General features: G+C 41.3%; 1 protein-coding gene across 1 annotated transcript; it reads right to left on the bottom strand.

Moving 5' to 3' along the window:
• Positions 1-24,280: 24,280 nt before the first annotated feature.
• LOC117445178 (putative leucine-rich repeat-containing protein DDB_G0290503) lies at positions 24,281-28,309 on the bottom strand. Its single transcript, XM_034080639.2, has 2 exons — positions 27,640-28,309; positions 24,281-27,411 (listed from the first exon to the last, which is right to left on the bottom strand). The coding sequence occupies exons 1-2, from the start codon at positions 28,096-28,098 to the stop codon at positions 25,321-25,323; spliced, it is 2,550 nt and encodes an 849-aa protein (XP_033936530.1). The 5' UTR covers positions 28,099-28,309; the 3' UTR covers positions 24,281-25,320.
• Between the last annotated feature and the right edge of the window lie 43,780 nt (positions 28,310-72,089).

Here is a 72,089-nt window from a genome sequence, read left to right on the forward strand (position 1 = left end):
TTCAGCCTGGGCCCGGTGTAGGGGCTGCTAGCGGGCCGCCTGTCCCCCACCCCCCCCTCCTTCGGCTGACGCACCTCTTTCGGTTGCGTACCAGTCGAGCCAGGGGAGCTGTTTAGGTCAGCTGCCCTGGAGGCACTGGAGCGTGCCTCCCAAGCTAGACAGCTTGGTCTAATTGACAGTCGTCAGCGATCCGGCAGGGTCCCTACCTCTGGGCCAAGAGTTGTCAGTCCTTCTGTCCAAGGACGCAATCAACCCAGTAAGACCCTCTGCTTAGCCAGGGGGTTCTACTCGGCATACTTTCTCGTGAGCAAGAAAGTCGGCGGATTTCACCCGATCTTGGACCTCAGAGGAATCAACAGATTCCTGAAGGTGCTGCCATTCTATATGCTGACTACTGCATACGCACAGGTGGAGTGGTTCTCAACCGAGGGATGCCTACTTCCACGTGGGCCGGGCAAGAGGGTGCCTTATATTCAGTACCTCCGGCCCTTGGGCAGACTGGCAGCTGCCTCGGCCGCTGGGCCCTTAGGCCCGCTGTCGTTGCACCCCATGCAGATGTGGCTGAACAGCCTTCACTTGGACTTGGCACAGGCACAGGGAAGTCAGGGTGTCGCAGCATTGCTCCACTCTCCGTCACGCTGGAGGGGCAGGGCCTATGGGCGCCATCCCATCCCGCCAGGAGACCATCACCATAGGTGCATGTCATAGGTGCATGTCTCTCCAGTGCGGCAGGGCAGGACCGTTCAGGGTCAGCGGTCTGCCCAGCAGAGTGCGCGCCAGGTCAACGTGCTAGAGCTTCGGGCCGTGCAGCTTGCACTCACGCACTTTCTACCCCAACTGGGGGGCAAGCATGTGCGTGTTCCTTGGGGACAGCATGTACATTGTTGCTTAGACAACAGTCCCTTCTAGATAGTGGACGTTCTCACTCCACTCTGAATTTATGTGGCTGCGATTCTGCCCAACATGTTCGGGTCGACGGCGCCACGGCAGGGTGCCACAGGTCGGTGTCCCTCTTTATGAGAGGGGCTTTACGGCAGCGTCCCCCTTGCACCCCGAGGGCTCCGGCTTGGGACCTGCCCTTGCTGCCGGATGCCCTATCATCTCCTCCCTTCGAGCCCCTGGCCCAGGTGGGGCTTAGGTGGCTGCCCACAAAGGCAGCATTTCTGCTTGCCATAGCCTCAGGGAAGCGAGTCGGGGAGGTGCATGTCCTCTCCATAAACAATACATGCCCGAGGTGAGACTCTCAGGCGTTGCCCTTTGGGCAAATGTGGCATTCCCGCCCGGGGTCCTTCCAAAAACCCACTTCAATCAGCCTGCCCAGCTGGCACGCTTTGACATTCAGGAGTACGGCACGTCGAAGTTGCTGTGCCCTGGGGGTGCCCAAAGGGCGTATATCAAGGCTACTGCCTGTATACGGCAGGAGGAGCAACTCTTGATTTTGCCCTGGCGGCACTAAAGGAGGTTAGGCCCTCTAACCAGTGGCTGCCCCACTGGGTTGTCGATACCATCTCACAGGCTTAGTGGCCGCCCCCTGCCATCAGGCTGAGATGCCACTCTACAAGGAGCATCTCAACATATTGGGCTGCCCTGAGAGGGGTGCCCCTGGAGACCATCTGCGCCGCGGCGTTGTGGGCGTCTTCTGGCACATTCTCCAGTTGTCATCAGGTCAATGTCGCCACTCCCCATTCTTTGGGCGTGGTCCTTTTGCCGAGCTCCGCTGCTTCCAGTGGTGAGCAAGGGCTTGGATTCTTCATGACATTGTTGGTATAAGTCATCCAGTGCTAAAGCACCGCCTCTGGCGGTCAGTAGGGACGAAATAGAACGATAGTTACGGCTGTAACTACGGTTCTATGAGTCCCGGATGACCGCCAGAGTTCCCTGTCACTCAGAATTCTTGTGTGCTCGCGAGAAGATTCGAGGAACAGATCCTCTGATGACACCGGCTGATATAGCCGGTGTCACGTGGGTCACAGGTGACTTTGTTGTTATTGGTACTCGAGCTGCGCATGCGCGCGATGGACATATCTAGTGCTAAAGCACTGCCTCTGGCGGTCATCCGGGACTCATAGAACCGTAGTTACAGCCGTAACTATCGTTTTAAGAGCAATGGGACGTCCTTTCCTCCGGAGCGTCACGTGAAGCGACGTCCGTTTGTGATGACGCTGCACAGCTGTTCGTCTGGCAGCAGCCAGCTCTGTACCCGTTATTTCCACAAACACCCCCGCCTCTGTTAGTGCACATTTACTGACATAAACATTAGTATCATCTGTTGTAGATCCAAATACATGAAATAAAATAAGAAGTAATTCTCAAAAAAGATAAACGCCATTCTTAAAATGTATTTAAACGAACAATAGTTTGATTAATATTGATTAGAGTGCACAATAGGAATACAATTATTCAGTGAACAAAAACAGATATGTTATCTATCAAAACCCAGTTAGATTAACATTCATTGGACTGCACACTTTGTTTGTTTGTGTGGAGCAAATTAACATTTTAAATAGGACTTAATGACTGCGGTCCCGTGAGGTTCATGTATTTTCTTCACTCCGCTGGGGTATTGCTCTCATGTCAAGAAGCATCAGATCAGTGCATGCACTGCCTCGTCCAATCAGTGAGCGATACACAGTAAGGGGGCGGGGTGAGTATCTGAGGATTTCATCGGAGGATGGTCTGGTGGTTTCTCGGTTATCGCTCCTCCATGATCGCTCCTCGCTCCTCGATCCTCGGTCCTCCGGCAGAAATAAGAGCCATGGGACGGTACTCAAGATGGCGCAGGCAAATCAACTTCCGAGGAGCGAGGAAATGAAAATAGTCGACCTGAGAAGCAGCCCGAGGATTGAGCGTCAAGGAGGCTCTCTGGAGGAGCTCCCCCCTGCGAGATGGAGTTCATGACTTTATGAGCTGTTCATGAGCACTCATGAAACATTCATGAACAACTCATTATATGTTCACTTGTCATGTTCATGAACCAAAATTCTTAAAATGCTCATGAACCATTTTAAAGAGCAGTTCATGAAATTTTTATGAACATTGTTCATTCATATAAAGTTCCTGTTTTGCTCATGAGCAATTTATGAACTTTTCATGATCCAGCCAATCACAACATTATAATTAAAACCCCAAAAAGTTTGCATGAGTATTTCATGAACTTTTCATGACTATGAGCATTTCATGAATTTTGGATGATTGTGGCAAGTTCAGAATATTTTGGAATATTCATGAGCATTTTATGAACTTTTGATGATCAGTGTGATGTTTTTAAAGACCTCTTGAATATTCATCTACTATTTGAACATTTCTTTCTTTTTTAAAACTTTTAATCTTAAAACAAAACAATAGTGAATTTGAAACTGAACATTATCTGTATTTATTTTGGTGACATTCATATCATTTTATGGTTTATCTGTACTGTTTGAGAAGCAGTACGAGTAAGTAGCGCCAAGGTGGAACCTTTGGCAGGTGAGCGGTGACATCTGGGTTATCTTAGGGGGGACACTTCCGCCCCCTCCTCAGAAGCAATCCAGACGATCAACCGGATCCTGTGTATAATTATTGCTGCTCCACTTTTCTGTTTTCTACAGGTCAGTACATAATGAAAATGATCGATGTTAACTTGTGTGAATTAGATATGATGTTGGAGATGTTTAGGAGAGTGTGTCAGAAGGTTTTGAGCATGTTTGACATAGTAACGGTATTTTAAAAATACTAAACTGTCGGCAACAATAGATGCCATTTTCGCGGGCTTCAGCCGCGCCTGGGTACATGTGACCTGAGCGAAGGCTCGCAGGCAGGTTAGCTGCTGCGCACGGGTAATATGTTTTGTTTACCTGAGTGCAGTCTTGCATGCCCCTGCAAGATGGAGTTCATGACTTTATGAGCTGTTCATGAGCACTCATGAAACATTCATGAACAACTCATTATATGTTCACTTGTCGTGTTCATGAACCAAAATTCTTAAAATGCTCATGAACCATTTTAAAGAGCAGTTCATGAAATGTTTATGAACATTGTTCATTCATATAAAGTTCCTGTTTTGCTCATGACAGACTTTTATGAGCAATTTATGAACTTTTCATGATCCAGCCAATCACAACATTATAATTAAAACCCCAAAAAGTGTGCATGAGTATTTCATGAACTTTTCATGACTATGAGCATTTCATGAATTGTGGATGATTGTTGCAAGTTCAGAATATTTTGGAATATTCATGAGCATTTTATGAACTTTTGATGATCAGTGAGTGTGATGTTTTTAAAGACCTCTTGAATATTCATCTACTATTTGAACATTTCTTTCTTTTTTAAAACTTTTAATCTTAAAACAAAACAATAGTGAATTTGAAACTGAACATTATCTGTATTTATTTTGGTGACATTCATATCATTTTATGGTTTATCTGTACTGTTTGAGAAGCAGTACGAGTAAGTAGCGCCAAGGTGGAACCTTTGGCAGGTGAGCGGTGACATCTGGGTTACCTTAGGGGGGACACTTCCGCCCCCTCCTCAGAAGCAATCCAGACGATCAACCGGATCCTGTGTATAATTATTGCTGCTCCACTTTTCTGTTTTCTACAGGTCAGTACATGATGAAAATGATCGATGTTAACTTGTGTGAATTAGATATGATGTTGGAGATGTTTAGGAGAGTGTGTCAGAAGGTTTTGAGCATGTTTGACATAGTAACGGTATTTTAAAAATACTAAACTGTCGGCAACAATAGATGCCATTTTCGCGGGCTTCAGCCGCACCTGGTTAAATGTGACCTGAGCGAAGGCTCGCAGGCAGGTTAGCTGCTGCGCACGGGTAATATGTTTTGTTTACCTGAGTGCAGTCTTGCAGGCACATTGCCTTGTTTTTTGTTTATTAACATTGACAGTGTATTTTTGTGATCTCCATAATATGTTATATTTGTTAAAGATAGATATATTGATAGAAAGTATTATTTGATAGCGTTATGTGTTTATAGATAACAACCTGTTCTTCACTGCAAACATAGCTGCTACAACCCGCTGCTGCAGATACACGCTTTACAATATCAGGAGGATGCGTCCCCAGCTGACCCAGAAAGCGACGCAGGTTCTGGTCCAGGCTCTCATCATCTCACGCCTAAACTACTGCAACTCCCTCCTGGCTGGTCTACCTGCATGTGCCATCCGACCTCTGCAGCTCATCCAGAATGCAGCGGCTCGTCTGGTCTTCAACCTTCCTAAATGTTCCCACACCACGCCGCTCCTCCGCTCCCTTCACTGGCTTCCGGTAACTGCTAGAATCCACTTCAAGACAATGGTACTTGCGTACCATGCTGCGAATGGATCTGGCCCTTCCTACATCCAGGACATGGTTAAACCGTACACCCCAGCACGTGCACTCCGCTCTGCATCAACCAAACGGCTCGCTGCACCCTCGCTGCGAAGGGGACCCAAGTTCCCATCAGCAGAAACACGTGGGTTTGCTATCCTGGCTCCAAAATGGTGGAATGAGCTCCCCATTGACATCAGGACAGCAGATAGCTTACACACCTTCCGGCACAGACTGAAAACTCATCTCTTTCGTCTCCAATTCGAGCAATAGAACTATTAACAAAGCACTTATGGACTGGCTTATCTAAAGCCAGTTGAGTAGCACTTGAAATGTTTTTGCTCTATGAAACCTGATGTACTTATATAATTCTGTTTTCTTCAAGTTTCTATTTTGTTGGTCGAACGCACTTATTGTAAGTCGCTTTGGATAAAAGCAGCTAAATGCAATGTGATGTAATAATTTATATTGACTATGTTGAATTTCTCCTTGAGATACAGTAATTGACTGTGACAGACGGATTACTTAAATGGAGAAATGTGATGTTTGTAAAGTTCAGCTATTTGAATGTAACTGTGTACTTGAATAAGAAGCATTCCAGACGATCAACCGGATCCTGTGTATAATTATTGCTGCTGCACTTTATGCTGCTGCACTTTATGCTGCATCATTTATTGTTGCTGTGGCACCCAAGCTTTTGGGACCCGTAACAACATTTGTTGTGCAGCTGAGTGTCAAGAACTGCTTCAAATAGTGATAGGATTAATTGTAGTGCTCCACCTGTATACATGTATGTTTGTATGTTAATTTGAGTAAAGTTCCATTGTGATTGACATAATTGTTGTTTTCTATGGTTGCCAATTGACCCACAGTCAATGGTTCATGAACAGTTCATGAACAGTTCATAGCCAGCCATTGAATTATATTCAGTGTCTGGGTATGAACTGTTCATGAATGGTTCATGAAGTTGTTATGAACAGTTCTTGATATGTTCATGAACAATTCTTGAAATGTTCTTGGTTGAAAACTGAATATCCCTACACACTCACTGAAAACTCCATTTCATGAATTGTTCATGAACCTGCCTAAAACCATATTCCATGAATTGTTCATGAACCATTCCAGCACAGGAGTTTCATGAGTAGTTCATGAACTGCCCTAGTGCCATTTAATGTTCATGTCACTTTCATGAACAGTTCATCAACTTTGTTATGAGCTGTTTATGAGCTGTTCATGAATATGGTTCACTGATATTTCATGAACTTTTCATGACAAGTTCATGAACAGTTCACTATCATCTCACTGTAGGCTACAGTGTGTAGTAGTGTTGTCACGATACCAACATTTTGGTTTCGATACCGATACCAAGTCAAGAATTGCGATTCCGATTCTTTTTCGATACTTTTCTTAAAAAAAGGGAAACAGTCTTAAATATAATCAGGGATGCAAACTCATCAGGTATGAAAAAGGTGACAAGGATCCGAGCCCCCCGACCCCACGGAATATCGGCTTTAAAATTAGAAATAACAGATGATTTTAGCAGTCAGAACAACTAAAGCAGCAGTGTTACTAAGAACAGAAATGCCAAAGAGTCACATCTAATATAAATATATATAAAAGCGTTTATTTTAATTGTGTAGCAGTGAGTTTAACATTTTGGCAGCACTGTTGAGCATTTTGAAAATGTATTTTCATGCCTCTGTGCAAGGCTGAGTCTTTCTATCTTTATAGCCACTGGTGTAAAGTAACTAAGTTCATAAACTCAAGTAGGCTACTACTTGGGTACACTTTTGAGATACTTGTACTTTATTTAAGTATTTCAATGTTTCTTTTGCTACTTTGTACTTCTAATCCACTACAGTTCAAAGGTACATGGTGTACTTTTACTCCACTACATGTATTTAATACCTTTAGTTACAGATGTGGATGAATGATGTGAAATCTAATCAAGTGTTAAATCAGACTTTAGTTCCACCTGGAGTAAATCCACCAGCTACCCTGCAGTCTACAAAGTACTTCAGACTAGCTGCACCTTCACCAGCTTTGAGAACACTTTCATGATCAATCATTATAAAACACATCATATATATTATTCTGAAATGGACCAATCTGCACAATGACTACTTTTACTTGAGGAACATTTTGAATGCAGTACTTTTACTGTAACAGAGTATTCCTACACTCTGGTGCTTCTAGTACAAGACCTGAGTACTTCTACTTTTACTATATTTTGATGATAATACTTTTGTACTTTTATTTGAGGAACATTTTGATTGCAGGATTGTTCCTACATTCTGGTACTTCTACTTTAACTCAAGTACAAGACCTGGGTACTTCTACTTTTACTCAAGTACAAGATATATACTTATACCACCTCCGTTTATAGCCTATGAAAAAAACTAATAGAAAACGAAGGCTAAAGCTAACGTTAGCAGATAGTGATGCTAGTTTGCTAGTTAAGTTTGCTCAACGATAATATTGCGACAGAAAAACTTTTCAGTGCACATCACGCTCTGCCGCTCCGACAGGGAGCTCTGCTCTGAACACCTGAACGGCCGTTCACAGACTTCTGGCGTCTTTTTTGTCAACAAGCCGAGGCGCAGCGGCAGTTGCACTCCCACTTGCAGCCATGCTTCTCGTTTTCTCACATGCTCTGCCAGCTAGCGCGTGGCCGCGTGCACGAGAGAGGGGAGGGACTTAGAACGTGCTTGAGAGGAGCGGGACTGCAGGCACAGCTGCAGTGCAGGGAGTGGAAGCAGAGCGTTGAACACACACGGCTCTTATTAAAACGGCGCTTTTTCACGGGAGTACTTTTCCCCGTCATTCTTAAAGTACCGATACTAATGAAACGGAGGAATCGTACCGTTTTTAAAGGCAGGGTATCGCGGTACCTTTCAAGTATCGGTACACCGTGCAACACTAGTGTGTAGGTGTGTGTGTGGTACAGTGTGTAGGTGTGTGTGTGTGGTAGCCTACAGTGTGTAGGTGTGTGTTGTACAGTGCGTAGATGCGGCGGACAGACGGGTCTCAGTTGGTTTGGTGTCCTCTGCTTACTTTGAGAGGACTCTCAATGAATTCAAAGTAAATATTGCGGCTCCGTTAGCTTCGGCCAGCGGCGGAGCCCGGCGTTATAACTGGAGATCAAGGAATGCAGCGAAACGCGGAATTGGTTCGTCTGCAGCCTGCTATAGTATTAGCTAAAGAAATTATGTTGAACAAGGCTTATTAAGCTGAACATCGCCACAATTGTTCTGCTATGTATCGGTACTTATTTTATTTTCTTAACGTGTGAATGACAAGCATTAAGAATAACAACAAATAGCTATTTATCTTGCATATTGTCTTGTTTGATTATGAATGTAACGCTTATATAGTGGAACTACACTGTTTTATCAAAACCAAAGTGCCACGCAGTAACTTGGTAGGCATGTATTTCAGCAGGAAATGTGCAACCCAGATTACATTTACCAACACAGACTATATAGAAATATTTGTAAAAGTTGTTCATGCGTTATTAAGTGAATATGGCATTAACCCTCCTGTTGTCTTTGGGTCGGTTTTCATGTATTTTTGAATAAAGGTTTCCTTTAGGTGATCCAGACAGGCTGGACCAGTGGGTGCTGAACATCCGGAGGAATACATGGACCCCCAACGTTTCTTCTCGCCTGTGCAGTGCACACTTTGAGAGTCATCCCTTCAGCACGGACTCCTGGGTACAGATCCTTTTTAAAAATAATAATAACTTGGTTCCATTTGTGAGTGTAAATTGTTGTTACTAATTAAATACATGTTATACATCATACAATGCTAAATAATTGTTATGGCACAGCTTGCACATCAGTGATGAGTAATGTTCTTTTGATTAAAGGCCAAATTAAGATTTTGCCAGTTAAGTATAGAAACATAGAAATCGATTTTTTTTGCAAACCATCACATTTCTCTTCAATTTATGCAAAGACTCTTTATCATAGATAGAGAATTGCCATTTCCCCCACATACTCTATGTTAAAAACAGATGAATTATATTAGCTTTTTTTACATTATTTTAATAGCAACATTCATTCATCTGTTGTCATCTTATAACTTATTTATCTTAACAGCTATCACTGTAAAAAAAATGATTTAATTTAATTTGACTATACAATATTTATCTTTACATTCTGTTCTTGCATATGTCTTATTATATTTACGTGTATATAGATGCACTAATTTAATATTCTTAATTTAATTTTGAATTTATTTTATTGTTTTATGTCTTATATAACTATGTTGCATTGTTGGAGGAGCTCGGGACAGATGATTTGCATTGCCATTCCTACACTGTAGCCTATCTGCTATGACATAAATCCTTTGAATCTGAATCTTGGAAACACGTAATTGTTGAATAGATTAACTGCATAGTTAACATGTTGGCCCTCTATTGTCTTTTATAATGCACTCTTACATTTAAAACAACATTATTCAAAAGAAAGTTGAATACCTCAAAAAGTTATTTTATGTGTTTTTGTTTATTATTTTTATTAGGGAAGGAGATGCCTGAAAAACACTGCAGTGCCCACCATTTTGTATTTCACCAAAGAACAACAGCCTGGAAGGAGAAGCACGTGAGTAGCAATGACGAGGTAAGTGACACTCCTAGTTCGACTGTTAACAGCAAGGAGGAGGTTGCAGATGGAGACCATGGTAGTGGTGAAAACAGTCTTGCTGCTGATCAGAGCAATATCATTATGATACAAGACACACCTGAAGAAGCCTTTGTTGTTCCACATGTGGAGCGTAATGACATTCCAACAGCCAATGCTTGTGAGGAGGATGTGGGTTTGGGTAGCAGCAGCCAACAAACAGACTCCGCCTCTGTTCACTCTCACACTTGGGCTTTAAACCAAGTACTGAATAGTTTGTGCACACATTTCTAACATGTGATCTTTCTTTCATGTAGGACGCTTGAGGGAAGTTGCAATGCCTCGGCCAATGGGATGTCTTCTCCACGTGAAAGACATTGAAGGCATCATTTATAACTTGAGACAATTTTCCAAAAGTGATGACTTGTATTGGCTTAGGCAGTAATGGATTACATCTAACACGAATCAAGATCGTATAGAGAAAAAGGGAAGTGTAATCCTTAGATACATAGGAAGAGATGTAATCGCATTAGTTTGACTTTTCTAATAATAGGGAAACTCAGGATTACAATCTTATTCAAAACCTAAAAAGAGCATATTGTGCTTGTTGTAACATTATCAAATGGTATCTCTTCTCTGGAAGCCGTACTGTTCTGTAGACTAATACTTTCATTGTGAATCTGTACCTACTGCCTGAATCTGCTTTATGGTATTATATTATACATTTCAGTAAACACATCATATTCATATTTCTTCTCTCCTGTGTTTATTTGCATTGCATTTGATATTGAGGTAATCCAAAAGAAAAATAAAGTTATCAGGTTACATTACTTTTATATCTTGATACTCACATTAAGTTACTGGTTGTGTTTTTGGCAAGTAGCCCTCCCAACCCTGTACATAAGTTATATCATTTTAATTACTGATACAGGTGTTGCACATCTTTAATTTATTTTCTAGTGTACTGGAGTCATAAAATGATTCAAAACCTTTACTTTTCATAAAATGCAAGATGTAACTTTCAATGTGAAATAGATCTGATTAAATAAAGAGTAAAAGCACAATCTTAAATGTTGACATTTATCATTTTCCTATGCTTATTGTTAATGTACTGTAGTGGTGTTATAAACAAAATGTTGTCGTAAAGGAAATTAAGATGTTTTTTATTTGTTGACAAAAGATTTAAAGTTGATGCTCACAACATGTGGGAACATTTATGGAAACATGAAAAATGTTTATATTGTAAAACAAATATTTATCTGCATACTTAACAATTTAGAAACTCTCTAAAAGGTATTATCTTCTGTGACGTTACGACCCTCTAGGGATTGTGGGTATTGCACTTCATAATTACATTATATGGTATGCTTATGACATTGATGCCAAAATATATGGGACTAGGGGAGACCTTCCTGTTGTTTGCATTGTCACTGATAAATGACAGCGTAGTATTCATTGTCAAGATTTTGTGTTTTTAAACGTGGGACTCTTTTCAGACTGCTCCGGCTTGGGAAAATAGTTGAGCCTTAATGTGTAATGTTTTCTGTATTGTATGGTAAGCTTATCCTTTCGTTTGATAGTCCCATTTGGATGTGATAGCTAACATGTTCAGTAAGCAGTAGACAAAAGAAGTGAAAATATGAATGTAATTTATTTTCAATATTTACATAAATACATAATTATTTTAACAAATAAAATAACAAAAAACATCATAACAAATACAAAATAAAAGGTTTGAAAGACAGCCATGCCCAGCATGGGCCTGGAGAGCTACAGAGTCCATTGGGGGAAGAGGGGAGGTGGGATGTGGGGAAGAGGAAGAGCAGCCATGTTAACAGTGTTATAGCTACAGATGTAATATCTAACTCAACATTAGCCATGACAGTCTGGGCTTAGCAAGGGCCTTAGAATACATACTCGAAAGGCCAAATCCAAAGACAGTGATACTGACATTTTAGCAGTTCACAGTCTTTGGGGGTGGTCTTTCAGGCAATTGGCTGGTGACTTAAAAAAAATATAATTTCCCCAAGGGGTGAAATTAACTCCATCTCGCAAAAACAGCCCAGGACTGTCATGTCTAATGTTGGAGGGGTCAACAATGACACCATTTAGGCTATGAACAAAAGAAGCCATCACACTGTTAACAAACTTCCGGGCCTTGTCAATTTTGACAGGATTTGCACCAGCCCTCCACCGGCGCCTCTCGGAGAGCATGATCTTCATGCCAGGGTGCCGATGGTGAAGCTGGTGCAGGTCCTCCTTCATCTGGTTCAGCAACTAAACACTGGGCACATCCCCCAAGTCATTGCTGCCACAGTGGATGAGGAGGACATCCGGGACTGCTCTTCCTCGCAGGGAGTAGTAAAATAAAGGGAGGACACCTCTCCAGCGCAGTCCACCCCAACCGAACCAGCACACCCTCAGGTCGAGGCCAAGGTTGCTGCCGATGGTCTCAGTAGCTCTCTGGGCTCCACGCCGGACATAGCTGTCTCCGATTATCCATACAGTCACTATGGGAGGAAAATAAATGAGAGTAACAAATGCTTCAGATAATGAGGAATATTAAATTAAGTATAAAGGGTTGCTCATTTTGTTCCTTTGACAATAACATACAAAATAACTATGAAATCACACCTGTATGGTTAAAAGTAACAAGAGAGCAAAACCTCAAAAAACAGATTAACAGCACACAGTTTATATATATATATATATATATATATATATATATATTTATATACTGTGTGCTGTTTATCTACAATTGTGCACACATGTATATGTATAGTATGTTTGTGTGTAATGTCAACCATCTGAAGTCATGTAAAGTAAGCCAGGACCATCAACTTACAGGTTGTGCAGTTTGGTGTGGAGGAGGTTGCAATCTTCTTTTTTCTTAATGCTGAAATAAATAAAAAAAAATTAATCAATATAAAAGCACCTTTCTTTTTCTACAGTCATATTTCATTAATCACATTTAATTCACGCAACACTGGCCATATCTCTGCTAGTTTACAAAGTTTAGTTAAATGACATTTATATTTGAAAAACGGTGAAGCACTTAAAAAACAATTGTATAGTGTAGGTTCAAGAACATTTAAATCAAAAGGACAAGTTTTGTAAAGTTACAGGGTATCTTACCTTCAGAATATGCCGGGAACGAGGAGCAGTGACCGCAAGCTGGGTTGTTAGCATAGGTTGTTAGCTTAAAGAGCCTGGGACACGGTTTTCCCCCATCATCCAAACCCATCAATTTGAGTACATATTGTCCCCTTGAAAACCGTTACTGAACTGATTTTGGATCCAGGATCCCAGCATCTGCATGTAAACCTTTATATATATACAGTCAGATGTAAACGCACGACGGTGCACACAGCAGCAAGCTCAGACAGCGATGACAGGTTAATGTTGAACGTGTCTGAGAGCTCATATGAGGCTGAAGGATCGGTTTATGTTGTATCTGTTAGAAGTTTAGGAATGAGGTGCGTCAATATGGGCGATCATATGGTCATGTAGCCAGTGGTGGAATGGGACTACAAATCATCCCGGGACTCTCGACCGGCCCACTTCGGTATCGCTAGTAAATTGTCAACGGGGGGAGTGGGGGATGTCAGAGGCGGCGGGTGCTGTAGATAGTAAATGTAAATATGTAAATATTTGTGTCACTGCATCCTGGTAAAATACAAATATAATGTATAATGTCTGTGTCTTTGACATTAGCGCTGCTAGCCACCTGTGCCCTGTACTACGAAGCCAGTTCAACAGACCCTGGATATGTTTGAGTAACAAACAAACTAACAACAACAAACTAACAAACGAGATCTCGCTAAGCGGTCCTACGACGCTGGTTATCAACTCGGTAAATCAAGCCAGGGTTTCTCTCTCCAGCTGAGAGCGCGTTCACGTCTAAGACACGAGTGGATCTGACTTTAATTACATTTGTCTCGAGTGTTTTGTCAACATAATGTGTTAAATAATACTTCTGCATACAGTCTGTGACACTGTGAGTGTTGCACGGCCAGATGAGGCTGGAGAAGCTGACTCAGATAAGGAAATATATGATATATTATGATATTAAATGATCGATGATCTGATTGATGATGTAATATGAATGATAAGTGCGACACGTCGGCGTCTTCTCTGCATACGGCAGTTTAAACTGTATTTCCTTTATCCTGTAATATGACTTGAGAGATTTAAACTCCGCACACTGAGTTGATCTCTTTTCTATAGACGCCGGAGGCGGACAGCGGCAGGTAAAAGAAGTTATTTAGCCTTCTCAAACCTGAGCCTCACGCGCCGCCTATGGGGGATGTGCTAGTTACTTATCCGACCGGCCCACTTCGGTACCGGCCCATCGGGATTCGTCCCGATGGCCAGTCCGCCACTAGACCCAGCCCACGTAAACTGTCAACGGGGGGAGCCTCGCTGCGGGGAAACGGTGGACCTAGTGTCCCGATCGGAGTGGGAATAATAATAATAATCCGTGCATTTTATCCATTAATTTCCCCAACATTGTGGTAAAAAACCACACGTTTAATCCATGTTGTTGGTGTACTACAACTACAAAAAGCATCGGTTTGTTTTCTCATCAGGAAATGCAGACCGGCTCAAACAAACGATTTTTAATCATCATCCTCACGATCATTTAATGTATCATATGTTCGCCGAATTGACATGAAAGCACTAATAAATGTAGTTTCATCCACTTGAGTTTACAACCACAAAAATAATCGATTTGTTTTTATATCACATCCGACGGGAGGAAATTCAGCAGCTCTCACTCCCGATTTTTAATCCTAATGTAATCATCATCTTCACCACGATCATTTATGTTTATGTTCGCCGAATTTACATGAAAGCACTGACAAATATGAATATACTGTAGTCAACTTCATTAAAACGTTATTAACGTGCCTAATCTCAGTAATTCACCATTTCTACACATGACAACACACTTTGTCCGTGTTTGGCTCTCGAAGCGTTCCCGCATTGACGTCACTTCCGGCTTCCCCCAAAACTTCAAAATGAGTCGAAGGAATTTCCCCGCGATGTTCGAAATTATTGATATTTAACGGAACGGTATCGCTTTTTCTTTTTTAAACTGACGGTTCGAGATTACTAGTAGCCCAATATTTCATTGCACAACAGTTGTTGGGATGCTGTCACAGGCTCTTTAATACTGAGAGCATGTTAGCTCAGCACCGCCTCAGCACCGCCTCTTTGCCCTTATTTGGAGCAGGCGGGAGAAGGCGGGAGTTAGACTCTGACGTCACTGTCGAGCCGTTAGTGGCCGACTCCGCCTACTAAGGGCTTCACTGCAAATCTGCAGAATCCTATGGGTGACGTCACGGACCCTACGTCCATTTATATATACAGTCTATGGTCTCTACCTGACCGGAGTCACGTTGTGTGTGTCCATCAGGAAACACGCTGTTTACAAGTAGTTCCAGCAAACATCCACTGATAAATTGCGATGTTAACAACCTCATGATAACCTCATATGTTTTTAACTGAGGATCATACCTGTGTTTAGTCTAGACAAAGGTAAATGTGTGCATTTTATTATAAAGTTCTGTATATTTACAGACCGTTGCAAAAACTAAGAAGCTTATAAACATCAGGTTTAAAACTAAAAGAGCTTTGAAACACAATGAAAGATGTTTGGAGTTTTATTTGAGTTATTCATTTAAACTTTTTGTCTAAGAGATGCTGATTTGAAACCGTTGTTACATACAGTTACGGAATTTCCTGTTTCTGCCGGAGAGAGGGGAGTTTGTCCCAAAGCTTGCTGCTGTATTTACTCCCTTTATCTGACAGGAGGGAGCCTCGTTGAGCTGCGAGTGTGGCTACAGACGAAGTTCACTCCATCACGGAGGGGTAGGGTCGAGGGAGTGGTTTGGGATTGGGCCTCAGTCTCGAGGAGGGGAGTCGAGGAGGGGAAATTTAAGAATTGAGAAGCCTCTCAGCTGTGAAGGTGGGGGCGGGGCTTTTATAGGCGAGTAGTGAAAACACTTCCGCATAGTCTGCTCGCGTGTATCCTCCCTTTCGTCTCTTCCCGCACCCCTCCTCCCTCCAACCTGATCTCACCAGAATGCGTGACTCCACCACGACTTCTTAACACCACAATGCGTGGTGGAGTCACGAACTTTGTTACATTTACGTGTCGGCACCACGCAAACAACCCCAATGTAAAGTGAATGAGGCTCCTTTGTCGTGGTGCACACACGCATTTCTACAACGTCCCGCAGTGAGCTTTTATTCTATAAAACGTTTTTTTAAATCTACTTTATAGCTTGTAGTAACTCACGGGAGGCTTCTTTTATTTTATTTGTATTCATAATAATTAAAAAAAATCGTCAGAATGTAAAAATTACATTAGTTACACATTTTTGTTCTCAAAAAACAGTGCATTGTGTGTAATGCAACTGTGATTTTTATTAAATTAGTTAGTTTTTAAGGAAGGCCAGAGCTTCAGCTGTGTCAAATAGATTGTTCCCTTTAGTTAACGTTATTTAAAAGATAATGATCATGTCCCCTGTATTGTATTACGAGCGTCCATTCCCATTTGATAACGGGGAATTGTACACCCGGAAGTAAGAATTCTCCTTACTGTCGATTGATTTTACAGTGATATCTGCACTACTCATCGACTAGAAAACACAAAATTGTCCTTGTTAATTACACAACATTGATTGGTTTGAATTGTGTACAATGCTTTTGTATTTTCCCCCTTCAATTCGGAGAAACAAAGATTTTTTTCGGAGTTTTTGGATGGCAGAAGACACTACCCAGAATCTTCAGCTATCGTTTGGGACTACACCATGTGCTTAGCTTGACAAACCCCGTGATCAGTCCTCAAGCTCTTTGATTGGTTGACCTCCAACTGCATTCCATATAAAAAAAGGTTTCGTAAAAGAGAAAATCATACTTTATTCAGCAGTGCTTGCTTTACTCTTTGAAAGTCATCACATGAATGCATTGTAATAAATGGTTTGGCTGCATTAAATATTACACATCTGTCATAGTTCTTTATTTATCTCCAGAGATCGGGCATCAGAATAAACCGGAAACTATTCTTTTACTGTTCTGTTTTAATTTCACAATAAATTAGTAGTCATATTTTGTTTTGATATTATTGTTTTTTATTAACTACTAGACCGCTGGGTCATGTTAAGGCCATATTTTCTGTGTTCCTGTGGGATTTTTCCATCGCTTTTGTGTTACAAATATCAAAACAATAACAAAATAATATTCGTCGTAAACTAAACCAGAAACAGCAGTAAGGCAAGGCAAGGCAAGGCAAGTTTATTTATAGAGCACTTTTCAACGCAAGGCAATTCAAAGTGCTTAACAAAAAAAAAAAAAAAAAAAAAATGAAAGACATTAAGCATTAAAAAAGAAAAGCTAATTAAATAAACATTAAGAAAAAAATACATGGATAAAAGTTACAGTGCAGTCTAAAATATAAATAGTTCAATTAAAAATTACAAGAAAAAGTACATGGATAAAAGTTACAGTGCAGTTTAAGATATGAATAGTTCAAATAAAAGCAGCGACAAAAAGAAAAGTCTTCAGCCTGGATTTAAAAGTAGTCAGAGTTGCAGCGGACCTGCAGGTTTCTGGGAGTTTGTTCCAGATATTTGGAGCATAATAACTGAACGCTGCTTTACCATGTTTAGTTCTGACTCTGGGGACAGAAAGCTGACCAGTCCCTGAAGACCTGAGAGATCTGGATGCTTCATAGTTTAGCAGGAGGTCAGTAATGTATTTTGGGCCTAAACCATTCAGTGCTTTATAAACCAGCAGCAGTATTTTGAAATATATTCTTTGACACACAGGAAGCCAGTGTACAGACTTCAGAACAGGAGTGATGTGATCCACTTTCTTAGTGTTAGTGAGGACTCGAGCAGCGGCGTTCTGAATCAGCTGCAGCTTTCTAATAGATTTTTTAGTGAGACCTGTGAAGACACCATTGCAGTAGTCGAGTCTACTGAAGATAAAGGCATGGACCAGTTTTTCCAAATCCTGCTGTGACATTAGTCTTTTAATCCTAGATATGTTCTTTAGGTGATAGTAGGCTGATTTAGTAACTGTTTTAATGTGACTGTTGAAACTCAGGTCAGAGTCCATGACTACACCTAGATTTCTGGCTTTATCTGTTGGTTTGAACATTGCACACTGAAGCTCAGCGCTAACTTTTAAACGTTCTGCCTTGGCTCCAAAAACCATTACCTCAGTTTTATCTTTCTTTAATTGGAGAAAGTTCTGAGTTCTACTCAGTGTTTGAATTGGAGCATAGTCTCCTGGTGAAATTGTTACGTAAATGTGTGTGTCATCTGCATAGCTATGGTAACTTATTTTGTTGTTCTTCATTATCTCAGCCAGCGGTAGCATGTAGATGTTAAAGAGAAGAGGCCCCAAGATGGAGCCTTGAGGAACCCCACATGTCATATTTGTCAACTCAGATGTGTATTTACCGATAGAAACAAAGTTGTTTCTGTCCTTTAAGTAGGATTTAAACCAATTTAGAACTGTTTCCGAAAGTCCCACCCAGTTTTCCAGTCGGTCCAGTAATATGCTGTGGTCAACAGTGTCAAACGCAGCACTGAGATCTAATAATACTAACACTGAAGTTCTGCCACTGTCTGTGTTTAAGTGGATGTCGTTAAAGACCTTTACAAGAGCAGTCTCAGTGCTGTGGTTTGGACGAAAGCCTGACTGGAACACATCGAAACAACCATTTAAATGCAAGAAATTACTCAACTGTTGAAAAACAACTTTTTCAATGATCTTACCTAGAAATGGCAGGTTTGATATGGGCCTGTAATTGTTCATTACTGAAGCATCTAGATTATTCTTTTTTAAGAGCGGTTTAATGACTGCAGTTTTCAGGGCCTGTGGAAAAATACCTGAGTGAAGAGATTTGTTTACTATATGAAGTAGTTCTGAGGCCATGCAAGGCAAAACATCTTTGAAAAATCCTGTTGGAATAATATCAAGGCAGCAGGAGGAGGATTTCAGAAGTTGTATAATGTCCTCCAGGTTTTTATCATTAATCTGATGGAATTGTGTCATGATGTCTGAATTGATGTTAAGTGGACACAGAGACAACACATTTGCTGTTCCTGATGCAGAGGCACTGACTGCTTGTCTGATTTTCTGAATTTTTTCAGTGAAAAAGGAGGCAAAATCATTGCACGCCTTGGTGGATAGAAATTCAGAGGCTACTGACACTGGGGGGTTAGTTAGTCTGTCGACGGTAGCAAACAAGGCACGTGCGTTGTTTTTGTTTTTGGTAATGATGTCAGAGAAGAATGATTGTCGTGCGTTTTTCAATTCCAAATTATAAAGGCCAAGTCTCTCTTTATAAATTTCAAAGTGAACCTGGAGATTTGTTTTTCGCCACCTGCGTTCAGCTTTTCGACATTCTCTTTTTTCTGTTTTAACGGTCATGGCCTTTCTCCATGGAGATATTTTCTTCCCAGTCACTTCCTTTACCTTAATTGGAGCAATGGCATCTATAACATTTTTAATTTTTGAATTAAAATGATCTACTAGCTCATTTACTGAGGTGTTAGCAGGGGCAAGTGTGGAAGAAAAATTCTGAGTAAACATTTCCCTAGTATTTTCAGTTAAACATCGCTTTGTGGTTACCTCTTTTTGAACACTTGTGTGAACAGAAATAGAGCTCTCAAAGAAAACACAGGAATGGTCAGACAGTGCAACATCAGTCACCACAACCTTAGAGATATTCAGACCCTTTGAGATAATTAAGTCCAGAGTGTGCCCCTTATTGTGCGTGGGCTCCGTCACATGCTGAGTCAGTCCATAGCTATCAAGAACACAAAACAGTTCTTTAGCCCCTCTGTCCTGGGGGTTGTCAACATGGATGTTAAAATCACCAACAATGACTGGACGGTCAAAGTCAATACACACTATAGACAGCAGTTCAGTAAGATCATCAAAAAAGCTTGCACAGTATTTGGGTGGCCTATAGATATTTAGGAACAGAGCTCGAGAGGAGCATTTCAGCTGAAGGGCCACATATTCAAAAGAATCAAAGTTTCCATACGATGTCTTCCTGCATTGAATGGAATCATTGAACAGAATAGCAACTCCACCCCCTTTCTTATGCATTCTTTCCTGACTCATAAAACTAAAGTTGGGAGGGGTTGATTCGATAACAGCTGCACTGTTATTTTGTTCAATCCAAGTTTCTGTTAAAAACATAAAATCAAGATTGTGCTCAGTGATAAAATCATTGATTAAAAATGTTTTTCCTGCCAAAGACCTGACATTTAATAAAGCTAGTTTAAGTTCGTTAAACACACTATCAGTCATGTTTTTTGTAACAAGCTGTGGCTGACATGGAATCACTGCTAAATTAGATAAACTCACACAAACGTTTGAGTGCTTCCTGTATCTAAGATCATTCACCGCTCTTAATCTATTACCTATCAACACAGATATCGGCAAAGCTACTGGCAGGCAGGGCCCGGGCATGTCCTGGAAAGAGTTGAGAGTGCCATACGCCCTTGAGCCCGGACCCAGCAGATATCAGTTTGCAGATTGTTTTGGTTTGGATGATTGTGGTAGGCATGGTGATGAAGCCGGGGGAGATGGTGCGCGTCTCTGCTTTGGTGATTTTGGTGGGCGTCGTTGAGGAGCGGGGGTAAAGGACATGCTGCCAGCCCTGCGTATCGCCTTAGTCTGGTCTTTGAAATCCAGGAAGGAATCGGTGCCAGCCCTCTGTATCTCCTTCGAAAGGGTGAACGGAGTATCCTCAAAGGCGTTGACAGGGGGGGGGGGGGGGGGGGTGACGGGCGGTGGGGACTCCTCCGTGTGTTTCATAGGTCTCCCATAATCAGAACATTCCTCAGGCGGGTGCAGTGATACTTCTTCAGGGTTTTCTGCGCGATGTGTTGTGTCTATCTCCTGTTTTGATTCCTCTTGCCGCTTGTCCTTGGCAGAGGGAACAGATTGATGATGCAGGCAGTTGAATATGTTAGAGATAAACAATTTCACTCCTGACTTGTTCAGGCAAACTCCATTTGCCTTGAAAAGATGTCTGCGGTCCCAGAAAAAGTTAAAATTGTCAATAAAATGCACAGAATGGTCAGTACAGACAGTTGAAAGCCAGGTGTTCAGTGCAAACAATCTGCTGAATCTCTCCACTCCTCTTCTGACTGGCGGTAAAGGGCCACTGATGAACACCTCTGCATTTAGAGAGCTGGCAGTTTCCAACAGACATCTAAAGTCTTTTTTCAGCACTTCTGACTCTTGTTTCACAACATCATTTGTTCCAATATGTAGTACCACATTCTTCACAGTCGGATGTTCAGCCCCAATATGCAGGATCTTCTCAGCCAAGTCAGAGACTGTATCCTTGGGAAAACAGAGTACTTTGGTGTTGTTCTTACTACACAGACCTTTTACATCTCTTACAGCAGAGTCACCCACAATCAGAGTTTCAGGCCCAGTCGTTAGCTTTCCCTCTAGCCTTTTACTTTTGGAGTAGCTATTGGTCCTTACCCTGCTGTGTGAAGAGGCTTTAGCTGTTGCTAGGCCACGCTACTGTAAGACTGGGGTCGCCGTAAAAATGTTGAAATATGGCTGAAAACCTCCGTCTATTTACGAAGATGAACTGTCCCAGTGATAGGTTAATGTCCAGGAGCTGCTGCTCGAAGTTTTCAGAGAATAAGAATAGGAAAATCAGCATAAAAAGTAAGCAGAGGCAGGAGCAAGCAGAAAAGCGTCTGCACTGTAAGAAAGATAAGCAGGAAGCCAGTATATCTTATTTTGTTAACACTGTAAACTTGACAGCTTTTTAACCCAAACCACCTACTGGTTAAAGCACGTTATTGCACGTTTAGAGTAATTGCAATGCAGGAAGATTGTGTTGCTTTTTAACGACTGTTTAAAATGCCTTTTTCTTAATGTCTTTCATTTTTGTAAAGCACTTTTGAATGTGTTATATTTTATGAAAACATTTAAATATTAAGAGTACATACAAAATAGTGGGAAAGTAGAAGGTCAATGATATAAATATAGAATAGAAAATATCAAGAAGATACTCAAATGATATCTAGAATAAAACAGTTTAGTGCCTGATAGGAGGATGTGCTAACTAATAAGGCTTTATTTAAACATTAAAGAATACTTTAGGTTAAGGTCTTCATTTAAATAGGAAAAAAGCTTTGGGGGTATCTAAATATTAAGCCTGACAAAGTCTAAATTGCATGGTTTGTTTTGGAACTTGACAATCAACTTTCCTGCAATGTTAACTATGTTGAAGCACTTATTTTAACTGATATTATACACATTAATTATAATCTTATGTATGTAGATAGTATAAGAAATGTGCAGAATACGACAGTGTAATGGTGGAAGTATGCACACATATTGATAGATGTCTTGTAATGCACTGTTGAGGAACCTGTGACTCAAGTTTTTCATTCATTACATAACTACACTGTTGTGTATATGATATGTCAATAAACCTTAGAAAATCTTGAAATCTTGAAAGGGATGTGCAAAATAGCAATTATATACAGTCTTTAATTAACTATTAGAGAATAACGAGTAATGAATATGCTTTAAACGGATCTGCAGATAAATATGTAGTCTTCTCAAGCACCAACTATCAAATATCTTGCCTGATTGTTGGCACTTGACAATCACCTTCACTGAATTTCACTCAGGTGTAACTAAAGTCTGATTTAAGGGCTGTTTATATTTCACATCATTAATCCAAATCTGTAAAGTAACTAAAATAAATGTAGTGGAGTAAAAATACCAGGTTAACCTTAAAGAAAGCCCTCAGGATTATAAAAGACCCCCATCACCCCAGCCACAAACTGTTCTGTCTGCAGCCGTCTGGCAGGCGGTACCGCAGCATCCGGACTAAAACCACCAGACACAGAGACAGCTTCATCCCACAGGCTATACGATTATTAAACACCTGAACTTAGAAACAACATCCATAACATTCATCTGGCTGCTACTTAGAAATTATTTATCTAATATATCATATTCCAATCACTTGTAGACTCTTATTGCACTATTTCACTATTTTCTCTGTGTAGGCCTATCTGTTTTATTGCGTAGCACTGTTGGAGGAGCCTGTGACCTAGGGGGGGGAGGGGGGGAAGGACACGTTCGATTCCTGTTTTGAATAGTGTGCCGATGGGTTTCATTCCATTTCAAAATGCTGTTTGTCACTCAGTGTAAACTTCAACATTGTCAAGCAAAGCACATGGTGTAGTCCCAAACGATAGCTGAGGATTCTGGGTAGTGTAGTGTCTTCGGCCATCCTAAACTGAACAAATATTTGTTTTTCCGAATCGAAGGGGAAAATCATTGTACACAATTTAAACCAATCAATGTTGTGTAATCAACAAGGATAATCTGGTGTTTTTTAGTTGATGAGTCGTGCAGATATCACTGTAAAATCAATCGACAGTAAAGTGTATACTTATTTCCGGGTGTAAAATCCTGCGTTATCCAATGGGAATGGATGCTCACATTGCTCTCCGTAATACAATAAAGGGGACAAGATCAAATCGGAATATAATGTTCTTTTAAATAACCTTAACTAAAGGGAACAATCTATTTGACACAGCTGAAGCTCTGGCCTTCCTTAAAAACTAACTAATTTAATAAAAATCACAGTTGCATTACACACAATGCACTGTTTTTTGAGAACACAAATTCGTAACTAATGTAATTTTTACATTCTGACGAATTTTTTTAATTATTATGAATACAAATAAAATAAAAGAAGCCTCCCGTGAGTTACTACAAGCTATAAAGTAGATTTAAAAAAACGTTTTATAGAATAAAAGCTCACTGCGGGACTTTGAAGAAATGCGTGTGTGCACCACGACAAAGGAGCCTCATTCGCTTTACATTGGGGTTGTTTGCGTGGTGCCGACACGTAAATGTAACAAAGTTCGTGACTCCACCACGCATTGTGGTGTTAAGAAGTCGTGGTGGAGTCACGCATTCTGGTGAGATCAGGTTGCCCTCACCCCTCCTCGACTCCTCTGTGTGCACATGGGACGTCCTTCAAAATGGCGTGTCTTGATCGATTTCCGGGTCAAGTCCCGGAGGAGGGGAAGAGAGGAGTCGAGGAGGGGTATTGGGATGAGGCTAAGGACTAACCATCATGCAACGCACTAGCAAGATGTTGATCGCAATTGCGCAGGTCTCACTTGTCTCAAACAAGCCTAATATCTGCTTAGTCTGGTACACAACTATATATATATATATATATTATTCATTTGAACACTTGGCAGCAAATGTTGTGGCACTATGCCACTTTCAGAAAAACTTTCAAAAAATTCTTGACATGTAAATGGTTGATGACTCATAATTTATTGATTAAAGAAAATTGACACACATGAAAATAAAACGTATGATAACAAAAATAATGTGGCATTATATCACCACTAAAGCTACGCCGCTAAATCCCATGATGCTTACTGACGTATGTTGAGGCCATTTAGGGCACTTTTCTGGGATACATCTTTAACATACTTAAATGCTTGCATACAGTAGCTTAAATAAAGTCATTGTTTAAGTCATTCAACTATGAACAATTAAATATATATAAGGTATACTATATGTATTCAGCGTTGGATGTATTAATCAGATCCTTTACTTAAGAAAAGTACTAATTAGCACAATTTCTTGCTAAATGTACTCCCAAGTATCAAGAGTAAAAGTACTCTATGCAGAATGGATATTTTCACAGTATTATATTATGGTAATGTTATGATCCTGTTTTTATAAATGTAAGAGCATTCAAGCATTGTAGTTTGAAAACGTGGACCAAATGTAGATACTACAAATACTGTGTACATTACTGGTGCAGTACTGCAATATATATCATATCAGCATATCAGGTAGTTTATATGTGCAAAGTAACTACTAACTGTAATGTAAGCTCTTTCTCTTGGCTCTGGATCTTCTTTGAGGTGCTGGAGAAATTAGCCTTTTCCTTCTTAATGGCCTCCTCCAGTCTGCTGTTAGCTCCTCTGTCCCCATATGTTATCAATCAATCAACGTTTATTTATATGGCCCAATATCACTAATTTTACATTTGTCTCAGGGGACTTTACAGTTCGTACAGAATATAAATAGCAAAAAAAGACACCCTCTGTCCTTAGACCGTCACATCGGACAAGGAAAAACGTCCCAAGAAACCTAACAGTTACCGCGGGGAAAAATGGAAGAAACCTTGGGGAAAGCAATAGCGGACAGACGTGCAACAGATGTCGTGTGGAAATGAAAAAGATAATACATTTAAAAAAAATACATAGTCAAAATTATAACAAAAAAAACACATTTGTGTGGGTGCCAGTTGCACACTCAAATTTCCTTGGAGGATAATTTTCTAGTGTGCTGTACAATTTGACTGGAAGAGATATGGACTGAAGTCTGGGCGTGGGTTTGCTTCAGCATAGCTGAGCCTCTCATGTCTGACTTGGAGGGCAGTGTGAGTCTTGAGCAGTTCACGATACTCAGCGTTGATGTCACAGTGCCTCCTCCCCAGATTGGTGTACTCCTGCTGCAGGTGGTAAAGCGCCTTATTGCTCTCATCCAAGGAATATTTCTGCTCCCTGAGCCTGAACTCAGAGTCACCGATGTTTCCGAAGTTGTAGTTTGTCTCTGCATGTTGTTTTTCCTGAAGCCTGGGGAAGGTTTCCTGAGCCTTCTGCAGAGACAAGGTCAATTTGTTGTTTTCCTCCAGAGCTGTGATCTGCTTCTTCAAAGCTTCTTGAAGCTCGACGCTGTGCTTCTCACACCTGGTCCTTTCTTTTTCCAAACTGGAGGAGATCTGATCAACAGTATGGTGCAGCTCAGAGTTTCTTATCTTTTCCTGTTTAAGGGCTTCTTCGAGATCGGCCTGTCTCATCTTGATCTTTGACTCCTTTGCTTTGAACTCATTTACAATGCACTGTAGATTAGTGATGGTAAACTGATTGTCAGAAATGCTATCATTTTTCCTTGACAGCATCTCTTCATGGCACGCAGAGAGAGAGCGGAGTTCAAATCTTTCTCTGTCATATTCTCTCTCCAGGACAAGGAATTTAGCCCTGATGTCAGCATTTTCCATTCTTAATGTCTGCATGTCGTATGCAGATGCTTCTCTCAGTTGTTGAGTGAGGTATAAAAGATGTCCAGCTGACGCCTGCTTTCCACCCATCTTCTCAAATCGCTTCTTCTCACTTTTGAGAGACGACCTTAAGATTTTCTCGGCTGTCAGGCTCTTTTCTAAAGCAAGGGTCTTCTCAGACAGCTCTTTCTCTTGGCTCTGGATCTTCTTTGAGGCTCTGGAGAAACTAGCCTCCTCCTTCTTAATGGCTTCCTCCAGTTTGCTGCAAGCTCCTCTGTCGCCCTGAAGCTTCTTCTCTTCAATGTGCTGTTTATTGAGAGTAGCCTCCAGTTCACTTTGCAGTCTTTTGTTCTCATAGGCGAGGTGTTGGTTCCCCTGAGTCAGACAGGTCAGTTCTTCTGCTTCCTTCTTCTGCTGAGAGACAGCAGCCTCGTAGTCCCTCTGCAGTCCCTCCAAAGCCAGGGTCTTCTCAGACAGCTCTTTCTCTTGGCTCTGGATCTTCTTTGAGGCTCTGGAGAAACGAGCCTCCTCCTTCTTAATGGCCTCCTCTAGTCTGCTGCAAGCTCCTCTGTCGCCCTGAAGCTTCTTCTCTTCAATGTGCTGTTTATTGAGAGTAGCCTTCAGTTCACTTTGCAGTCTTTTGTTCTCATAGGCGAGGTGTTGGTTCCCCTGAGTCAGACGGGCCAGTTCTTCTGCTTCCTTCTTCTGCTGAGAGACAGCAGCCTCGTAGTCCCTCTGCAGTACGCTGCTTTTTGTTTCCTCCTCTTTGAGGTCTGAGGCACACTTGCTCACTCTCTCCTGTAGTGAGGTAACAATGCTGACCTTGGCTACAATGTCGCTTTGGAGATTCAGAACATTTGAGTGCAGGGATTCAATGTCTTTGTCTTTTTTCAGACTTTCCTCCTGCCGCTCAGTGAGGCGGTCCTTTATTGCTGTAACTGAGGCAGTGTTCAACACAAGCAGCTCTGATATTTCTCTTTGGTGCTGGCTTGAGGATGCATGCTGAGCTATCTGGAGCTTCTCAATCACCTTCTTGTCTTCTTCAAGCTCAGAAGTCATTATAGTGATTCTGTTTTTCAGCTTTGCTTTGCCACGCTGCTGCTCTTTTTGTGACTGTTTCAGATCAGCGTATATGTGCTTTATTCTATCACTAAGGGAATTATTTTCATCTTGCTCATACTTCAGAGCCTTTGCAAGAGCGTCTTTTTCTTTTTGCTCATGCTTCAGGGCTGCTTTGTGCTGAGCTGTAGATGTTTTCTCCTTCATCAAGGCCTCTTCAAGAGCAGCTTTGGCCTTCCTCTCCTCGTCCAGGGCTTCCTGAAGACCAGATGATTTGTCATATCTCTCAGATCTTTCAGAGTCTTCTGTCTGTGAAACATAAAACCATTATTATTGTGTTGTCTATCTGCAGTGTTTTTTTATTAAGAAAACAGAAGTGGAGTTAACTGCATCAATGGGTGTGAAAAGGTATGCTGTGATCAATTGCATTAAAGATGATTTACTTTAGTAAAGAAACTAAAGTGTTGGGTATTAGCTCTTTTTACAGTTTTGATGAGTGTAATTGTAAACATGTGTGCCACTGAATGTATTTCTTACCTCATCAGAGGAAGTGCTGTACTTTTCTCTGTTGCTGGAGATGGTGGTCTCCTCGATTTCTGACTCTGTCTTATCATCAAAGTTTGCAATCTCGTTGATTTCGGACTGTTTTTCATCATTCAAGTCCAAAATATCTTCCATTTCAGACTCGATCTCTTCTGCCAATTCCAAAATCTCTTCAATGTCAGACTCTGTCTTATCTAGGTCAGACATTTCTTTGATTTCGGACTCTTCCTCATCATGAAGGTCCAATGTATCTTCGAAGTCTTCATCCACCGAGTACACAAACTCTTGATCCTCCTCAACTTCCTCCTCCACCTTGTTTGCAAACTCCTGCACCTCCTCCATGATTTCCTCCTCAATTTCCTCCTCAACTGAACTGTCCTCAGAGGGACAAGTCTTTCGGTGCCATGGAGAGTCGTTGTAGGTCATGTTGAAAATTGATCTTTCTCTGTCCATCTTATTATCGTGAAGAAATAACTGCTTCTTACTGATAATGTGAACTCGATGTGGCTGGGATAAAACCTGGCTTGTTATCGTCCTGCACAAACTGCAAATAAGTTGTGTAGCTATTTAACCAGAGAGCATGCTGTCTTGCAGCCACTGTGATATGACATAATCAGGTTCAGTATGACTTCAGAGCCGAACATTCTGGAATGTGCTTTGGTCTACCGACACATTCTACATTCCATTTAAAAGTATTCCACATTCCATTTCAAAGTATTCTACATTCCATTCAATAGTATTCTTCCCTTCCTCTTCTTGGTATGTAGACATTCTAAAAGTATGGAGGAAAGTATATTTTAAGTCACCTGATAAGCAAAGTCCTCAATGGCTTTCCAACACTGGAACTCCTGCATGGACTTGGTATATACTGGACAATCAAAGATGATTGACAAAAGGCCTTACAAATTAATTTATCAATCCATCAATTATTTGACCAGTTTAAAATAAACAGACTTCCCTGTAGCTTTAGAAAGGCCAATTATTGGCTGATTTGTCAACCATTAAGGATATATTAACAGTATTTTAACAAAAAATTGTTTATTGATAATAGATTTATTAGATAAATTAAATGCAACATCAGTGGAGGCCTATACGACAGTCCACTACAAAAGATTGCCAGACCTCACTTAAATGTACATTCTTGGTTTTGTAATTTTGTTTTACTTTCAGAGAGCAAGCACTGCACTGGTCCTCGATGCATAGCCTGAGCCACTTAGATATGCGTTTATCTGCCAACTAACATGAGGCATTTAGTACAGATATATACAGACGGAACAGCTTCTGTACTTCGTCTTTCTTCACTGAAGTGCCCTTCTTTTTCTGCCACAGGCCGCGAAACAGTTCTTATTACTGGTAGGAGACCATCCGGACTCACCTCCCTGTTAGCAATAAGCTGGCTTTGATGTACATTTTTCTGCCAGATCTCTTTCTCTGGTCTTCAGCCTTAGCAGTCCAGCCTCTGTTTTCTGCCTGCATGCTTCTTGACTTTAAAGGTTTTCAATACTCTTTGCTATGAATGTTGGCCAGTAGTAAGTGTTGGAGTACAAATATTAACGTCTTGACGGATCCAATTTCTAATGGATTAGGTTGAAGCCAATGCAGAATTTAGTGCAGATAATAACACAATATTCATAACAAAATCATATCATAAGGTGGGTTAGATATTTTTTGTCAGATTTGAAGAGAGTATGGTGTTGTTGTGTGTATGTGCGTATACATATATAGATATATATACACATCCAGACTATTTACAGCAGGATTTAGGTGTTAGGAACAATACCAGCCACTCCCTTGCAAAGCAGTTTCCAATAGCAACCAAACCTGCGTGCTTCATTCTCTTAGAGGGTTTTATATTGGTATTATTTATATCACTGTACTTTTATTGGACCCACATGGGCATTTGCAGTGTATCATTATTTGTCTAATCTCTTTGTTATATTTCAACTGAATGTTCTTCACTGTAATATAGGAGGCATTAAGAGGCTCGTATTCACTGCCTTTCAGTGATTGAGCAGCAAGAGTTGGGCTGGGAGCTTTATGTCACAGCTCCTCTTCTAACTCTGGGTTGAATCCCCCATTTCATGTAAACATGTCATGTTTACATAAATATAAAAATTGAGATGGTGATGAAACCAATACGAACAAGGCAGGATCAATGCAGTCACTATATTCAACATTAAGATTCAATAGATCATTTCTTCGGCTATTAATGGATTCTTATTAATCATCTGTACACAATCATTTCAGAGGACTCCTTCATTTAATTTGATAGTTCATCATTTTAAATGGCTTTTCATTTGGCTGTATGATCGTTTAATGACTGTGACTTGGTTTGCCTCTTTAATTTGATTGTAACAGATGTTATTTTCAGGTAGGAGGACGGTAAAACAGAAAAACACTCAAATCCATAATTTGTATTCTGCAGCAATCAACTTTGTGATCCATCTCACTTTTTTCTATCTAGTACTTAGGTGGAGGAAGAAGAATCCTGCAAGAAAGAGATTGGAGTTTTTTTCCTCTGCCTCAGAAGTAAGTACAATGGCCCACCTGCCTTGTTCTATCCGAGTGTGTCCTGAAACCCAATGAATAACACCCTCACATTTTCAGTCAAACCCACCAATGCCACTCGGGGTACAAAAAAGGAAAACATAAAGCTTCTTTTTTTCATATAGCTAGAAAAATAACATTTGTGAACCTCAATTTTACTCCCAATTTCCACAAATCTTTCATTTCAGGGAGAATGGGCTTTTGTGAGGTCTATCAAACTTGGTTTGTGGTGGTCTCCCTATGCCCTCTTCAAGCTAAGTGAAACCACATCACATCTGTGACATGATACATTAATATCTAGACACATTGAATGGGTTGAATTTTAAAAAACATTTACGGTATTATACATGACCATATGTATATGCCAAATGAAACATACTCATGTGGTGTTAAAAATAAAGGACAAGCATGTTTGAGGGCAATACAGATTCAATTATAGTCACATATGCCTCCGTAGGTGGGTTTATATGCTTTCTAATTTACTGTTTTAATTATAGCTCCATTTTTTATTTATTATGTATATCTTTTTCATTTCAGGTATAATGAAAGTGACATTTCAATTACTCTTCAAAATAATTAAAGTAAGCCTCCCTTTCCATGTATACTTTATGCATATATTGTCAGTGTTCACTCAGAGGGAGAAAACAAACAAACAAACAAATATCAAAGAACAATGATAAAAATAGTTCTTTAATCGATAAAATAATATGTAAAGTCAATAAAAGAGTTAGTTTAGAAGTAAGAATTGTATACTTCAATGTAACCCGATCTTGTTGCGATTTTAAATTGCAACAAGATCAAATATGCTCCTTAGCGTTTACATGCACTACAAAAAGAAAGCAGCCTCTCTGGTTAGCAAGCAATCAATAGATTCCTGCATTCTGCTTCAATCGTGACTGCGATGGTCTCTGGAATATCTGTATTTAAAATATATTTAGTGCTTGACTTGAATTTTGCTAGTTAGGAGAAAATTAAGAAATTATGCATTCATAGCTGTAAAAACAAGGCTTTGATACCACCCACAATGTGGGAAGACAGAATATGTGCTGTGCAGGAGAGCGACAGTGGGGAGGTGTCAGAAAAGAGGCTGGAGAGTGTGAGTGTGTGTAGGACGAACAAACAGGTAGACATACAAATTAGGCAAGTGATGGTGTGAGTCTGAGTTGCGAAAGAGAGAGATAGAGCAACAAATAAACAAACTTTAAGTGTGTGAGGGAGGTGTAGGTTGTCACAGATGGATGACTAAAAGGAAGGAACAGGAAAAGGTGGTGGATAGGAGGCGGGTGAGAAGTGGAGTGCAAGAGCAGGCATGAATGGATGGCTGACAGAGGAAACAGACAGGGAAAGACAGATGTCCAGTTGGCTTTGATACAGGTTTTTTGAAAGACTAGGAGGATTTCCTGAAAGGAGCGGACAGCAAAAATGTACACAACATCAATACATTTAAGGTAGTGCATCTTGATGTGACAAATATACTGTAAACCCTAAACATTATTAAAGTCATCAGCTCACTTGCAGCTACGCTAGTCAAGATGTTGTATAAAAATGCTTCATCAGCATTATTCATAAAACTGACAAGGACACCCATTAAAACCATGAAATGGCAAAATGACACCCAAGGGATTAACACAGTGTCTGCAAGTGTATTACAGGTGTCTGCAATGAAAACGTGTCTGTTAAGGTGACAACATAGTAATTTCACCTCAGGTACATACAGCAGATGCTCAGAGACAAGTACAAGATGTGATTTGACACTACGATAAAAAAAATCATGTTCACCCCTGGGACGCCAGCATATATGATCACTGCAGATGTGACCATATGAAACATCTGGCATATAAAGTATGTGTTAGGAAGTATGGGATCATAAACGGATAGTTTTTTTCCTACCATGCCAACATGAGAAGGAATTACATTTTTCCAAAATCAAAAAAAGTAGTCAACCTTAAGCAGAATTGTATCTAGAAAAAAGCCAGTTTACTGAATGATTACTCAACATTTAAACACTTGTCAAAGGAAAAACGCTATAAATATTCCTCAAATGCACATGACAACATATCAATCACTACAAAGTGCTTTATTCACATCTAGTCAATTATAGTCTGCTCCGAACTGCATGATTGGATCGTATTTGACATCTGTAAATTGGCTTGACATTTACAGTGGGGCTGTTTGCAACAACCATGAAAAATGAAGAGAATAGCCACTGGATTTCGATGTAAAACTAACTGCACTGTAGTACTAGCTGTCCATTTCACTCTCTGTCAAAAGTGTCCGAGTGAACTAGGTGTTCCACTCACGCTATCTTTATGAAAACTGACTTTGATCAGGAAGAGCAACTTGGATCTTTTTATTCAGAGTTAAAGTTAAAAGTTAAAGCCTTTTATTGTCACTATACACAGAGTATAACGAGATGCAGAGTGCAACTCTGTCCCGGTGTGCAAAAAATATACAAACAAATACATAACACCAAAAAACACAGCAATAGGACATACAATCATACGGGGGAATACATAGTTAAAAATATTGACATAAAAAATAGTATATAAAGTGCATTACAAGTGTGTGTATGTGTGAGAATGGTTACAGTTATTATTATGTGTGGTGGTTGAGCAGCCTGATGGCCCAGGGGTAGAAACTGTTTTTGAGTCTGTTTGTCCGTTACTTGAAGCTCCTGTATCTCCTCCCAGAAGGCAGGAGAGAGAACAGAGAGTCTTACACAATCTGATTTTCTGTTCCAACCCTAATTCTCACTCACATATAAAACACCCAGGATGTGGATTTCCTTGAATCTGTCAGTCAAAGGTTCAGTATGGGGATACCAGTATTGAGAGAGCCCATGCAATCAGAGTATTATATTTCTGACTACCAGCCACAGCACACAGACATATCCAATTGTGTGGATAATCTTGAGGATTTTTTATTGATATTTCATTTTAGTCAACTCAAAAAGTTTGGTTAGGATCACACTCATGGTTGCAAGAAACAATCTGGTTTGCTGGAAGAAAATGGGTTGCAAGTCTTTGGACAATTTTGTCTTCCATATGGTAACAGTTCTTTGTTAACAAGATGATACAAAAAAAAGTCTGGTGAAAATAAATGTTGCCACAAAGCTTCACATTGCTGATGATTTGAAACACATGTTTAACACATTTGTTTTGCCTCTACCTGAACAGGAAATGTACCGAAGATGCTTTCACATACTCACATGTTCCAATTAAATGTGACCTATCATGCAAAATGCACTTTTTGATGTCTTTTATACATAAATATGTGTCCCCGGTGTGTCGGGGACAACCTGATCTCACCAGAATGCGTGACTCCACCACGACTCCTTAACACCACAATGTGTGGTGGAGTCACGAACTTTGTTACATTTACGTGTCGGCACCACGCAAACAACCCCAATGTAAAGTGAATGAGGCTCCTTTGTCGTGGTGCACACACGCATTTCTACAACGTCCCGCAGTGAGCTTTTATTCTATACAACGTTTTTTAAATCTACTTTATAGCTTGTAGTAACTCACGGGAGGCTTCTTTTATTTTATTTGTATTCATAATTATTTTTATTTTTCGTCAGAATGTAAAAATTACATTAGTTACGAATTTGTGTTCTCAAAAAACAGTGCATTGTGTGTAATGCAACTGTGATTTTTATTAAATTAGTTAGTTTTTAAGGAAGGCCAGAGCTTCAGCTGTGTCAAATAGATTGTTCCCTTTAGTTAACGTGATTTAAAAGATAATGATCATGTCCCCTGTATTGTATTACGAGCGTCCATTCCCATTGGATAACGGAGAATTTTACACCCGGAAGTAAGTAGCCTATTCTCCTTACTGTCGATTGATTTTACAGTGATATCTGCACTACTCATCGACTAAAAAACACCAAATTGTCCTTGTTAATTACACAACATTGATTGGTTTGAATTGTGTACAATGCTTTTGTATTTTCCCCCTTCGATTCGGAGAAACAAATATTTTTTCGGAGTTTTTGGACGGCAGAAGACACTACACTACCCAGAATCCTCAGCTATCGTTTGGGACTACACCATGTGCTTAGCTTGACAAACCCCGTGATCAGTCCTCAAGCTCTTTGATTGGTTGACCTCCAACTGCATTCCATATGAAAAAAAACGTTTCGTAAAAGAGAAAATCATACTTTATTCAGCAGTGCTTGCTTTACTCTTTGAAAGTCATCACATGAATGCATTGTAATACATGGTTTGGCTGCATTAAATATTACACATCTGTCTTAGTTCTTTATTTATCTACAGAGATCGGGCATCAGAATAGACCGGAAACTATTCTTTTACCGTTCTGTTTTAATTTCACAATAAAGTTAGTAGTAATATTTTGTTTTGATATTATTGTTTTTTATTAACTACTAGACGACTGGGTCATGTTAAGACCATCTTTTTTTGGTTGGTTAATGACTGTTTAAAATGCCTTTTTCTTAATGTCTTTCATTTTTGTAAAGCACTTTTGAATGTGTTATATTTTATGAAAACATTCAAATATTAAGAGTACATACATAATTGACCTTCTACTTTCCCACTATTTTAGTGGGAAAGTAGAAGGTCAATTATATAAATATAGAATAGAAAATATCAAGAAGATACTCAAATGATATCTAGAGTAAAACAATGTTGTGCCTGATAGGAGGATGTGCTAACTAATAAGGCTTTATTTAAAGAAATGTGCAGAATACGACAGTGTAATGGTGGAAGTATACACACATTGATAGATGTCTTGTAATGCACTGTTGAGGAACCTGTGACCCAAGTTTTTCATTCATTGCATAACTACACTATTGTGTATATGATATGTCAATAAACCTTAGAAAATCTTGAAAGGGATGTGCAAAATAGCAATTATATACAGTCTTTAATGAACTATTAGAGAATAACGAGTAATGAATATGCTTTAAACGGATCTGCAGATACATATTTAGTCTTCTCAAGCACCAACTATCAAATATCTTGCCTGATTGTTGGCACTTGACAATCACCTTCACTGAATTTCATTCAGGTGTAACTAAAGTCTGATTTAAGGGTTGTTTATATTTCACATCATTAATCCAAATCTGTAAAGTAACTAAAATAAATGTAGTGGAGTACAAATACCAGGTTAACCTTAAAGAAAGCCCTCAGGATTATAAAAGACCACCATCACCCCAGCCACAAACTGTTCTGTCTGCTGCAGTCTGGCAGGCGGTACCACAGCATTCGGACTAAAACCACCAGACACAGAGACAGCTTCATCCCACAGGCCAGAAGACTATTAAACACCTGAACTTAGAAATAACATTCATCTGGCTGCTATCATATTCCAATCACTTGTACATAGACTCTTATTGCACTATTTCACTATTTTTTCTGTGTATCTGTTTTATTGCGTAGCACTGTTGGAGGAGCCTGTGACCTAAGGGGGGGAGGGGGGTAGGACACGTTCGATTCCTGTTTTGAATAGTGTGCCGTCGATGGGTTTCATTCCATTTCAAAGTCCTTTTGGACGCTCTGTGTAAACGTCGCGCATCCAATCACAGAGGTTGAGGACTGATCACGGGGTTTGTCAAGCTAAGCACATGGTGTAGTCCCAAACGATAGCTGAGGATTCTGGGTAGTGTAGTGTCTTCGGCCATCCTAAAAAAATATTTGTTTCTCCGAATCGAAGGGGGAAAATACAAAAGCATTGTACACAACTCAAACCAATCAATGTTGTGTAATTAACAAGGACAATTTGGTGTTTTTTAGTCGATGAGTAGTGCAGATATCACTGTAAAATCAATCGACAGTAAGGAGAATAGGCTACTTACTTCCGGGTGTAAAATTCTCCGTTATCCAATGGGAATGGATGCTCGTAATACAATACAGGGGACATGATCATTATCTTTTAAATAACGTTAACTGAAGGGAACAATCTATTTGACACAGCTGAAGCTCTGGCGTTCCTTAAAAACTAATTAATTTAATAAAAATCACAGTTGCATTACACACAATGCACTGTTTTTTGAGAACACAAATTCGTAACTAATGTAATTTTTACATTCTGACGAAAAAGAAAAATAATTATGAATACAAATAAAATAAAAGAAGCCTCCCGTGAGTTACTATACGCTATAAAGTAGATTTAAAAAACGTTGTATAGAATAAAAGCTCACTGCGGGACGTTGTAGAAATGCGTGTGTGCACCACGACAAAGGAGCCTCATTCACTTTACATTGGGGTTGTTTGCGTGGTGCCGACACGTAAATGTAACAAAGTTCGTGACTCCACCACGCATTGTGGTGTTAAGAAGTCGTGGTGGAGTCACGCATTCTGGTGAGATCAGGTTGGTCGGGGAACTCACGCAGCGTCAGAAAATAAAACCCTTGCTCTTTTCCACCGTATCCAAATCTTTTAAAAACGGAGCTACAACAGCGGATACAGATTTGCTGCCGATATGACGTCAAATCGGCGGCGGACCCACAGAAACAATGCCTGACGTGTTTTGGACATAATTTAATCTTTGTTTACATTAGCAAGCTTCGCTAACACTCAGAGCTAATCTGTACTGAAGAGCACATGTGTTTAAATAGCAGGAAATAAAAAAAGGAACTCACCTTGTGATAAACCTGCAAGAGAAAAAGCATTTGAGCTCCATACAGTTTCAGAAATAATCTTTGATGTGGTTTAGAACAGGATGGCGTTTTATCACAGCAGAATTTAACTATCTCCGGTAGAATGATCTGTTTATATTTTGAGCAAAACACATCATAGACATGTTTTTATATTTTTTTTTTATATATCTGAGACCCATAATATATGCCTTATAATAGCATGATAGGTGCACTTTAGCAATTGTGTTTAAGTGCTGTTTTATTCCAATTTGGCATGCACAGGTATCCTTAAATGTTGTTTAGATCAAATTGTAGTTCATTATTTTATGTCATTGGATCGATCCAAATAACTAAAATAAGGTTTCTGCTAACCAGGAAGGTAAGATCTCATTATTGTAAAGATTTGAATGCTGACCCAACACATATTATTGAATATGTCTGAGTTCTCAGGTTCACATTTAATGGTTGGTATTTTCTCTCAAAATCAGCTACTTCATGCTCTATCCTGAGATGATAGCTCACACCGTGATCTAAATAAATACTGGCAAAGATAATACACGCACACCAGAACCTTGAATTGAGTTTGTGATCCTACACAGGTTCAAATAAATATGTTACCATGGACTTATTCTCTTTCCCTGCATTTTGTCTGAATATTAGATTATGTCAAATACAGATGCACAGGCACGGTTTAAGGAAAGTCCTAACTGACTGTTTACAGTCCCAAGCTTTTCAGTGTGCTGTGATATCTGTCAGCGTGCTGAAGGGCCGCTATAAAGGCGTCCCCTGGGATCTCTCAGGTGGAAAACGCCAAATTCTCCCTGTCAGGCAAGAACAAATATTTCCTTTGTGTTTATTGTTCATTATGGGAGGGTGTTTGGCTGCATTTTGCTAGTTTTTGTTTTGCTGTTTCAGCCTGACAGGTTAAGGTGATGCTGTGTAGTTTCTCCACCTGTCTCATTTGGTTGTGCTCCACTGACAGGATGAAAAGCTGGTTTGCATGTCAACCAGCTTCTTCTTGTTATCTTTCTTTACACAGGAGTCTGCCTGTCTCTCTGCAAAAACGATTTTGACAGATTTGTTGTTCCTACATCAAATCCTCTTAACAGCAATTATTTCATAAAAAAAACAATCACACCTCAATTACACCGCAAAAGGATAGTTTAATCAAGGCTATCAAATCACCCTGGCAAAACGTCGTGCTCACTCTACATTTTCTGCAGATGTGGTATACATCCAGAGGATTGGGATTGGATGCAATTGCCAGGGCACTGTTCAGATTAGATCAGCTTTTGGCTTTTTTAATAAAGTCTAAGGTGCATTAATTGTTCATAAACAGTACAATCTAAATGCAGCGGTCTCTTCTCATGTGCTTCGTTTCTGGTGTGATTCTTTTTAATTTCCTGCTGGGTGACAGCCTGACAAAGAAATATGATACTGGGGTTCTATTTCTTCAAAGTGGTCTAATATAATCACATCATAAATATAATGGTCACAGTTTGTGTCGTAATATTCTTCAATCAATATTAGCAACAAAATAACCAGTCACCCATTAGTAGTTTGTAGATTGTCCACAATCTGGTAGGAGATATACATGCCTTAAGGTGTGATGATTTGTTCTGAATATGCAGAGCACCATGCAGGCCCAACCCTGTCTCCTAAAAATTACGTTCCCACAGAACTAAACTGCATTCTCAATTACGTTTAGCTAGAAACGTATTTACTCCCACGTTACGTTTGTTATGAACGTATCTCAAATACGTTTATTTTCTACATATCTTCTAGAAACATGTTTTCTCCCAGGTTACGTTCCTTATGAACGTATCTGAAATACGTTTATTTTCTACATATCTTTGCCATTTATTGTCTTGCTTATAATAATGATAATAGTCATTTATAAATATCATTTTAGAGCACACCTTTGAAATCGACAATCGGGCTCGATATATGGTTAAATTAAAATCAGTAGGCGAGGCTGTAATTTCGCCAGCTGTTACTCTCATGTGCGAGGCAGAACATAATAGTTTTAACATGCCAAAAAGCTGCTGTGTCGTTCATTGCACCTCAAACATTAAAACAAATCCAGAGTTACGTGTTTCTGTACTTCCTCTAAGAAGAAAGGACAGTAACAGAAGATCTCTGTGGCTTCAGGCTTGATCGCCGTTCAAATGACAGCGTTGGTTTCCCCAAAAGTGGGCGGGGCTGTAAAGTGAAGTAGATTTTACTGTCATCTATTATTCAAAACCATTCTATTTATTCTAACGTATTACATGCCAGTGTTTTATCTTTTTATTTATTTGTTTTTATTTTAAATCGTATAATGTCGGACTTTTTTTTGTCGTCTTTGAGGAAAAGAAATGGGGTTTAGAGATTCAAAATACTGAAATCTGTATTTTTTAAAATCTCTTCCTTCTAATTTGTTATTCTTTTCTAAATAACACACAATTATCCTTGTTTTTATTTATTCGTTTAATTCTATAATCTTGGGCATTTTAGCATGCTTTTTAGCCGTAAATAAAGTCACCAGAAACAGACGGGACATTTCGAGATTTAGGATGGCCCAAGACACTACACTACCCATAATCCCCAGCTATCGTTTGGGACTACAGTCCCGTTGACAAACCCCGTGATGTTGCGCCAAGGTTACGCCGAGCGTCAAGCTCTTTGAAATGGAACGAAACCACGGCAGACTATTCAAAACTGGACTCGAACGCCCCACCAGAACTACACATGCTGGCTATTGTGTTTCGCAACATGTTCTCTATGGCACGTCTCTACTGGGAATTGTAGTTTTAAAAGACGTTTTTTCCCAAATGTAGAAGTTGACAGTATTAAACTGTGTACATCCCTGGAGGTTTAGGCGATAGGAAACACATTGGTGTGTACACATTTAAAACATGTAATTACTAAATGGGTGAAAATCACTTGTATCCATAATGGGCAGCATTAATATATACCCACACGACAGCTCATTGTTACTTTGTTATTCTACTCCACTACAATTCAGAGGTTAACCTGGTATTTTTACTCCACTACATTTAGTTTAGTTACTTTGCAGATTCTGATTAATTATGTGGAATATAAACAACCCTTAAAGCAGACTTTAGTTACACCTGAATACAATTCAGGGAAGGTGATTGTCAAGTGCCAACAATCAGGAGAGATATTTGATAGTTGGTGCTTGAGAAGACTAAACATTTATCTGCAGATCTTTATAAAGTATATTCATTACTCGTTATTCTCTACTAATAGTTAATTAAAAACTGTATAATGGCTATTTTGCATATCCCTTTCAAGATTTCAAGGTTTTCTAAGGTGTATTGATCTTATACACAACTTGGGTCGCAGGTTCCTCAACAGACATCTATCAATATGTGTGTACTGTATACCTCCACCATTAAACTGTCATATTCTGCACATTTCTTATTCTATCTACATACATAAGAGTATAATTAATGTGTATAATATCATTTAAAATAAGTGTTTCAACATAGTTAACATTGCAGGAAAGCAATATTTTAGACCTTAAGTACTTTGTCAGGCTTAATATTCATCTGTAGATAGATACCCCCAGAGCTTTTTTCTTGTTTAAAAGAAGACCTTAACCTAAAGTATTTTTTAATGTGTTAATAAAGGTTAATTCGTTTTTCTGTTTTGCACATCCTCCTATTAATATCTTTGAACATCCAGCACTAAACTGTTTTATTGTAGAGATCACTTAGTATCTTCTTGACTTTTTATATTCTATATTTCTATCATTGACCTTCTACTTTCCCCCTATGAAAGTATGTACTCTTAATATTGTTTTGATCAAATAAGATTATTCAACAAAAATAATTCAATAACATGCTTTAACCGCTAGGCGGTGCACACAAGGTACACACAGCATACTAATAATAACTTTGTATTATTAGTGTAGACACTTATGTATAACATCTGAAGATGTGTAATTTTATTCATGTTTTTACATAATTTTACAGGATATTGCTATACTATTTATCTTGTTTTACTTCTTCACATTAATATCTGATTTGTAAAACATCACAGACAGAAAGGCATAGGCTATCCTTCATTTAATAAGCTATTGAAATTGTGATTCCATAGATGTGTCTCCCATCACCCAAATCCCCTGACTATTCTCTCAACTCAGTATTTAGATTCTTATATTCAAAGAAAATCAGTAATATCTTTAAAAACTACAAGTCCTTTTTTATCAGCTGTGCACCGTTATGGTGTAAATATAACCAATATACCAATTGGATCAAATATAAAAGTCAGCCGAATTACTATTGATACTGCAAGGAGACGTATTTTGTGAAAAGAAATTGAAGATGTTGTTTAATTGTTGATATATTTATGATCCACGTCAAGTATTCAGTTTTGGCAGCAGTTCTCCTGTTTGTCTCTCTCTATAAATAAAGAATTACGGCAGATGTGTAATATTTAATGCAGCCGAACCGTGTATTACAATGCCGTTATGTGATGACTTCCAAAGAGAAAAGCAAGCACACTCTGAATTAGGTATTATTTTATTTTTCGTTGTCGGATATCATATCTCCATATCATATCAACACCATATCCCAGCGTGCATTGCGGCTAAAACATCCAATCAACAAGCTTCAAGCTGAGGATCTTGGGTAATCAGTTTAGTGGGTTTGTGGTGTGTATCGCTCAAAATGTCTGTTTCCGGTGACTTTATTTACGGCTAAAAAGCCCAAGATTATAGAATTAAATGAATAAATAAAAACAAGGATAATTGTGTGTTATTGTTGAGTAAATAACAGTGTGTTATTTAGAAAAGAATAATAAATTACAAGGAAAAGATTTAAAAAAATACAGATTTCAGTATTTTGAGGCTCTGAGCCCCATTTCTTTTCCTCACAGACGGAAAAAAAGTCAGACATTATACGATTTAAAATAAAAACAAATAAATAAAAGATAAAACACTGGCATGTAATTTACATTAGAATAAATAGAATGGTTTTGAATAATAGATGAGAGTAAATCTACTTAACTTTACAGCCCCGCCCACTTTTGGGGAAACCAGCGCTGTCATTTGAACGGCGATCAAGCCTGAAGTCACAGAGCTCTTCTGATACTGTCCTTTCTTCTTAGAGGAAGTACAGAAACACGTAACTCTGGATTTGTTTTAATGTTTGAGGTGCAATAAACGACACAGCAGCTTTTTGGCATGTTAAAACTATTATGTTCTGCCTCGCTCATGAGAGTAACAGCTGGCGAAATTACAGCCTCGCCTACTGATTTTAATTTAACTATATATCGAGCCCGATTGTCGATTTCAAAGGTGTGCTCTAAAATGATATTTATAAATAACGAATTATCATTATTATAAGCAAGACAATAAATGGCAAAGATATGTAGAAAATAAACGTATTTAAGTTACATTCATAACTAACGTAACGTGGAAGAAAATATGCTTCTAGAAGATATGTAGAAAATAAACGTATTTGAGATACGTTCATAACAAACGTAACGTGGGAGAAAATACGTTTCTAGAAGATATGTAGAAAATAAACGTATTTGAGATACGTTCATAACTAACGTAACGTGGGAGAAAATACGTTTCTAGCTAAACGTAATTGAGAATGCAGTTTAGTTCTGTGGGAACGTAATTTTTAGGAGACAGGGTTGGCAGGCCAGGCACTGATATGATGACCTACGTGAGTAAACAAACATGCTTGGCTGCACAGAGTGTTGGGATGCCCGTCTCAGGGTCTGAGTACCCATGATATGACCTGGCATTTGGATCTTGCCAGTGCCCTTTGGCCTGGCTACCTGCTGTGTCCTCTAAGCCACCTCTTGCTGGGAACAAGATGGATTGGGATGGAAGCAGAGGCAATCACCATAGTGGCATCGTTTGGCTGTGAGCCACGTTGAAAGACAGGCTGTCAGCCGGGCTGCAGACATGACGTCAGGATCTGCTCTGCATCACAGCATTACATCATCCTAACAGTACCTCCAGACCTTGAGCAAATAAACAAAGTATTCTAGGTGTTTCCCTCTTAATGGGATATTTCACCTCATTCTTAAATGACCAGCTTTACTTATACTAACTTAGAACTCATGTCTCAGATCAAGGCTGAATGGACATTAACCACAACCCAAATAAATGTAGTGCTTTGTGTTATACTGTACAAAGGCCCTACGAGATACTTGATTAATGGTGATCTGATTGAACTATGGCAAGAATCAGACAAACAATCTGCACACTGTATTAAAGGTTCTCAAGTATTTTCATTCGGTGAGATTTGAATGTGTCAGAAACATTTGTCAGGCATTGTCAAATCACCAACACAAAGCACAACAAGCAATACATAGGCACAAACACATCCATCACCCAGATGATTGTGATCTGCATGATTGAGAGTGAATCTACTCTCAGGTTGGACCAATCAGAGCAGATCTGAAAAACAGCATCTGATACACCCACATGGAGGACAGCGCATGCCTCTGGAATGGTATAATGAGTGAATTTGTCTGAATTGGTAAGTCCTGTTATAAGCTTGTTCTGTGTAATGTGTATTTTGTGAATGACTTTGTATTGAATTAGTCCTGTGTTCAGTGTTCATCCAAAGGTAAATATCTTGTTATCCCATGTTCATTTATTCATTAGAAGAGTTATGGCCTAGTCAGTATGATACACTGTAATTATGACGAACTTTGTGTGATTTAGTAATTTCAATAATGTTGTCTAATAGGGTTGGTGAATATAATTGAAGGTTGTTAGAGTTTTGAATGTTTTGGTTTTTTGTCTTGATTGCATGCTTTAATTTCCATTTTACTTCAATGTGTTGCCTGTCATGTATACTTTGTATTTTAGTTTTTCCAGAAGAATACAGCAGTTAGAAAGTAGCATGATTGTATGACGAGCTGTCTGCCTTAGTAAATTATCTGGTAATCACATGCAGATTCTGAGGGCAAATTGAAAGAATGACATAAAACAAAACTGTCTGTCTTCCTAAATAAGTTGAATTTGAACCTTGAGATTTCACAGATAGATGAAGAGAGAAATGGAAGAAAGACTGAACCCTTTTAGAATACTATTATGTCTAGCCAAAGAACGCATCAGTGCAGCTGCAGCATTTAGATATAAAATGTTATCTATTTATTTGAACATCAACCTATTCGTATACTATATATTTTCCGAAGTTCCAGAGGAATGCAAATAGTTGAGATGATCTGGGAAAGCTATTTTCTGCTCAGATATGTAAACATTGTGAATATTGTATATAGCTTGCAGGTTCTGAAATGTATTTTCTTCCTTTGAAAGTAAACGGGTGATCCACTTTTATACACATTTTCTCCAGTTTGTTGTTATGAAAAGAGGAGGTTAAGTTGTATTTACCAACCGTGTGAGAAACAGCTCTATTATCTGCCTTTAATGTATATAAATTAGGGCTGTCAAGTTAACGCGTTAACGCAAAAAAAAATTAACGCCACTAATTATTTTAACGCGATTAACGCATGTGTATTTTTTTCCTCGGCCGCCCCGTAGTTTCAGAGCGCATCGAGTTTAAAATACCATCTACAAGCTGATGCTGACAGCCCCGCTCCTGCTGCCCGCTTGTGGCAGACCACACTTCCACGCTCACCGGCAGGCACCGACTGGCTATTGGGAGGACCGGGAGGGTGTGCGTATGTGTGGCCCGAGCGAGCGAGAGAGACCTTACGTGCATTGTTGTTGTTAGCATCTGGTGCTATCTAGCTGCGCTAACGGATATAAGGAGCTGTTTAAATGAAAACAGAGGAGCGACATTTCGCCACAACTGCGCCGAGCACTTGACTTTATGCAGGAAGCCAGACAGTGTACGAAAAGTCAGCACACTCAGCACGGATAGTGCGCGCAACATGATTGCAGCGTCCAGGCAGCTCCCGTTCGAGCTGCCTTGAGTTGCACATAGCTCCAATGATCCATCACACACACACACACACACACACACACACACACACACACACACACACACACACACACACACACACACACACACACACACACACACACACACACACCATTTGTATTGTATTATTGAGGTTCCAGGTTGAATTGAGGCGAATATTTGTAATGTTCAGAGGTTGTTGTGTTTAATATTCATGAGAATATTTGTCATTGTTCAAATGATAATAAACATTAGCATAAAGCATATTTGTCCACTCATATGTTGATAAGAGTATTAAAAACTTGAAAAATATTCCTCTAAGGTACATTTAGAACAGATCAAAAATATGCGATTAATTTGCGATTAATCGCGATTAACTATGGACAATCATGCGATTAATCGCGATTAAATATTTTAATCGACTGACAGCCCTAATATAAATGTAACATATTATCTGTTCTGCTCACATATCTGTATATATGTACGTCACCAGATCATTGCTCAACTACCGTTATTTGTTACTTCTATTGATACTGTAAAAACATGTTTACTCTTATTTAATTTTTAATTTTTATTATATTTATTCCGTACATTTATTCTTATTTTGTTGATGCCATGACAGGTGAAATTCCCTACGGGGATAAATAAAGGTCCATCTTATCTTATCTCATCTTACTATTTGGTGATAAGTCATTAAGTCATAATCTAGAATTTTAAATAGTTTACTTGTGGACTTACTGCACCATGAGACATGAATCATATGTAGAGGCCGATTGATAGTAATTGATCTGTTATTGTTATACATCTCAACAACTCAGTAACTTCATCCTATGCAGGGGTTCACCAATTTAAATGTGCAGTTACAGGGGGTAATACATTAATGGAATTTCCACATTTTCAGAGCTTTTATAACACCCATTGTAAGAATGCTAAAATGAGAGTATGGTAGTAAAGTTAAGAAAACCAGAAGTAAGAAAACACTTTGCTGCAGTTCCTGGCAATACTTCATCACATCTCTCAACCTCCAGTGTCATGTCTCAAAAACAGTATCATATCCTGGTTCAAATTCACCTATGCTGCCAATTTCTACAAACCTCCTGACCTCCCGATGGAAACGCTGAATCACAATACCATAGGATGACACTGACGCCCTTTTCGGAAGCCTTCGCATCAACCCGACAAAAGTACTGAAACGGATGCTAACACTATAGGGACTCTGTTTTTAGCAGCAGGTGGACACTTACTAATATTGATAGAAGAGGTTTGTCCAAGGTGAGCTGTCGGGAATTGTTAGATTTAGCTGACATTACATTCCATCTTGTAGCCAGACCCATTCACCCTTACAACATTATATACAGAATAAGATGATTTATGTTTAAAAATGGTATGGGTGACAGATTGTCAGAGATAAAGGAAATGTTATTTTCAGCTCCTCAGCATCAGCATTGAGGGGTCTCTGTGGAGCACCAAGTATGCAACGTCACATTGTGATTGTTAACTTTTTCTTGTTTTTCAAAAGCAGTTTTCTTTTACCTGTTTAATAATGTATGCATAAATATATGGAGAGTTGGTGTCCTTGCTCAGAGAACAATTTATTTTATTGGGTGGACGCTATTTCAATTAGTTCTGATAGTTCCTGGGATTTTGCGTTCACACCAAAAAGATAACTTAGTTAATGAGAACTTTTACCACCTTTTACCCTCCTTCCCCTGGGAAAAAAAAAGTTCCAATTTCTGATTGGATGGGCGAATTGCAAACCACGCCCCGTAAAACTCTGAAAAGTGTTGTGAAGCCGCCATTGTATTTGCTGGCATTAGCATTAGCATTAGCCCCGCGCACCAGCGGAGAGAGAATAACTTATGGCATCACAAAAAAAAACATGGGAGCGGTGGAGTGATGAGGAGGTGTCGGCGTTCTGAGCGATTTACTCAGAAGGCTAGTAGGCCAGTCCCCAACTCCGGGGACTTCCGGCCGGGGACTTCGGGTGGCAGTATACGCCGTGAAGTTGTTTGCGGCCTTCCAGTAAACCCAAAGCAGAAGAAGAAGAAGAAGTGACGTCAGCGGCTTCATTTGCGTAATCTTCCCTCAGGGAACTTATTCCGGTGTGAACGCGATCTGCTCTTAGTTCCATGGGGGTACTAAGTACTGGGAACTGAGTGCTGGGAACTAAGTACGCCAAAGTACTTGGTGTGAAAGCGGCTATTGGGCCCATAAAGACTTTTTGCAATTGACTTGAATTGTTAAAAAGATGTCCGTAAATCATTGTGTCATTTGAGCTAAATCAACTACCCAGTACGAACTCTTGAATAGCCTTTATTTAAATCAGTAGGTCCTGAAGGTTGTAAAATGTGCTGAAAGAGTTATTTTTCCTCTCGATTCATTTGACTGAGCCGATGCCATGATGGAGCGGAACTGGCGCTGGGGCTTAGGGAATATAAAACAAATCGAAACAATAGACAATGTCTTTGAATGTCCAAATAAATCGATGCAATAGTGATGTTGAGATATTCTGGAGAACACTAACCACATACTACACTTGTTTTGGCAACTGAGACTCTTCCCATAATTGAAATGTATGAGTCAACCTAATCAGAAAATAGACTCCATGAGGTGTTTGTCATTAGTAAACAAACCTCTTTCTGGGTCTGATGGTTGACAGGTCAAACAGAGAAGCCTATTAAACACTCTCTCGAAATTCATGGAGCAAGTAAATCAATGTTCCTTTTAGATGAATATCTTTCCTCCTGTCACTGATTCCTATTTGTAATGAATGGAAAAGTTAAAGGAGTGCCAAAACAGACCTTCATCACTGTCAAGTTATCAATCAATATTGTATGTGTTACATTACAAGTATCCATTTTAATGAAACGTTACATTTAGATGTTTACCTCAGTGGTGTTGCTGTTGAGATATTATGTAAGATGTTTTTCAGCAGCTGTTGTTTGTTAACATAATAGGGCCTAACCCTTTAGAAACAGAGACTTTTTAAAGGACTATACAGTATCAATTGAAGTATAGTTGCTTCAATGTCTCTATTACCCAGCAGGATTAAGCCAGAAAGTGCTTTTTGTTGTGGCAGTCCGCATGCCATTTACGAAGGCTAGCAAACAATACTAACAGAACTACTGGTGTGTGCAGTACTTATCCATTTGTGAGTACAACACAGGCTCAACTCTTTTGCTACAATAAGAATTAAGTGTGGGTTAAATTAATAAAATAACAAAAAGGGTATATGTGGACTATCAGCTTGCAAAGTTCATTTAGCCTTTTTTCATCTTCTATATATGGATATGTTCCTAAAGCATTCATGGTGCCATACAGTACTGTGTATTCAACCTGGGGAATTAGTTTTGATGTGCTCCAAAATAAAAACCGGGACAGCATGATGGTGCCCTGACTGTACTAGCAGCACATAGGGCCCCTGCCATAAAAATCACCCACACACTTGTATATTATCTTCTATATTAACACACCCATGAAGTTCCACCTGTGCTATATCCCCTTTACCTAAATCTAAGTGAGATATCCTGTGAATATTTTATGGAATGTAATTGAACAGAGCTGTGGCACCACATTAAAATTAATGTCATGTTTGTGTCTGCTGCATATTTTCACCCAAATGATTGTAATGGAAATGATCATGCGCCTGAGCCTGCATATAAAGAGAAATGCCGCTGCTCAGCTAAATGTCTTGGATGCTAATAGGATGATGTTTTATGGCCTGAGACACACAGGAAATAAAGTGTGGTGTAATGGCAGAATATACTACACCGTCTCTGTGGAGCAGACACCTGGCTCTCTGCATCTATTTCTCTTGCTAGCTAAGGTGGATATTTATGACAATAGTTTGCTTTGGGAGTGCTGCGCCAAATCCCAATGCAGTATGAATACCAACATTCTAACAAACAACAACACAAATAAAGTAAAATCCAGGTTTCCATTGTAACCAAATCTCGACAATCTTGAATCTTTCAAAATTCTCCATTCTGGTACCTTTGTCCATTGCAGAAAAAGAGGGAGCAACACAAATATGTAATTAAAAGAGCTTAAACGGAAAACCATAGCGAAAGCTTTATGGAAATGCAACACTTCATGTCATGAAATAATTACGAACAGATCTGATGTTTTTGTAATCTGGTATGTTTTTCTTCTGTGGAAGACATGCTTCATGTATTTCATCTAGTTGTAATGCACTGTTACATTTAATTTAATTTACGTTTTAATAGTGTATTTTCCACCATAGTCAAAAACATTTAGGTGCACTTTGACAATACATCTAAAAAGAAAGAAATTGAACCAATTGGTGTTTTAAGTTGAGTAGCAATGATGTAGGGAAGTGATGACGAATGCATGTACTGGCAAGTTTTGAACTTGCCATTGCTGCTCAATAAAAACATTTTTATAGCACAAATAATTACAATAAATGGTAATAGTAGCCTACATACTTTACCTGAGCTAACTGCCTCCAACCGATAATGTATTTTCAAAGTTTCTAAACAATCATATCACTTACTAATGAAAGAATGTAAGAAAGCAACCCCCACCAACCCCAACGCACTGCACATCAGCACGTCAATTGTCGGAGAGGCTTCCGAACTTTCTAGCAAAATGTGGAGGCATGTTCAGTGATGACAACCATATGGCTGTTATTATTGAATGAATACACAGTAGCGCCTCATTAAACATAAACCCAACAGAGTCTTTTGTCACTGCGGCTAACAGGGGCTGCCTGTCTGGTGCATCATGGGTGCAGACAGGGCGGGCCTGTGCTGCAGAAGGCCTCCCCTGGCATGCCGCTCCATCAGGAAGGCAGATAACAGATGGGGGAGCAGTGGAGATGCACCAGAGGCAACACAGGCCCCCCCAACTTAAGTACATAAATGTGGGCAGGGCCATGTTGTGGCACCGACATATTTAGATTTATCAAAGTGAAAGTCAACTGTATTGTCAATCTCTCAGTTTGTGTGTACAGAGAGATCGAAATACCGTTTCCTACAATATAAAAATACAAATATCTATAAAAAATGTTTATAAAATATATATATCCTATATATACACAATCAACAGACACATTTATACATGTCATTAACACATTACGATTACAAAAACGCAACAATAATCAATATATACAAAATAACAGTCACTTCAATATCTTGGGAATGTACATTAGTGCAAGATTGTTCATAGCAGCGTAAAAAAGTGTCTGGTGCTGGATTTGAGTGTCTATTTAGTGATCATGATAAGAGTAATAATGCAAATGTTAAGTAGAAGATAGTTCAGATATAGTGGTACATTCTGGAAAGTATTTATTCATGTTTTCATAAGTCCTCTGAGAACACTACGAGCAGGCAATGCTGAGGCCAGCTGTCCCTTTGTTGCTACAGTTCAGTGTTGAGAGCAAAGACACTGGGAAAAGAACATCAACGGCCATGTGGTGTGGTGAAGTATCCTTGAGCAAGGAACGCAGTATTTGTTGGTGCCAAAAGCCTCGATATTCATTCATCAGCAGAACTTGACTGACATGTCAAAGGTATGGCAGCCCAACAAGATGGCATGAAGAAACTTTTCCTACTCATCAGCTGTCACATGTTGACGGTAATTAAATATCTTCTGAATCTTAATCAGCTGTCTGTGTTTATGTTGATCATGCACCATTTACATACACATTGTCTAAAAATGTAATCTGAGTGAAAAACGTTACACATACCGTAACACAGGCATATCAAAAGTAAAAAGAAAAATTCCATCACACCAATGAATTCGTTTTTTACTTTTAGTATTAAGGTATTAAGCTGGTGTGTTTAAGCCTAGTAGGCCACTAAAGTGATCTTAATTTTCAAACATCACAGTTTCCAAATAGATTGTAGTTTGATTATGCATTTACATTACCTGCTTTATCTTCTGGTGTACCATACCATGTGTGAGATCAAAAGTTGATTTGAATTAAATCCTCTATTTCCATTTTCCAAACATACACAATGTCATTGTTTTGTGAAGGCATTTGTCATGAAAGAAAGCAGCACTATAATGCAAACTCTAAGTTCTCATTCACACTCCGTTCGATGTCTCACTATGGGATGCGCCTTAACGCGTATGCAAACAGAAGCATCAATCTCATTACGCCAATCCTGATTGGCTGGTGATCTTGACGTCAATGTCAGGGAATCCACCCACCCTTTAAGTAGCTTGCGCTACGACGCAGCGTCATTCAAACACCTCTTCTCGCTTCAGAGCACATCTCGAATTATCAGTAACTGGGCTAGCTTAACGGTCCACAGACTGAACCCAAAGCTAACATTCGGTCGGTGGGCGCTTGCCGGTTACTTTTTTTGCTTTGCAAGAAGACTGAGCAATATTAACACACCAGTTAATATTGTAATCTGCCTCGCCGTTTCTTTCTGTCGAAATAACGGTAAGGTTTAATTTTTTTCTTCAAGCTAGTAACATACCTGTTGCTAGTTTTTTCTTCCCTCCACAGTAAACGGTAAAGAGGACGTTCTCTTTTCTCTCTCACACCAGAGGAGACAGAGATAAAAAAAAAGGTATTAACACACCAGTTAATATTCTTTAAAGAATAAAATCTACACCGTCGCCTTTTTTCCTTTCGGACTAATGGCAAGGTTGGATTTTTTTTCTCAGTAACGTACCTGTTACTAGCGCGTCCACTCCACGCCGACACCCCGGCGAACAAAGATGGACCCTTCTCTCCCTCACACCAGAGGAGTCAGGGACTCGGAGGCTCGGCTATGCGGCTGCGGGTTTAAGATTTCAGGCACAGACTCACACCGGGTCTGCTCGTCCTGCCTCGGGCTGGAACACGCCCGGGAGGCTGTCGATAACCCCGGCTCGTGCGGGCATTGTACCCGCTTCACCATTAAGAGCCTCCGCCGACGATTAGCACGCCAAGCTAGCTTGTCGGGATGGGACCCCCTCATGTCCGCTGATTCGCCGGCCGGCAATCAAGACATGGTGGCGTCCGCCGCAGAGATTGAGCCCCGCGCTGTGTCAGACTGGGGCTCAACAACAGCGACAGCCGCTGAACCGGAGCCCCACGCCGTGTCAGGCTGGGACCCGGTGGCGGCAAGAGCCGCAAGAGCGGAGCCCCGTGCTGTGTCAAGCTGGGACTCCCAACTGGACCTCACCATGGTTGCACCCGCGGGGGATGTCCTGGAGTTGGACTATATGGAGGACGAAGAGTTCCTCCTGTCTGACTCGGATGAGGATGACATCTTCGTTTCATCGGCTCAGGCTGCAAAGCCGGGAGCGATGTCCGCTCCCCCGGGCGAGAGCACACCAGCTTCGCCCGTTCTAAGTATGGACTTGCAGGCCGTGTGTCAACGCGCTGCGTCCAGGCTGGACATCCCATGGCCTGAAGTGACCAAGGAGACCTCCAGATCTCGCTACGAGGGGAAGAACTTGCCCCAAGCAGCGAGGACGAAGAGGCAGCTCCTTCCAGTCTTTCCGGAGATGCTGGACGAGGTGTCGGTCTCGTGGAGAGACCACCCCTTTAGCAACAAGGCCCCAATCCAGGGTGCCTCCTCCCTGGATTGTGACGGTAGGAGAGGCTCGGCCTGCTCCGCATGCCGCCCATGGAACCGCTAGTGGCAGCCCACCTCCAACCGAGGCTGGCTTCGACACCGAGCAGGAACCCCATGCTACCGGCAAAGGCAGACCGGTTCCAGTCAGCGATGACCGAACGGGTCTATAAAGCCGCAGCTTTGTCCGCCAGGCGGATCTCTGTGAAGACATGTCGAGCAAACCTGAGCCTGCCATGTGGGACGAGATCGCAGCGATCACGGACATTTGCCTCCGTGTGCAGCGCTGTGCAGTCCAAGCCACGGGCAAAGCACCGGGAATGATGGTGGTACAGGAGAGAGCCAGGTGGCTCAACCTGACGAACCTTCCAGACCGGGAAAAATAGGATGTTCTGGACATGCCTATTGTTCCCGAGGGCATATTTGGCTCCGCTCTAGCTTCAATGCAGCTGAGATGCGAATCAAAAAGGAAGGGAGACGAGGCTCTCCAGCTCTGTCTCCCCCGAAGGGTCCAGTCGCCACCTTCAATGGTCCCGCGGCAGGCCTTCACTCAAGCTTTCTCACGTCCTGCCCGGTTCAAGATACCAAAGCAGCAGAGACCGCAGCCCGTCCCGGGTCCCCAGCCCAGGCACGAGGCGAGGGGGAGCTGGCCAAGAAAATCTCCGGTTCCGGCAGCTGCCGCTCAGGCGCAGCTGTTAGAGATTTGAAGGGATTACTAGTCCGCATTCCAAATCTCTGCGCGTCCCTAACAAGCTGGTTATCATACAGGAAAGAATCCAGAGCATACAATTAACCGTTTAACAATAATCTACTTTAATGGTAATATGACAATGCAATACAATCAATACAGTACAAATTCAATACAGTTATCTTTGGGATCCCATATTTACCTGATACTCACGTGAGCCAGCCAGAGGAAAGAGACTGAACCCAGCGTGGTTCCTGTCTCTTACATCGCTTGGAATGGGAGTTATCTGATCCTCCCTTCCAGACCTCCGTGATTGGCTGCCCAAATATCACCAACACCTCACTTCTTAAATCTCCCCGATCACAGTAGCTTAGCTTCATTATCTCCTTGATCTGAGTTGACTGTATGTCAAACCCTCACCTTCCCCCATCTTCCTTTGTCCTCAACAACCACATGTCAACAGGCCCCAAATCCAGCTCACAGTTTTTACACAAATCATTTCCCATTTTAAGCTTATTCATAGTTTGCTAACATAAATACATACAAATATTTCCTTACAATTCCCCCTTTTTATCTCCTTTTCAAGAGATAAACTTACACAAGGCATTTTGAAACATAACTATTGTCACTCCTCTCCACTGTTTTCATCTCTCAACATTATATTTAGAGCCCTTTAAACATTTGGAAACAGCCCTTCATAGCAATTTCTTATGGCAGAATGAGAGGAAGACCAAAACATGTCAAAAAACTGCCTCCTTGTCTGCTGAGTCTCCATACTCGTCCTCTCCCTCTGAGACACAGGCCAACAGTGGCAGGAGGGGGAGAAGCAGCTTTTCCCTCAATGCTGGAACTGATTAGTCTGACACATAATGAGCGGATGCACGGCACACAACAACACCCACATGATAGTCTTTGTCCATGGATACAACTCGAATGGTTTCATCAGACCCCTCTGAGGGCAGGATGGGCTGGTTACACGCAGCACATTTAGGCGCCAGGACCCTGTGGTAGTCTTTCAGACAGTAGATTTTATTCTCAGTGTCCACAGTGAAGGGCACTCCGTCCAGGCTCTCGTTGCAGATGACGCAGCGGAAACAACCGGGGCGGTACGACTTCCCCAGGGCCTGCAGGATCATGTCCATGATCAGATGTCCACATGCGTTGCACTTGTCTGCAGACTGCTGGAACCCAGAGTACAGAAAGTCCTCTTCACAGAAAACCCTTCCTCCGACATAGTAGAACGCCATCCCTCTCAGCCTTCGACTACAGGCGCTGCAGGTGAAGCAGCTGCCATGGTAGAGGCTGCCCATAGCTTGGCAGGCCTGGCTGGCTCCATACACCGTCTTGTTGTACTTAACACACACTCCTGTTTCAGCGGAGAGTGGAGTCCCCTGTGCCGTCCTGGCTTGCCGTGTCTTTGTCCCCCCGATCCGCTGACGGCGGCTTCTGGGCTGCCTGCTAGAGAGATGTCTTCCTTCTCCTCCGGCTCGCCGATGGCGGCTTCCGAGTCGATGCTGAATAGATGTCCTCCCGATCTTCCTTCTCCGGTCCGATGATGATGCCTCCCGGGACGACTGCTGGATGGATGTCCTCGAGGTCCTTCTCCTCCAGTCCGCTGATGACAGCATCCGAGTCGACCTCCATGACGAGAGCCAGATCCGTCCTGATGTCGTCTCCTGGTCCTAGCAGGTGGTTTCCCGACCGCACACTGGCTCCAGTGGTACCAGTTGTCCCCCTTTCCTTGTAGGCGGACGGCATGGGATGTCTGCTGGGTCACTCGGTCGGGGTCGGAGAGCCTGGGGTTGATCCACTTTGTCCTGCTGACAGTCAGCCTCCTGCGTCTCGGGTCCCCCTTTTGGCGTCAACAACCTGTGTGGAGAAATCTGATACAAATCCCTCAAGCCTACGCTCCGGGCTCTGGGGCCCTCGGCTGTTTGACCCACCAGTGCGTGGCCACTTGGAGCCTGTTGGTGGGGTGTCTTAAAACAACAGACGTCTGTGAACAGGTTTTCTAAATTAATCGTGCAGCTTCAGAATCTTAATACTTGGACTGTGCCAACTAAATAAGAACCCCAACATCTTTAGGTAAACTAAATAACATATTTCAATAGCTCTGAATTTCTGACAAGCATCTGTGTTTATCTTTAAATGAAATCCCTGAGATCCCATTAAAAATCTAAATATGATTTGAACTGCTAATGTTTCTGGTAAAGAAACACACTAATGTTATGGATTCAAAAACAACCAAAATCACAATACTAACAAAGTGAATGGCTTCCTGGTGATACTGCTTTTACCCATCAGTGCTTAGATATTATCCCGCTGAAAAAATGCATACAGAATTCCAACAAACTGTCCTCAAATGTCTTTCTATTATAAATGTGGTGAAATGTATATCCCCATAATTGTTATGTTTTGCATGGGGCTTTTGTTGTTTTTGTGTTTAACTTGTTGTATGCTCCATTTACCCCTCACTACTCTGTCTTTCTGTCTCTGCAGGGCTGGTGTGTGACAGGGGGGCGTGGCTGGTTACTCCTGGCTGCAGATGAGGCACACCTGTCCCCACTCACTTGATTACCTGCTCTTTAAGAGCCTGGCCCTCACCTCACTTCTCTGCCAGAGTATTTTTCATGCTGTCCCGTGGTCCGGAGTGCCTTTCTGCAGCCTGGAGTCTGTTGTAGTTAGTTAAGGAGTTCTTTTTGAGTTTTGGTCGGAAACGTTTTTCCGCAGCTTTGTTTTTGGTTTACTACGGCCAGCCAAGCTCCCTGTCGTCAGTACCTGCCTTGGATTACCTTGTTTATTAAACTTTTTGAAACTTTATTTTTTGTCAGTCTCTGCTTTGGGGTCCCAGTAGTATCTAAACGTCACAATAATGACCTAAACAATAAAGTCTATGGCTTTTACTTCTTTACCAGGCTAGTTACATGATGTTGTTTAAATTACATTGTGTCTCATTACATTACTATGTTTTATCTTAACTGTAAATATGTTCTTTCTACATTTCAAACCTCAGTTACTTTAATACCTGTTGAAACATTACTCACAGGTCAGCTTCTTCAGTATTCCATTCTGGACTTACATCTCTCTGGTAGCCCCTTGGCCACTGATTCTTTATCTGTGTTACCTGCTATAACTCAATCAATATTAGAGACATGTCAACATTCATCAAACATTATCTTATCCCCAGATATGGAGCAGGTCAATTCTAAAACTGTCAATCAATGGTCAGATTGAACAATCGAGTTTTGGCAGCCGGTTATTTTCAGTCCCTAAATGAAAAATGTACATTGTGAAGTTTACACTCCCCCTTTTTTACACATTAACTCATGTGTAAACAAAATCCCGTATGGGAAGAAAACCTTCAGGTCATAATGGATTATAAGACAATACCCAACATTTTTCCCAAATGTACATCCATCATTTCCACAGTAAACACTTCAGTGAAATGAAGGGTTTCTCTCCATCTTTCAGTCCTAAAAGAAACAGAATCTTCATGTTTTAGTTTGAGTTTCACATTCTGCAAACCGCCACCTCCTGTGGGAGTGAAATATCATCAAGCAGAAAGTAAACGGGTCACATGTGGGCGGTTTCCCCTTTTGTGGAATGTTTAGGAAACCTCCCATTTCACACATTATTATCACACAAAAATAATGTGTTAGTCCAAAAACATGCTTGATTAGTCATTCTTTTAAATCATGCAGTTGCACTGATCAGATGCAGACATACACTCACTCACACTCACACTGTCAGGTTGTAAAGTTAAGTTTGGTCAGGTACACCTCAGAGTCAGTCATTGACAGTGCCTTCCCAAGTTACCCTGTCGGTCAGGGTCAAAGGTCAGTTGGTCTCAGTCTTTTTGGCCATGTGTCGTGCTCTGCAGAGACTCCGATCTTCCAGCACAGGCCAGCATCCTCCGTCTATAAAAATCTGTATATATGGAGCGCCATCATTTATTAATTCACAATTACAACTATAATGTTCAAGATATCTCCAACCCCTCATTGCTGTTTCCCACATTCCCTGAAAAGTGTCTAGCCAAAAAAAAAAATGTCACTTCCTTAGAGTACTACTACTACTACTGCAATTCATTTACACCTAATCAGTATTAAAATGACTAATAGATCTATTTCAGAAACTTGTGTACATCACTATTATCTTGTGTCAAAACATTACTAGGATCTGTAAAGCTCTGCTATGTATTCCATAACTCATTCTATTAATTTATCTTCAATTATGGTGCACTTAAAGAACAATGTTACCCTCTTTAACAGTGCGTAGAACCCTGGGTGTCCGAACATGCAACAATTACTCCCTATTTCATCAAGGATTTAAAAACAGAAGTCCTTTCGTATGTCCATCCGAAAGCCCTCACTATAACTAGTTTTGTTGTAATGACCAACTCTTTATAACTATGCCACAATGGTGAAACCAGTACCTCAAATTGAAATACTATATTTAGTTTAGAACTAGCTTTCCCTTCAACATGACCTATATAAAGAAATATTTGTCTGATCTTATAGAGCTGTTACTAAAACTCTCCCTTTGAACTGATCAATACTGTAACAAATTAAAACACTACCAAATTCACACATGAATAAAAAGTCCAGTGCATACTTCCATCATGCCCCCCCTCCCTTTTCTATCAGTGTGTTTTAGAATGATTTTTCACTTCACTTTAATAGTTCTCCTCTTTTCCGCTATTTTTTATTTACCAATTGACTAATTTATGGTCAATACATCTTCTTATCTTCACTTATTTATCAAGTCAATTCAAGTTCTTTACAATACATTAGTAGATACCTTGTGAAGTATTCACCATAACTAATCCCCTCTAGGATATGAAATCCATTCATCTTTAAGCAGATACTATTTCCTTATTTATCTTTTGTTCATGATAACAATGGTATAACAACCATACGTTTTACACATAGCTAGTTTCTATAACAAGATTATTATGTGTGACATAATAATCAGATTTCTTGTTTGCTAACCAAGAATATTAAACTTTAATCTTTTCAGCATTCCAGACCATCATATAAACAAGCAGCCTCCTATCTAAACACTAAGCATTACGGTTTCTACACCACCAACTGGGAAACTCTTGCACAATTATGCTGTAAAATCATTGCATCATTCCTCCAGAACAATCTGAGACAAGCATGTCTCAAGATCTTGTCATATTGAGCACAGTCAGTGATGCAGCTGTAGTCAGTGGCAGGGTCCCCAAAAAGCTAGGACCGGCCCTGGTCAGTGGGCTCCAAGGAAACTCTCCCTGGCTTTGAGATGAGGGAAGGAATCACTTGGCAGACACACGTTGTCCTCTGTACGACAGAAATCCCCCAAAACCGCAGTACCTCTTCACACCACTGTTGCCTTGACAACGAGGCACAAGCATAATGTCAATATCTCCTCAGAGATGCATTATTTGCACACTTCTTCTGTTCGCAGTGAGCAACTCTTCACCAACACACTGATTCAGAGAACCCAAAAGGTGGTGCAGAACTATCCAATGCTGCTGTAATCACATTCAGCTACTGAGAAAAACTCAATTTAAATCTCTCTCCCAATGGGTTACAAAATAAAACGGCTGAGTGTCTATATGGTCAGGAATGCTGAAACATGTGAATGTTAAAACAAATCAATGGCAGTAGTCTACCCAGATTCTTTACTCCATTAAAAGTAGTAAAACCCCATTGTAAAATCTCTTTTGTCTAGTTGAAGTCCTGCTTACTTCATCTTTAAAATCTTCTTTAATTTGAAACCAAAAAAGGTCTTCCTTCTCCACCATGATCCTATCTCTACATCAAAGTCCATACAAACTGATGATTTATCTTTAGAAACCATGAGGAATGACAGTTCTCATAAAACACTATTCTTCCTTACTTCAGTTCTAAACCAAATGAGCCAAACAGGAAACCCCCTTTACCACTTGCTTATTCTATCTACTTGGTTAATTCTATTCATTTTCAAATTGTTTATCTAAGTTGTGTTACAAGCATGGTGAGGTTACAGAATACACAAATAACTGTATTCAATCCGCGCCGTATTTGAAAACTGTAATGAATTTAAATCAATATTTAAGGACGTAATATAAGTTAAATATATTGTTAAGCTAATTACTGTTTTATTGTCAAGGCATCTCTGGCGAACAGCGGCCTTTGGCTTTTATTGTGAAAGGCCGTTCCGGAACAGTGAGTTTGACTTCTAGAAACACGGCAAGTTAACAATCGTTCTAATGCATTAACTAAAGTCATGAAAGAGATAAGGAGGGGGAAGGCGTGTGGAAGCAAGCAATTAACTGAAAATGCCACCAATCCTCTGTTTTAACGTGATGGCGGACATTGAAAACCAAAGCGGGCATAAGCACCCCTGTCATATAAACATTAATAGATTCCTTCTGACTGACAAGCGTTCAAAAACCCTTCTGCTTATCACTTAGGCTACTACTTTTTGTTGTATTCATAACCTAAAAATACAATTGTGATGAATAGCTTGCTCTTGTACCATTACATTTACCAACATAAAACAAGGTCTTTACTAATCAACAATGACAACCAACAGACAGAACAATCAAGAAACAGATCAATACAACTCCTAAATAACATTACAATATATATTTCTCACAGTGAGTTCGTTATCTAATGTTTAACAAATTCTCATCTTTCTATGTGTAGTAAAATGATCAGTTAATGACGAATAGTATGAAATTCACAATGCAATGTTTCTTATTTATTTAAATGTACAAGCCTTTTCTTTAGCCCCCTGTTTGATTCCACTTCAAATCAATCTCTTAATCTGTTCCCATTGCTCCCGGTAACTCCCTGGAATTTCAGAATTGTCTTAACCATTCTGACGTTCCATATTCACTTCGCTTTTATTTATCTGACTTAATTAATATGTGTTCACTTGTATTAATATACTGGGCTATTGTCGTTGTTAACGTGCTTCCCCCCCCCTTTCAGCCACTAGATGGCAGCAGCAGAGCACAAATGAGCTTCACTCTTCTGAGTGCATTGTCTGAGTTCCACAGACAATCGCTCACACAGGTATTTTAGGTAAAAATCACACAGATGTATTCCCCGTATAGTTTGTCCAGCTTGATAATGTGATGTTTATTTCAACAGACAAACAAGACCCCGCTTCGACACCCATAAAGAATGTGACCATTCCATGGGGCATCTTAGCGAGCCCTTTATCACACGTTAGCTTTTCAAATTAAGTTTACAGACAAAGGGAAACGAGAGCCGGTCCCATCACAATTTCGGTGAGGTTTGCGTTCTCTTTCCCCTCGATTGAACAGATAACAGACCGCTGGCACTTAGCTTTTAGCCTTAGTCTGCTATTTAACCCCAGTTTTAAACGGCGACCCGATCTAAAATATCGAGTTTCCAGGTTTTGTCGTGCAGGAATATAACCTCGCAACCCACAAACTGCACCGTTTCCACGCCACTCAGGAATAAGTATACCTGAGGTCCACGCCAAACTGCTCTATTTTATGCTACGCCGGACTTTCTGTCTACCTTGCGATCAACGTTCACGTGTTGTATATAACTTTCCTAACATAGTAAAATATGCATTGTATATTCCATTTAAACTTCAAAAACACTGTGAAACGCCTACAGACAATCCTAAAGTTTTACCTTATTTGTAGTTGCAGGGCCCTGCTGATTGTCTGAGATGTCTAAAAGTGTTTGTTCCCGACCCATTCCGGTCGTCCAGATTCTTCCACAGCTCTGTTTACCAGGCATGTCGGGTCACCATTTGTTAGAGATTTGAAGGGATTACTAGTCCGCATTCCAAATCTTTGCGCGTCCCTAATAAGCTGGTTATCATACAGGAAGGAATCCAGAGCATACAATTAACCATTTAACAATAATCTACTTTAATGGTAATATGACAATGCAATACAATCAATACAGTACAAATTCAATACAGTTATCTTTGGGATCCCATATTTACCTGATACTCACGTGAGCCAGCCAGAGGAAAGAGACTGAACCCAGCATGGTTCCTGTCTCTTACATCGCTTGGAATGGGAGGAGTTATCTGATCCTCCCTTCCAGACCTCCGTGATTGGCTGCCCAAATATCACCAACACCTCACTTCTTAAATCTCCCCAATCACAGTAGCTTAGCTTCATTATCTCCTTGATCTGAGTTGACTGTATGTCAAACCCTCACCTTCCCCCATCTTCCTTTGTCCTCAACAACCACATGTCAACAGGCCCCAAATCCAGCTCACAGTTTTTACACAAATCATTTCCCATTTTAAGCTTATTCATAGTTTGCTAACATAAATACATACAAATATTTCCTTACACAGCCGACCCAGGTTTTCAGCCACCGGGCGAGGAAGAAGAAGCGGGCGGCCTGACAGCCTCCTCTCCTCTCCTCGATGAAGGAGCTGGAAGTTCCCTGTTCCCCAGCTCCAGAGCACATTCCAGTGTTAGATGCTCATGTGTTTTCGGGGTGCCACCATGCCCCCATCTTCCCGCCACCTCGAGTGATGCCAGAACGTCATCCTCAAGTTCGCGCCATCAGGGAAATGGACTTAACATCGAAGACAGCAAGTTCCGCTGCCTGTTTAAGTCACACAAACACATGTCATCATTGTTGTTTCAGAATAAATCATTTTCCACTGTCGTTTCCAGGCTTGAAGCCAAGGGCGCAGTCAATCAAAATGAAAAGAAAAACAATAAAAACAATAAACAGTCTGTCGTCTGCCCCTCTTTTGAGAGCGGCTACGGCCTCTCTCAAAAGGCGGACAATAGATGGGATTGTGAAGGCATCACCGCCACGCGCATGCGCAGTGTCGGCCGGGGTTGTCAACCTGGGGTACCACCGTGTTCAGACACTAGAGGGCCCCATGACACAACAAATAGAGACACTGAGGGCAGACGACAGAGCTGTGACATCTCCGCTCGCTTTGAGAAGCGAAAAGTGGAGGATGCTCACAGATTCTGCTTGGGTTTTCAAGACAGTAACACAGGGCTACAGGCTCCAATTCGCTTTCACCCTCCCTCACTTCCCGTATTCTAGTGCAAGAGATTTTCTCGCTACTAGAGAAGAAGGCTATATCGATAATACCCGCCGAACAGAGTCAGAGCGGCTTTTATTCCAAGTATTTCCTCGTTCCCAAACGGGGAGGGAACGGAATTCGGCCTATACTAGATTTGAGAGCTCTGAACAAATATCTCAAACGATACAAATTCAGAATGCTCACTCACACATCTCTGTTGCGTCTCGTGCGCCAAAACGACTGGTTCACATCAGTCGACCTGAAAGATGCGTATTTCTACATCCCAGTATATTACCCACACAGGAAATATCTGAGGTTCGCCTTTCAGGGTGTCTGTTATGAGTACAGAGTACTTCCCTTCAGTCTGTCTCTCAGCCCGCGAGTGTTTGTACGGTGTACGGAAGCCGCGATAGCCCCGTTAAGAAAACAGGGTATTCGCCTGGCAAATTATCTGGATGATTGACTCCTTTTCGCACAGTCGGAGCAAGAGGCTATTACGCAGACTAATGTCCTCGTAAAACACCTGCTCGACCTGGGTTTCGTAATAAACACAGAAAAGAGCGTGTTGTCCCCAGCCCAGACTGTACTCTTCCTGTGCCTACGCCTGAATTCGGTGCCCTTTACTGCCCGCAGAGAGAGTGAAAGCCTTCAGGGCTTGCCTCGCTCATTTCCAGCCACGCAAATATGTTCTCTTCAGGTCATGTCTGCGGTTGCTGGGGCTCATGGTGTCAGCCATTCTGGTGGTACGACTGGGACGCTTACGCATGAGGGAGTTTCAGCGCTGGGTAGATGCCCTCGGATTAGACCCCGCGCGTCATGGCGCACGGAGAGTGATGGTCACTATCAAATGCGTAATGGCACTGCGCCACTGGCTACACCCGACTTTTCTAGTACGGGGCGTGCCTATGGGTGCTGTCCTATCGCGGAAGGTGGTCACCACAGAGGCATGTCTGACGGGCTGGGGGGGTATATACGAAGGTCGACCTGTGAGGGGTCTCTGGAGCAGAGACCTCCAACGGTCACACATCAATTATCTGGAGCTTTTAGCGGTGTTCCTCACCCTGAAACGCTTTCTGCCTTTTCTCAGAGGACATCATGTCCTCGTGAGGACAGACAACACGACCACAATATCGTATATAAACCGCCAAGGGGGTTTGCGTTCTCTCCAGTTACACATGTTGGCACGCAAACTGATCTTATGGAGCTGTGGACGTCTCCTCTCTCTGAGAGCGACGCATGTACCAGGAGTGATGAACCTCGGGGCGGATCTGCTGTCCAGAGGTGTACCACTATATGCAGACTGGACTCTACATTCAATAATTGTGAGTCAGCTGTGGGTGCGTTACGGCCGAGCCGCGGTAGATCTGTTCGTATCAAAAGAAAATGCTCAATGTCAGCTGTTCTTTTCAATGCACGATTTAAACGCACCGTTAGGCATGGCCAGAGTGAGAGAACAACGCCACACACTTATCCTGATAGCTCCGCACTGGCCTGCAATGTACTGGCTGGCGGAGATATATCAGCTGCTGTGCGGGCAGCCGTGGCAGCTCCCACTACGCAGGGACATACTGTCTCAGGCGGGGGGGACGATCTTTCACCCACACCCAGAGCGCTTGGCACTATGGGCCTGGCCCGTGAGTGGTACAATCTGAATACAGTGGGGCTCCCTCAGAAGGTGATAAACACTATTCAGAGTGCAAGAGCTTCCTCCACCAGGTCTCTCTATGACTGTAAGTGGAGGGTGTTTGAGGAGTGGTGCCTTCAAAAAGGACACATCTCTTTTCAATGTCCTGTCGGTGTGATTTTATCATTTCTACAGGACTTAATTGATAAACACAGAACTTTCTCTACGATCAAAGTGTACCTGGCTGCTATTGCTGCATGCCATATGGGCTTTGAGGGAAAGACGGCTAGCCAACATCCTTTGGTCTGCCGTTTTATGAAAGGGGCTCGCAGGCTCCTCCCTGTTTCCAGGTCACTGGTGCCCTTATGGGACTTGGCAGTGGTTTTAGATGGGCTCACTCGACCTCCATTTGAACCCCTGGAAGAAGCTGACATGAAACACTTGTTACTGAAGACAGTGCTGTTACTGCCTCTGGCATCTGCCAAGCGAGTCAGTGACATGCATGCGCTCTCTGTACATCCTGCATGCACTCAGTTTTCCCCGGGGCAAACGAGAGTGTTGCTGAAGCCCAACAATGCCTTTATACCTAAGGTGGTTGGCTCATGTACCCCCATTCTACGTAACATTGCAAAAATCAGGCATATCTTGCCTCAAAACGATGCAGAGAAACTAGTCCATGCATTTGTTACTTCTAGGCTGGATTATTGTAACTCTTTATTATCAGGGTGTACAAGAAGTCAGTCAAGTCGCTTCAGCTGATTCAAAATGCTGCAGCTCGTGTACTAACCAGAGTTAGGAAAAGGGACCACATTACTCCTGTTCTGGCTGCCTTACACTGGCTCCCTATAGAACACAGGATATCATTTAAAATTCTTCTTCTCGCCTACAAAGCCCTTAATGGGCAGGCGCCATCTTACCTTAAAGAACTCATTATACCCTACTGTCCTACTAGGGCATTGCATTCCAAGAATGCAGGGTTGTTGGTTGTTCCTAGAGTCTCTAAAAGTACAATGGGAGCCAGAGCCTTTTCTTATCAAGCTCCACATTTGTGGAATCAGCTTCCAGTTTGTGTTCGGGCGGCAGACACCCTATCCGTTTTTAAGAGTGCGCTTAAGACCTTCCTTTTTGATAAAGCTTATAGTTAGGGCTGATCCTGGTCCTGTGTCCTGGATCGCGAGTCGTGGCTGTGGTCCTGGATCATCGGTCCTGGATGGATATCCTCGTGGATTCATCTTCCTATTATACACACATGCATTTCCAAACATTTGGACAACCTATGATGCAAATGTATTATCTTTTCAATTTACACACGGCATCTATTGCACGTCTGTCCGTCCTGGGAGAGGGATCCCTCCTCTGTTGCTCTCCCTGAGGTTTCTCCCATTTCTCCCTTTAAACTGTGGGTTTTCTCCATAAGTTTTTCCTTGTACGATGTGAGGGTCTAAGGACAGAGGGTGTCGTATTGTCATACTGCTATTCTGTACACACTGTGAAGACCACTGAGACAAATGTAACATTTGTGATATTGGGCTATATAAATAAATATTGATTGATTGATTGATTGACATTGTGACATTTCCTCCACCACTGTGTTCCTCTGAGGAACAGCGGCCGCATTTGCCGTGTCAAGTTCGTGCTTTACGCATCTATATGGACAGGTCAAAAGAGTTTTGTTGTAATGACCAACTCTTTATATCCTGGGCTAATCCTCAGAAGGGCAAGCCCGTTACCAGGCAACGGCTCTCCCACTGGATTGTGGAAAGCGATTGCTCTGGCTTATACGAGTCAGGGTTTGCAGGCACCAACGGGCCTGCATGCTCATTCTACTCATGGACTGGCTACATCCTGGGCTTTGTTCAAGAGTGTTTCCATCCAAGACATTTGTGCAGCAGCGAGCTGGTCCTCGCCGCTCACTTTTGTCAGCTTTTACAGGCTAGATGTCTCTGCTCCATGTGTGGCCCGCGCAGTGCTGGGCCCCGTGTTGAGACAGGGTTCTACCTGTTAAGTTCTGGTTGTTTTGGTGATTTTCGAGATAAGCATGTCTAGCAATACGGGAGTTTCAATATCCTATAGTGAGATATCGAACGGAGTGTTATGAATGAGAACTATAGGTTACTTACGTAACCCCAGTCCCCAGAGTAACATGAAGTGAGATGTCTCACCAGACGGCCCTTCTTGCTAAGTCGAAGCGAGAAGAGGTGCTTATCTTGAATGACGCTGCGTCGTAGCACAAGCTACTTAAAGGGTGGGTGGATTCCCTAACGTTGACGTCAAGATCACCAGCCAATCAGGATTGGCGTAATGAGATTGATGCTTCTGTTTGCATACGCGTTGAGGTGCATTCCATAGTGAGACATCTCACTTCATGTTACTCTGAGTGCTGGGGTTACGTAAGTAACCTATAGTTTTTGTTAAAAAGGCCCAATCCATTTGACAGGGAAAAATGATGTTGCAAAAATGCTACCTTATTTCCACCTGCTTAGACAAAGATGTTTTTATTCATAGAAAATCATTCCTGAAGATGTATTGTTCTATGTGTGGTGTTTTGCTCTGTGTTGAGAAATATCTGATGCTCCTTGTTTAAGACCCCGTTAGCTGAGATGCGCCTCACCTGGTGCCGGCAGCTTAGGTAATTAGAGCCTTGCAAAGCCCAGCACTTCAGCTGGGGAGTGTGTGCCAGTGAGGGCAAGCCTTACTAATGATGTCCTCCTCAGTCTAGACACCTGTGTTATGTCCCTCTATTATCCAGAAAAAACAAATAAACACTTATTTCTATCTTAAACCCCACTTTACTATGGGATCAAGATAGTTTGCTATACATTAGTTCAAGACACAGTTGACTGCTCCTTATTCATTTGTGATCTTATATAATTTAAACTCGGAAAATGATAAATATCAACCTCTCTAATGGAGGACATGGAAACTGTTTTCAAAAGCACGATAAACAAACACTTTATTTACAGTATAAGCTGATGATGACAAATACCTGGCTGCTCAGCAGTAGCCGTGACTTATAGACAAAGTATGTGTGTATAGTATACCTTCAAACGAATGTGAACATATACAATGTGTGGTTAGTTTTTCACACACACCGCATGCCTTACTGTAGACTAAAACAAGGCTGGTTGATGATTAAAAGTACTTGCAAAAACAATCATAGCATGTAGTGTGTTCACACTGTCAAAACAGGTTAAACACACAAGTCAACATATTTCGTAGTAGTCAGTATCCAGACTTCCTGTTGATGTACAATATAATATGTGCAATAATACAATTCAAAAATAGAATAGAAAAGCAACTATAGTTGAAAAATTATAAATGCTTTGCAGTTGGTGTCACGATGGTTCAAGACACATTTGAAAACCATTGCTTTCTCTTTGTTCAGATGAACAGTAAGTGAGGTTTTCTAAAGTTGCAATGTAATGTCCAACTTTTGACATTTTGTTTAATTGACCAAGTCCCCTATCATAAAAGCTAATATCATGTTGATTAACGGCTTACTTTTTAAGGTAAAGTATGCTTTGCATTTCATATTCTTATATATACTAACAATAATGTCCAACCATTGCTGGACATAGCTGTTCAGATAATATATTTAAGGAAGCTGCAGGAGGTATAAATCTTTACCTCATCTTTGTGAGGCACACAGCCACACAGCTGGAAGTCTGGCAGTAGTACATGACTCAGAGTCTAGTTTTGACTTTTAGTATTGTCAATTTTCTTCTTTTAGCTGATCTTGAAAAAGGAATCCATAACTTTACATCAGAGCAGTGTAACCATCACAACCCCTTTTTATCCTATATAAGGGAAACCTCCTTCAGCATAATTCTGCAGCAAAACTAAGATGATACTTTTATTTAAAGCTTCATAGCACTGCCTCAATCTACTGTATTTAAGAATGATTCCATCCCTATCCATCAAATGATGCAGCTTGAGCAGCCATATGCATAGAATCCATGTTTTGTGTTGACTCAGAAGGTTGTGCTTGGTTAATGTTGTAACACTGGTTCTATTTCGTCCCTACTGACCGCCAGAGGCGGTGGCTTTAGCACTGGATATGTCCATCGCGCGCGCAGCTCGAGTACCAATAACAACAAAGTCAACTGTGGACCCACGTGACACCGGCTAATCAGCCGGTATTGTCAGAGGATCTGTTCCCTTTCATCTTCTCGCTGCGCGAGGTAACCGTGGCTACGTTTTGTAGCCTACAGCAGTGGTTCCCAAACGGTGTGCCGCGGCACACTGGTGTGCCGTCATGAGGCAAGTCCGAGTGTGCCGTGGGATTTTTGTGACAACCATACTTATTATTGCATATCACAAACTACACCAAAATAATTATTTTTTAATATTACATATTCAGTACTTGTAGGTTTATATATACGTATCTGCGCGACTTGCGTGTCCACATCTCCGCGTGCAGTGCTGCATAAACATGGCTGAGTCAGCGATAACTCTCGAGGGGTGGAGGTATGCCCGTTATTTTGAGTTTGTCCGAAGAATAGACAGGAATGTGACGGTGAGGTGCAAACTGTGTCCGGGCCAGAAGCTGTTATCCACTGCTGTAAACACCACGTCAACCTCAACAAGCACCTGCAAAGAACACATGCTAAGGTGGAGCTACCGCACACGCTATTTTATTATATGTGTTCACTTGTATTAATATACTGGGCTATTGTCGTTGTTAACGTGCTTCCCCCCCCTTTCAGCCACTAGATGGCAGCAGCAGAGCACAAATGAGCTTCACTCTTCTGAGTGCATTGTCTGAGTTCCACAGACAATCGCTCACACAGGTATTTTAGGTAAAAATCACACAGATGTATTCCCCGTATAGTTTGTCCAGCTTGATAATGTGATGTTTATTTCAACAGACAAACAAGACCCCGCTTCGACACCCATAAAGAATGTGACCATTCCATGGGGCATCTTAGCGAGCCCTTTATCACACGTTAGCTTTTCAAATTAAGTTTACAGACAAGGGAAACGAGAGCCGGTCCCGTCACAATTTCGGTGAGGTTTGCGTTCTCTTTCCCCTCGATTGAACAGATAACAGACCGCTGGCACTTAGCTTTTAGCCTTAGTCTGCTATTTAACCCCAGTTTTAAACGGCGACCCGATCTAAAATATCGAGTTTCCAGGTTTTGTCGTGCAGGAATATAACCTCGCAACCCACAAACTGCACCGTTTCCACGCCACTCAGGAATAAGTATACCTGAGGTCCACGCCAAACTGCTCTATTTTACGCACGCCGGACTTTCTGTCTACCTTGCGATCAACGTTCACGTGTTGTATATAACTTTCCTAACATAGTAAAATATGCATTGTATATTCCATTTAAACTTCAAAAACACTGTGAAACGCCTACAGACAATCCTAAAGTTTTCCTTATTTGTAGTTGCAGGGCCCTGCTGATTGTCTGAGATGTCTAAAAGTGTTTGTTCCCGACCCATTCCGGTCGTCCGATTCTTCCACAGCTCTGTTTACCAGGCACGTCGGGTCACCATTTGTTAGAGATTTGAAGGGATTACTAGTCCGCTTCAAATCTGCGCGTCCCTAAAAGCTGGTTATCATACAGGAAGGAATCCAGAGCATACAATTAACCGTTTAACAATAATCTACTTTAATGGTAATATGACAATGCAATACAATCAATACAGTACAAATTCAATACAGTTATCTTTGGGATCCCATATTTACCTGATACTCACGTGAGCCAGCCAGAGGAAAGAGACTGAACCGCATGGTTCCTGTCTTTACATCGCTTAATGGGAGGAGTTATCTGATCCTCCCTTCCAGACCTCCGTGATTGGCTGCCCAAATATCACCAACACCTCACTTCTTAAGTTCCCCAATCACAGTAGCTTAGCTTCATTATCTCCTTGATCTGAGTTGACTGTATGTCAAACCCTCACCTTCCCCCATCTTCCTTTGTCCTCAACAACCACATGTCAACAGGCCCCAAATCCAGCTCACAGTTTTTACACAAATCATTGTCCCATTTTAAGCTTATTCATAGTTTGCTACATAAATACATACAAATATTTCCTTACACAGCCGACCCAGGTTTTCAGCACACGGGCGAGGAAGAAGAAGCGGGCGGCTGACAGCCTCCTCTCCTCTCCTCGATGAAGGAGCTGGAAGTTCCCTGTTCCCCAGCTCCAGAGCACATTCCAGTGTTAGATGCTCATGTGTTTTCGGGGTTGCCACCATGCCCCCATCTTCCCGCCACCATCGAGTGATGCCAGAACGTCATCCTCAAGTTCGCGCCAATCAGGGAAAATGGAACTTAACATCGAAGACAGCAAGTTTCCGCTGCCTGTTTAAGTCACACAAACACATGTCATCATTGTTTGTTTCGAGAATAAATCATTTTCCACTGTCGTTTCCAGGCTTGAAGCCAAGGGCGCCGTCAATCAAAATGAAAAGAAAAACAATAAAAACAATAAACAGTCTGTCGTCTGCCCCTCTTTTGAGAGCGGGCTACGGCCCTCTCTCAAAAGGCGGACAATAGAGGGATTGTGAAGGCATCACCGCCACGCGCATGCGCAGTGTCGGCCGGGGTTGTCAACCTGGGGTACCACCGTGTTCAGACACTAGAGGGCCCCATGACACAACAAATAGAGACACTGAGGGCAGACGACAGAGCTTGTGACATCTCCCGCTCGCTTTGAGAAGCGAAAAGTGGAGGATGCTCACAGATTCTGCTTGGGTTTTCAAGACAGTAAACACAGGGCTACAGGCTCCAATTCGCTTTCACCCTCCCTCACTTCCCGTATATCTAGTGCAAGAGATTTTCTCGCTACTAGAGAAGAAGGCTATATCGATAATACCCGCCGAACAGAGTCAGAGCGGCTTTTATTCCAAGTATTTCCTCGTTCCCAAACGGGGAGGGGAACGGAATTCGGCCTATACTAGATTTGAGAGCTCTGAACAAATATCTCAAACCGATACAAATTCAGAATGCTCACTCACACATCTCTGTTGCGTCTCGTGCGCCAAAACGACTGGTTCACATCAGTCGACCTGAAAGATGCGTATTTCTACATCCCAGTATATTACCCACACAGGAAATATCTGAGGTTCGCCTGTTCAGGGGTGTCTGTTATGAGTACAGAGTACTTCCCTTCAGTCTGTCTCTCAGCCCGCGAGTGTTTGTACGGTGTACGGAAGCCGCGATAGCCCCGTTAAGAAAACAGGGTATTCGCCTGGCAAATTATCTGGATGATTGACTCCTTTTCGCACAGTCGGAGCAAGAGGCTATTACGCAGACTAATGTCCTCGTAAAACACCTGCTCGACCTGGGTTTCGTAATAACACAGAAAAGAGCGTGTTGTCCCCAGCCCAGACTGTACTCTTCCTGTGCCTACGCCTGAATTCGGTGCCCTTTACTGCCCGCAGAGAGAGTGAAAGCCTTCAGGGCTTGCCTCGCTCATTTCCAGCCACGCAAATATGTTCTCTTCAGGTCATGTCTGCGGTTGCTGGGGCTCATGGTGTCAGCCATTCTGGTGGTACGACTGGGACGCTTACGCATGAGGGAGTTTCAGCGCTGGGTAGATGCCCTCGGATTAGACCCCGCGCGTCATGGCGCACGGAGAGTGATGGTCACTATCAAATGCGTAATGGCACTGCGCCACTGGCTACACCCGACTTTTCTAGTACGGGGCGTGCCTAGGGTGCTGTCCTATCGCGGAAGGTGGTCACCACAGAGGCATGTCTGACGGGCTGGGGGGGTATATACGAAGGTCGACCTGTGAGGGGTCTCTGGAGCAGAGACCTCCAACGGTCACACATCAATTATCTGGAGCTTTTAGCGGTTGTTCCTCACCCTGAAACGCTTTCTGCCTTTTCTCAGAGGACATCATGTCCTCGTGAGGACAGACAACACGACCACAATATCGTATATAAACCGCCAAGGGGGTTTTGCGTTCTCTCCAGTTACACATGTTGGCACGCAAACTGATCTTATGGAGCTGTGGACGTCTCCTCTCTCTGAGAGCGACGCATGTACCAGGAGTGATGAACCTCGGGGCGGATCTGCTGTCCAGAGGTGTACCACTATATGCAGACTGACTCTACATTCAATAATTGTGAGTCAGCTGTGGGTGCGTTACGGCCGAGCCGCGGTAGATCTGTTCGTATCAAAAGAAAATGCTCAATGTCAGCTGTTCTTTTCAATGCACGATTTAAACGCACCGTTAGGCATGGCCAGAGTGAGGAGAACAACGCCACACACTTATCCTGATAGCTCCGCACTGGCCTGCAATGTACTGGCTGGCGGAGATATATCAGCTGCTGTGCGGGCAGCCGTGGCAGCTCCCACTACGCAGGGACATACTGTCTCAGGCGGGGGGGACGATCTTTCACCCACACCCAGAGCGCTTGGCACTATGGGCCTGGCCCGTGAGTGGTACAATCTGAATACAGTGGGGCTCCCTCAGAAGGTGATAAACACTATTCAGAGTGCAAGAGCTTCCTCCACCAGGTCTCTCTATGACTGTAAGTGGAGGGTGTTTGAGGAGTGGTGCCTTCAAAAAGGACA

This window comes from Pseudochaenichthys georgianus, chromosome 4, assembly GCF_902827115.2.
Source record: "Pseudochaenichthys georgianus chromosome 4, fPseGeo1.2, whole genome shotgun sequence".
NCBI classification, from domain to species: domain Eukaryota; kingdom Metazoa; phylum Chordata; class Actinopteri; order Perciformes; family Channichthyidae; genus Pseudochaenichthys; species Pseudochaenichthys georgianus.

Excerpts from the sequence above, each read along its gene's own strand:
- LOC117445178 (XM_034080639.2), bottom strand. The coding sequence starts at position 28,098 with ATGGACAGAGAAAGATCAATTTTCAACATGACCTACAACGACTCTCCA. Across the intron at positions 27,412-27,639 it reads ACAGCACTTCCTCTGATGAG|ACAGAAGACTCTGAAAGATC; the intron begins GTAAGAAATACA and ends TATGTTTCACAG.